The sequence below is a fragment of the Rosa rugosa genome, chromosome 7 (assembly GCF_958449725.1).
Source record: "Rosa rugosa chromosome 7, drRosRugo1.1, whole genome shotgun sequence".
NCBI classification, from domain to species: domain Eukaryota; kingdom Viridiplantae; phylum Streptophyta; class Magnoliopsida; order Rosales; family Rosaceae; genus Rosa; species Rosa rugosa.
This window is the reverse complement of record NC_084826.1, coordinates 897,776-958,723: the sequence shown is the minus strand read 5'-3', so window position 1 is coordinate 958,723 and position 60,948 is coordinate 897,776. Positions and strand designations below refer to the sequence as shown.

At 38.3% G+C, this 60,948-nt stretch overlaps 4 protein-coding genes and 2 long non-coding RNA genes across 10 annotated transcripts; 2 read left to right on the top strand and 4 right to left on the bottom strand.

Moving 5' to 3' along the window:
* Positions 1–2,054: 2,054 nt before the first annotated feature.
* On the bottom strand, positions 2,055–8,328 carry LOC133722483 (protein LUTEIN DEFICIENT 5, chloroplastic). The gene is made up of 17 exons (XM_062149371.1): positions 7,952–8,328; positions 7,682–7,832; positions 7,180–7,396; positions 6,965–7,036; positions 6,757–6,867; positions 6,465–6,656; positions 6,159–6,320; positions 5,707–5,802; positions 5,532–5,633; positions 5,242–5,274; positions 5,041–5,121; positions 4,863–4,945; positions 3,841–3,972; positions 3,021–3,081; positions 2,801–2,866; positions 2,375–2,537; positions 2,055–2,290 (listed from the first exon to the last, which is right to left on the bottom strand). Exons 1-17 carry the CDS (start codon positions 8,046–8,048, stop codon positions 2,283–2,285), a joined length of 1,827 nt encoding a protein of 608 aa, XP_062005355.1. The 5' UTR covers positions 8,049–8,328; the 3' UTR covers positions 2,055–2,282.
* A 10,954-nt stretch (positions 8,329–19,282) lies between these two features.
* LOC133721970 (protein BCCIP homolog) lies at positions 19,283–24,552 on the bottom strand. Of its 5 annotated transcripts, none has more exons than XM_062148747.1 (13): positions 24,286–24,552; positions 23,646–23,996; positions 23,454–23,542; positions 23,291–23,350; positions 22,043–22,231; positions 21,535–21,608; positions 21,161–21,385; positions 20,841–21,047; positions 20,664–20,729; positions 20,476–20,562; positions 20,342–20,398; positions 19,860–19,971; positions 19,283–19,763 (listed from the first exon to the last, which is right to left on the bottom strand). In XM_062148747.1, exons 5-12 carry the CDS (start codon positions 22,203–22,205, stop codon positions 19,873–19,875), a joined length of 978 nt encoding a protein of 325 aa, XP_062004731.1. In that variant the 5' UTR covers positions 22,206–22,231; positions 23,291–23,350; positions 23,454–23,542; positions 23,646–23,996; positions 24,286–24,552; the 3' UTR covers positions 19,283–19,763; positions 19,860–19,872. The 5 variants fall into 5 exon arrangements, with proteins under 5 accessions (XP_062004731.1, XP_062004733.1, XP_062004732.1 ...); XM_062148749.1 differs by having other exon boundaries at positions 23,646–23,801; XM_062148748.1 differs by lacking the exon at positions 23,646–23,996.
* A 423-nt stretch (positions 24,553–24,975) lies between these two features.
* Positions 24,976–25,850, bottom strand: LOC133721971 (uncharacterized). The gene is made up of 3 exons (XR_009852413.1): positions 25,741–25,850; positions 25,427–25,626; positions 24,976–25,260 (listed from the first exon to the last, which is right to left on the bottom strand). It is a non-coding gene; the product is annotated as an uncharacterized LOC133721971 (long non-coding RNA).
* Positions 25,851–27,503: 1,653 nt separating this feature from the next.
* LOC133721199 (cytochrome P450 714C2-like) lies at positions 27,504–29,884 on the bottom strand. Its single transcript, XM_062147749.1, has 5 exons — positions 29,491–29,884; positions 29,110–29,336; positions 28,775–29,022; positions 28,280–28,634; positions 27,504–28,190 (listed from the first exon to the last, which is right to left on the bottom strand). Exons 1-5 carry the CDS (start codon positions 29,771–29,773, stop codon positions 27,765–27,767), a joined length of 1,539 nt encoding a protein of 512 aa, XP_062003733.1. The 5' UTR covers positions 29,774–29,884; the 3' UTR covers positions 27,504–27,764.
* Positions 29,885–44,585: 14,701 nt separating this feature from the next.
* Positions 44,586–54,272, top strand: LOC133723868 (DExH-box ATP-dependent RNA helicase DExH12-like). Its single transcript, XM_062150741.1, has 4 exons — positions 44,586–47,510; positions 48,105–48,314; positions 50,579–50,761; positions 50,895–54,272. Exons 1-4 carry the CDS (start codon positions 44,586–44,588, stop codon positions 54,111–54,113), a joined length of 6,537 nt encoding a protein of 2,178 aa, XP_062006725.1. The 3' UTR covers positions 54,114–54,272.
* A 373-nt stretch (positions 54,273–54,645) lies between these two features.
* Positions 54,646–55,272, top strand: LOC133723953 (uncharacterized). Its single transcript, XR_009853361.1, has 3 exons — positions 54,646–54,820; positions 54,905–54,960; positions 55,063–55,272. It is a non-coding gene; the product is annotated as an uncharacterized LOC133723953 (long non-coding RNA).
* The last annotated feature ends 5,676 nt before the right edge of the window (positions 55,273–60,948 follow it).

Here is a 60,948-nt window from a genome sequence, read left to right as displayed (position 1 = left end):
TTTAAATAAAGATCGAGAATGACTATTATGTCTGCAATACATAATCCGAACTTTTTTTTTTCTTCCAAACAAAATTAACTAAAGAGGAGACTAAACTTCATACCGATGGGAAAAAACAAAAACAAAAAAATAAGAGTGCTAAAAAAATAATTGACCTTCAATTAGGATTGAACATGATTAAACCAAACACCAACGGTGGTAATCATTATTTGGCGCGCAGTGGGTAGTATTGAAAGCATCGACTGATTTTAATTGATCCATTGTTCAAAGGAACCTTCAAGTCGATCACATGCGTAGAGTTGTATATATACTGCTTAGCCAATCGCGCGTTCTTCCACCAGGTGACGGACTTGTACTTGTTTGGAAGATAGAGGGTGACGACAATGTCGTAGTAATTCCCTTTCCCTGACGCAGCTGCATCGCCAGTAATATTATCCCGCTGCAGTTTAAACGACGGCGTACGTCAGAAGACTCGTATTCTTTGCTGGTTGGTGAAAGTTAGCAATGCTGGCCATAACAGACGTCTTGCGGTAGTCTGCGACGACTAGAGCCTTGTACCGGTAGTAGATGCCAAAATCCTTGTTGGGATTTCGAAGGGTGATGTTGAGGTCGAGATTGTAGTTGTTGGAGCTGGTTATGTTGAACTCGGTGAGGGAGGCATCAGTTACAGTTATCTTTATGTCATCTGTTGGCTCGCTTCTGATTATGCTCTCCACGAAATAAAACACCAGTAAAAGGAAAAGGAACACCACGAGTAAGATAATCCAACAGCGGCAGTGCTCGGTTTCCTGGTTTCCTGATCGGAATCTGTACATATATAGAAACTCATAATTAGTCATTACAAAGAACACGCTAGAGATACACACTAATTTACATACGCATGCATAATGAAGAACATGATATGTTCATTTTACTAATCTTGATCATGTTAAACAGCGACAAGCGTGGCCCGTGGCCCACCATTGTACCGATATTGTCCCAACTTAACCACCCGATAGGTGTTGGGTTTTAATCACAAAAGACCTAGAGTCTGCACGTGAAATTAATTAATCCAATTTCCAACCAATTTCCACATTGGAAATTGGGACACAAGTCTCATATCGGAGACTTGGTCAATACGATCCAATGCCCACATTGGACACTTGGTAATTTCGATGGCAATACAAGGAATCCCAATTTGGGCTCTGCACGTGAAATTAATTTTCACATTGGAAATTGGGACACAAGTCTCATATCGGAGACTTGGTTCCAACGCCCACATTGGACACTTGGTAATTTCGATGGCAATACAATGATACGTGCCTACGTGGAGACGCAATTGGAGAAGGACCCGCTTTGATACCATGTTAAACAGCGACAAGCGTGGCCCGTGGCCTACCATTGTACCGATACTGTCCCAACTTAACCACCCGATAAGTATTGGGTTTTAATCACAAAAAGCCTCGGTACAATTGGTTGAGATCCACCCACTTATAAGTTATATTTTATTTGTCACTTTTCCAATATGAGATTTTTCCTCTCCAACATATCAGCCGTGGTAGATCTTCTCTGGTATCCACTCGTGCGTGCCATTCTTATGAAGCTAATAAGATTTATGGACAGTCAAGGACCAATAGCACCTCGATTAGCCATGGTAAATCCTAATCATAATGTACCTTGGAAAACATTAATCCATATAATGTACAATTATTATGGCAATAGACCTCGCTCCCTAAGTCATTTACAACGAGGACAATGATTGAATTAGAATTAGGCTTAAACTAGAAGTAATCGATCTATTCCTATTCCCTGTTCTACAAGAAGTATGACCAAGTTGTTGTAATGAAGATGAACAGTTCTGATATATTCTCCCACTTGAACCGACAGTGTTTATACAACAAGAATGCCAGTAAAATCATCTTCTCTAGTCAATGAATGAGAGAAATTGACCATGCCCAATTTGACGAAAGTTGAATGAAGTCCGAGAATTTGGACTAAGATTGTAGTCGTTGACCCTAGAAATGTTAGCACAGGTAACACACTTCTGTTGAAATGCTTTAGTAGGGAACCAAGAATTTAACAATGTTCAAAGATTGCTGTATTATGCTCTCATTCTTCACGGGATTTTACCAGCTATGAAATTAAACTATATTGATGACTTGAGATGGCTTCAAATACAGTCACTGTTCCACTATACAAGTTACAAGCATAATTTCTTTTGTAGTTTTGCGACAGCTTTCCTTTTGGTGAGACTCCATCTACGCACTTTCATCTGGCCATAGCTCTTCAATTTACAAATTACTTTATAAACCTGGCATCATCAAACAGCTTATCTCTCTAGTAACGAAAATCCCAGCTCATGTACAAAATTTATGTAGCTCTTGAAGAAACTCACCTTTTGGACCAACTAAAGAATCCCCTTTTGAAACACCAACAGATGTATCCACTTCAAATGAAGGCATCTCCAATGTGGGCACTATGGGAGGTTTTATTCTTCTTGTGACTGTCATCTTCAATCCTTCTGTGGTGTGAATTGTTGCTCCTGTAGTCATCTTCACCTGCACGGAGAAACACACTCGTCAATTGTTACCTTCTGTAATTACTAGAAAGGTTATTTAATGAAAATTTATGTTTCTGCAGCCATCCTCCTGGCAACCCATAGGATCTCTGCTGCATCCTCTGTTTCAGAGTTCATCTTTGGCTAGGTTAAAATTAGCTTCTAGGACTATCATTATCAAGAATAACAAGGTAGAATCATTTTTCTAAAAGTTCTAGCTAGGCTGCAAATAATACATGCTAGAAATGACACACGGCTACTTACCTCAGGAGCACCAAGTGCCATTTGAAAGTTAAATCTCCGAACAAGCATTGTAAGTGCTACCACATTCTGTAAATCATCAGAGTACATGTTACAAATACTCTTCTTTGGTAAAGGAGAAGCTGTCAATACGTAAAAAGTCATCTCAAGAAGCATGCACACATTTCACTGATCTGTTTTGCGACTTATAAATTACACAAGTTAACCTCTCACAAGTTCATACCTCGTATGTGGCAAACATGTCGCCTACACATTTCCGTGGTCCTCCACCAAAGGGTAAGTAACTGAAACAATAAAGTTACGTACCACTTGTGATTAATTGTGTAATATAAAAGAAGGATTAAGAAAGTCATACTAACTACTACGAAATTGATAGCACAGACAGTGTGTTATGCGTGACCCTAATAAGTGACTTATTGACTTACACTCACAGCCCATGTGTATATTAGAACGGGGATATATCCAAAAGTGAAAAACAAGTGAATTCCACGAAATGTGGTTCTGTAATTACCCAAGTAATGGATAGGTTTTGTTACAACTGTAGTTTTATAAGATCGGTACATCCATCTAGAGACATGTACATGATATGGGAATGCTGCAAAGGCATACAGAAAAGGCCTACTTCTCAAACTACAACAGATATTAAGAACTTAGATGTTGACTTTTACACTTATTTACAATTCTGCAGTATGCTGTTTTCTTTTTCTTTTTGTTATAAATCCTTTCAGTGACATCCTCCAAAGTCCAAACACCATCAGATATTACATAGTTTTACTTTTCAATTTTCACATTGTTGTGTGGAAAAGTCTGCAATGAGAAGCTTAATAGCTTGTATGCCTACCACATACTATCTGCCACCTTCCTATATTACAACACTTTTCACAATAAACATTTTCCACCAAGGATGATAACATTCAGAACTTCATTAACTAAACAGATTAGTTGTGAAGTCGCATAAAAAAAAATTTAGTGGTAAAGGAAACACCCATTCAAGATTTTGTAACATGAATCTGAGTAGCCAAATAATCAGAGAAATAAAATACCTAAAGTTTTGGTTCGTCTCATTTGGATTGGGTCCATCTAATGGCCATCTTTCAGGCTTAAACTTATCTGCGTCATCCCACAGTGTTGGACTGCGATGCAGATTCCAGACACAAATAAAAATATCCTCATTCCTGTAGAATTTAATGGTAACAGTAGCATTAGTATCTTGCATAACATACTCACATGTCTTTTTTTTTTGCTCACATTGGATGCTTTAATCAAATCATCCCTACATGGACAAAACTGTTCACATCATAATTAAAAGGCACCTGGGAAACGCAGACTAAACTATGAGTACCCATTACTTGAACATATGATCAAGGAAGAACCTATGAAGTAAAAATTTGCTAGAAGATAATCATGCAGTAGGATGTAGAGAACTGAAGTGGTGACAGGACCTCATATACCACTATGCAGAAGCAAAATAAACCTTGAAAGGGTCAAATACTAAAAAGTTGGTCTTAACTCGTGTGTGGAGAGGAGCAGAGCATGCTGATATCGGAAGTTCTAACTCATTGCCAGAGTTTCATAAGAGAGGTCAGTGGGAATCCTATTTAGATGCAAACACTATAGAATTCAGGGGACAGGACTTAACTAAAGCCAGCATTTAGACTTCTTCAGTCATCAGTTCAAATTTCACTTTGGATTGTCCAATTTTTTATTTATTTATTTTTTTTTTCACTTCGGAAGAAAATTGTGCTACTATTTCCAATTGAGAATTATTTACTTCCAATTTTGTTACTTCACTATATTAAAAAAAATTAGTCACTTTATACACAGAACTTCCTTCATGCATGTAAAGAACCATATCTGAGGGATTCCATTGCTAAGGACTCTCGATGTGAAAAGAACCAGAGCCACAGACAGTAGAAAAAAACAGAATATAAAAAGAGAAAAGTAGGAATTTATTAACTTATTTTTTTTCTTTGAAAAGATCATAGGGTTGGAAAGAAAAAGATTAGAAGAGATAATATAAATTACATCTATAAATAGCATTGCTGAGAGATTTTCTATGCATAACCTTTTTATCGGGTATTCTCCAAGCATGTCATCCTCAAGAGAACGACGGATTAACACAGGTGGTTGTGGGTAAAGCCTCAAGGACTGCAAGAGGAGGAAAAGACCGACAGATAAACTAAAATAGCAAAACTAATACAAGATTCAATTTTTATTCATTCTGATAAATCTGATCTGCTTACTTCGTTGATCACTCGAGTTGCATACTTGAGTTTTTTCATGTCTTCAATGGTTGGAATTCTATCCCCTAGAATTGAATCAACCTAACAAATAAAGTAATATAATTTAAATAGAACACCATCATATAAATCGATGAATTCATGGTTCCAACTGATTGTGTTGGTATAACAACGGATACATAGTTATTGAAAGTAATGATGTACCTCCTCTTGGAGCTTCGACATGACCCTAGGCTCCTGCAAGTCAAAAGGTTAACTCGTGATGACTTCTAGTTTCAAGGCATGTATTGTTGTCCTCAAATTTCTAATCTACTTTACAAAATGAATTACTTATTTGGGTTTGCAAGATAATCATGTGCTGTAACTTAATCACACCCTGCTCAGGATTTACAAGTTGTAGTTCACCTTAAGTAAAGTCTATTTCTATGTACTAATGATGAAAAAAGTGAGAAATGATTTCCTTTACTACGAGTCTAAGTCTCAAATGTGTTTACCTTGGAAAGAAGATAAAAGGTCCATGTTAAAACTGCAGCTGATGTTTCATGCCCAGCTATAAGCATTGTCATCAAGTCATCACGGAGTTGCTTGCCAGAAACCTACAAAAAGTTGTGTAAAACGTCTAATATTTGAGCTAGTAATAATCACGTATGGTAAACTGCAGTTACTTACATCATCCCCTGATGCCAAAAGGAAATGGAGAATACTAGGATCTTGTTCATTGATGTACTCCTCATGAAACTGTAGTTCTTCTTCATCTACCATCCTCTGCAGATGTACAAACAAAGAGAAAAATAAAAGCAAAATCTCATCAGCTTAGCAGCCATCTAGTTGTCAAGACAGTTATTTCAATTTGACTTCATAATTCTACAAAAGAAATTGAGTTTCCATATTCTTATCTGTTTTAGGGGATTTGCACTCCTTGAAAAACTAGTATTAGTTGCAACAAATGGCTTTCTTATCCAAAATAGTAAGTTGGGAATTGGGAGTTAGTTATGTTATTGGAATGCAGAAGCCATGTAATATTGTACAAGCATATACATATTGGAAAATATATCCACAGAAGAAAAAGCAAAAAACATTGCGGAACACAGCTCTATGTTGTCCAACACTTGATGGCTTACCTTGCAAATTGCAATTAGATCATCCAACGTAACATTGATTAATTTGAGGGCTTTTGCCACCATTCTCTGTCGTGGTGAAATGTCTTTCCATATTGGAATCTCCCAGACTGGTATTGGTGCAACACTGCGATCTTCTGCTTCTCTCAAGACAGTGTAAACAGCCTATTCCAGCCAAATTAGAAAGACATGAATATGTGAAGTATTTCTGTGAAATTAAATCCCAAAGAAAATCAATGAGGATATTTGGAAGGTAAAAAAGAAGTGTCTCAACTACTGAAGCTATGAACAAACGAATTATAGAAATACCTCAACTATCCCAGTGTCATTGGTTAGTGAATCAAAGTCATAATTAAAAAGTGCCTTGCCAATGATGTCCAGTGTCAAACGAGAGAAAAGTGACTCCATCTCTACATCTTCCCCATCAGTTGCAGCAGTGTCGAGCTTTTGACAAAGCCTCTCTGTAGCTTGTCCAAAGAGGTTAATCATAGCTGTTACATACTACAGATCAAAGCAAGTACAGAAATCAACATAAAAAACGGTCCATAATAAATGGTCAACAAAAGATATTAACAAATAGTTTCTACAAGTGGGTAATCACCTTCAGATGCAATGCAGGGACTATAGCACGTCGTCGAACACGCCATATTTCACCATCTGCTGGGATGAGTCCTTTACCCATGACAAATTCTAGAATTTCAGCCAAGATTCCCTGTTAAAAAAGTAAAAGAGTAGCTATCAATTGAGAGAGAGAGAGATTGTTTTTTTTTTTTTTTTTTCGAAAGAGAGAGATTAGTTAATTGGCTTACCTTTGAATAAGCCTTTGAATTATCTCTTAATATATGTCTGGCAATGGCAGGATCAGATACTATCAAAAAGGACTGCAAAAAGAATTAACTAAAACTTCAGGCCAAAAAGAGAATGACTAAGTAATTCAATAAAGCCAGTGGCCTTTTTGTCATGACAATCCAGTAAGTTGAGAGAATATTAATATGCCAAAACATTCATACTACAAAATACCAACCTTTGGTCCAAGGGTCAGCCTGAAAATTCCACCATATGTGAGGTAGAGCTCATATAGGGGAATGAAAAAGGCCTCATTCTGAATGGCACTAATTGATCCTTTTGCCTCTGGAATTTTCGGACAGGGTTGTTGCGTATCTCCCCAATTGAAAAAAAAGTCTAGAACCTCCCTAGGAACACCCAACTTCAACAAACCGTTCCTCAATTCAGATGGAAAACTAGTTACCACATTCAGAGAAACTCAGAGTTATGAACAGATCAACTAAAACAGTGCAACTATATTAACACAAACTAACAATGTTGGCCCTAATATAGCATCTATCACACAACTTTAAGCACACCCACAATCATTTTCACCACCAGAAAAAAAAAACATACCATTAAAACAAATTTGCGCTTATACAATTAAAGTTGCTATGATCAAGCATGTCCGAAATCCAGTGATTGATTTTCCTCAAACAAATTGAATCAATTATAGCTGAAACTAAATTCTCAGTTCATACCCAGATTTATTCACAGTGAACTCTCCTGAGGCAATCCGAGCAGACAGCTCAGCTCGCCTTTTCTCTTCAGCCAACTGTTCCACTTCATTCTTCACTGAATCAGGCCCTCTTCCATTGGAAGAGCATGTAATCACTGAGAAACCAATGTTTCCTGCAAAACCCAACAAAATGATCAATCAAACCAATCAATCCAAACCAAATGTAGCTCAAAGATTGAAACTTTTTTTTTCCTGGTAGAACCCAAAGATTGAAACTTCAGTGAAATCAGACCTCTCTGCTTTGTGGGTCTGAGTAGCCTATTGGTTTGGAGCTTGGTTTGGAAGGTTTTGGTGGGGACGAACTGAAGCAGAGGAATGGTGGCAGCCATTGGTTACAGGACTGCGACAGAGGAATTAGGAGATTGATGGGTTCAGTTGGGCACTGAGAATAGTGACCAACTGAAATAGTGAGGAAGATGATAATGCAGCAAAGGCCAAATGTGGCGGCTTTCTAGTGTACGTGTTGGAAATTCGGAATCTTTTTTCAAGTGGCCTAGTGTTAGATACTCGCCAGTAAAGTCCAATTGCCTCTTTAACTATATATATAAATTTCGGTTGGCATATCACTACATTTTCATGACAGGTTATCACTACAGTTCGGTTTCTGCAATCCAATTTCACAACGTGGATTTATAAGGCACATATATGATGGTAGGTGGTAAGATAGAAAAGGGTTCATTTATCTTATTCTATGGTTGGAGTTGTTATACGCAGGTCAGTTGATTCCCTCTGATTACAGTAGGAGGTAGACATTGAAGTTAGGATGAGGTTGATAGGGAATCTTGGATCAAGGAAACTGCTTATTGGTCCGAATGAGTAAACAGGTGTAAGTGGCCCAATTAAATTGCAACGAACGCGAAGGGAACATTGTTCTTTTTTGTTTGGCAATTGGCGACATGAAACGAAAGATTCTTGTTATTGAGCGTGTTCATGGGTTTTATGAAATTCCGTGGAGATTAAAGGCGATCATTCAAGATAAATGTTCGATCATTCGAGGATTTGATTCTTTCACAATCACACATACTTTCAGATAAGCAAATTTTATGACAGATACTTTGACAGACATTGAACATTCAAAACCAAATGGAGGGATATTTATGTTCTTCCCATAGTTAGAAATGCTATTCTCTTCGACCAAGTTGAGTCGGATTGTTGTAGAGATTTTTATATTTAGTTTGTATTTTTATATCAAAAAAAAAAAAACGAAAGATTAGCCTTAGATGTCTCGTATCTATATAAATGTATTGAATGTTTCATAAATCAAAACAAAAGGCCAACAATATGAGTCAGCAACAAAAAGCAAAATAGAGAATAATTTAGATCATCTCTAACTTTAAACTAAAAATTAGCCTTAAAAGATGAAACATACATACTTGTTTAACAATTCTAGTCTAGCAATGCTTGTAAAAAAATTAAAATATTTTATTTTAAGGGCTAAAGTCTGTTTAGTCCCTGTACTATGCCTCTCTCATCGTTTTAGTCCCTAACATTCCAATTTAATCTGAAAAGTCCCTGAGATCTCAATTTCCATCTAATAGGTCATTTCAGCGGGAAATTAGAAATTAGCCTTAGGTGAAATGTCCAATATACCCCTCAGTTATTTCTTTTTTCTTTTTTTTTCCTTTTTAATTTATTTTTTTCCTTTTTAATTTCTTTTTTTTTCTTTTTTCTTTTTCCTTTTTAATTTCATTTTTCCTTTTTTTATTTTTATTTTTTTCCTTTTTCCATTTTAATTTCTTTTTTTTTTCTTTTTTCTTTTTCCTTTTTAATTTCTTTTTTTTCTTGTTTCTTTTTTCTTTTTCCTTTTATTTTTCTTTTTTTCCTTTTTCCATTTTAATTTTTTTTTCTTTTTCCTTTTTAATTTCTTTTTTTCTTTTTCCTTTTTAATTTCTTTTTTTCTTTTTCCTTTTATTTTTCTTTTTTTCCTTAAATGAAAAAAAAGGAAAAAATAAATTAAAAAGGAAAAAGAAAAAAATAAATTAAAAAGGAAAAAGAAAAAAAGAAATTAAAATGGAAAAAGGAAAAAAATAAAAATAAAAAAAAGGAAAAATGAAATTAAAAAGGAAAAAAAAGAAAAAAGAAATAACTGAGGGGTATATTGGACATTTCACCCCAAGGTCAATTCCTAATTTCCCGCGGAAATGACCTATTAGACGGAAATTGAGACCTCAGGGACTTTTCAGATTAAATTGGAATGTCAGGGACTGAAACGATGAGAGAGGCATAGTACAAGGACTAAACAGACTTTAGCCCTTTATTTAACTTTGCTAGAGGGTTACACGGTCAAATCTTTATTATAACTTCTTCAAATCAAATCTCTCTAAATATACACACATAATCTCTTTATCATTCCGCCACACTATATATATAGAGGCTCTGTTCACATTTTATGTTTCTAAGCATTTTGAACTTTTATTATTAACTTCCTCAATGATCAGCCACCTCTTAAGAGTCTTCTTAAGAGTTTGTGGACTTAGAAGCGTTTTCTATATGAAAACACATGTGAAAATTAGATTTTTTTTTTCTTTGTAAGTTCCTGAACTCTCTCTTTTTCTTGTAGACAACAGGTGTGGATCCAATAACTAGAAGGCATGTGTGGAACATCATTGAGGATGCAAAAAAGGGGCGTGCAATTGTTCCAACTTCCAACCACTGTGTTTGGCTCCAAAAACCAGCTGGTTGCAAACAGTCTCTTTTGCTGTTGTGATTGCGCGGGCATGCCAGCACCGTAGGGTGCAGTCGTCGGGGAGTCCCTTGACCTGACTTCTTGATCAAACGATGTGGATGAGGAGAGCACCAACCTCGTCACAATGTTCTTTTCTCTGCCTTCAGGAAAAGGACTTCTTGCCTTACGGATAAGGGCTTTGGTTGTGATCTCTTCGCGTCCACCGAATCGATACTCAACGTTGTAGGTTGAGCAGAGCAATCACCGGGAAGTTCTAAGAAAGCACGGGTTTTGCTAAAGCGTGACTTTAGCTTCGCTGGGTTGCGAGGGCGTTACCCTTACTTCGCTGGTGGTATCGGTGGCAGTAGCACTAACAGTCGACTCCTAGGGAGACTAGGACTAGAAGTACGGTCGCCGGGTTTCAATTAGGTTGAAGGTTTGCTCCGGGGAGGCTTGATAATCTGTGAGATTAGTTGATTGAGAGAGTTGTCATTTGTTGTGTCGTCTTTAGCCTCTATATATAGGCTACTCGCTGCAGATTCTCCTTCCTAATAGGAATGAAATACTATATTTTAGGCCACAATTATTGGCCTTTGAATCAAATCAAAAATCTTAATAGCTTTGATAACTATCGTAAGCAATAAGAGATTAACTCTGTCGCCGCTAGAATATGGACAAAGATTAATTGCCTCTTGGAGTCTTGGACGTAATCTTCTTGGATGTGAGTAGCTCGCGGCATGCAACATGTATAGGGGATCTGTTTGTTGCCATTCAAGGATAATTATATCCTTCCTTCCATATGATCCACGTAACCTTGATTGCATGGGAAAGCATTGATTGGCTGGTGGCCCACCTTAATTGCATATATATCTCTTCGCGACTTCGCGAGGTATCTTCGCGGGGACTCCTTAGCCATGCAATCATGTATAATTAATGGTTCCTTCCTTAATTGATAAGAGTCCATGCTGTGCGTCCCCCTTAATTGCATGGAATCTTGGCTTCTTCCTTAATTGGTCCACCGTTGGACCTAACATGCATGGGAAACTATATATATATATAATCATACTTTCCTTGATGATTTCAATCAAGATGATTGATTCCTACCCAAACTGTTCGCGCTCTTGATGGCTCGCGTAATCTCAGCCATATATGCAGCTGCCATCTTCCCTCTTGCACAATACTTGATAATCAAGTAAATCATCACATTTAATTATCAAATTCTTGATAATTAATAGTAAATTGATGAATATCCAGATTTGCTCCAAAATCGCTTGGCCTCTAAGTAGGCTTTATTTAGCCTCTAAACAATATTTTCCGAACTTGTCGAAAATATATAGCTTGGGCCACCGATATTGGCCCGGTCTTCTTCGAGTCCCCCTTGTCGGGAAAAAATGTTATTTTGGGTTCAAACATTGCCCCCCAGACCTCGAAGTCAAAGGTTCCCCGTCTTGACTGAAGAGGTCTTGAGTCAGCACTAATCTTGCAATAACGTCGCTCTAAAGCCACTTGCATTGGCTCAGCAATAAGTACAAAATTGAAATCACTTGACCGATTCCAATATATATATATATATATATATATATATATATATATATATATATATATATATATATATATATATATATATATACAGATCCTATCCAGAGCGAGGCATTGCTTTAAAATTTCAGAGCGAGGTTAGGGTTTAGGGTCACTTTTCGGTCGCATATCCACATCTCAACCGTTCAGTTTTTAGGTACTAATGTATAGATCATCTCTGCAAAATTTCAACGAAATTGATGGTTTTTAAGGTATCTAACTCGCTTAAACCAATGGACGAAGTGAATCTGTCCAACCTGAACCATACTAGCTTTAAGGCAGTTATCAATGTCTTAACGACCATCAATTTGGCTGAAATTTTGTAGAGATGATCTATACATTAGTACCTAGAAACTGAACGGTTGAGATGTGGATATGCGACCGAAAAGTGACCCTAAACCCTAACCTCGCTCTGAAATTTCAAAGCGATGCCTATATATATATATATATATATATAGGCCTCAAAATAGGCCATGAAACATGAATGTCACCAAGTCACCTTGACGAACGGTGAGGTAATTGATTATCGTAGTGGCATATTGATTAACTGATGAACATAAGTACCTGACACTTGCAATCTGCCATGAGGACTTGGTCTGATATGTTAAGATAGAATGGATGCTTCTAATAATAAAAGGCCACAGATATTGGCCTTGTACGTTATTAAGACACTTAAACAAGTCTTAATTGTAAAATTTGGCATTAAACTCATGCCACAAAAATTTTGAAATGCCTCCCCCATACGTGCCCCCCATGCGAAGGATGAAAAGACGTTGCCTTTGATCGCGAATGAATAGCCTTCGCGGCCCTTAGAAGCTGGTCGCGAAATATATATATATATTTTTTATTTGTTGTGCTTACTCTCTGCTTCATGGAATCTTCAAGCCGCTCGCGACACTTCGCGGTGATGAGAATGGGCCCCGGCTGCAAATGTTCGCGAACTCTGGACTCTTCGCGGTGACCAACCTCTTTTTGCAGAGAGTTTTGCACCCATTTAATTATTGCAGAAGACTTCTTCCATCAGGTCTTTCAATGAAGGCCAGGTGTCATCGGCCCGCTCCTTCTTGCTTTTAGACCAGCAAGCGTTGACAATTGAGCCAACCCAGCATTAATTAATTATTATGCCAAAGCAGAGGGACACGTATGGCTCCAAAACATTAAGCCGTGAATGAATCATGGCTCCAATTAAGAATGCCCATAATACCCTCCTTTGTAATCATAATGCATGCCCACTTTTGCAGAGGCCACGTGCTCCTTGTTTATATATATGTGAGCAGTGAACACACATAAATGAATCACAGTCTTCCTCCGCGAGCCTTTCTTCGCGAGGCCATGTAATTAAAGCCACTTCGCTGACTTTAAGCGCAGTCCTCTATTTTCGCCACCAATTACTGGCAAAAATATTGATTTGACCTCTTCCATTGTTGATACCATACTAGGCATATTAAATGCCTCTTGTATATGTAGTCAGACCGAAACCAATGGCCTCTAAGTACATCAGAAAGTTCAAGCCACTGTTAGGCAAGAACATAATTTTTGCATCCTCCGTGATTCACCAACTTGAAACTCTTTTTGTATTTTTTGTCTTTTCTATTTTTTTTTATTTTTTTTTAAACAAAAAGAAATATGCAAACTGAAAATTGACAGAAAAGTAGAAGCAAATAAAGAAGCTAGCAGCAGTGCGTTTGGCTAACCTCTAGAAGGCCACGGGGGATGCCATCTATGCTTCACTCCAAGCTTCGATGTATCAAAATTTGTATAGGAAAACCCCTCTTGTGAGAGCTTGCAGGAAAATAACAAAGATACTTCGCGTCGAAAACTTGGAAGAAATTTGGCTCGTAGGAGGAGTAATATTGCCCCCCAAGTATCTTTGTTGGTTGACGAAGCATGATCTTCAATTGTAATTGTGGAGATGATGGTGTCCCAAGATCGGCTTTGTCGCCAACTACCATGTCATAGAACATGGTGTCTTCAGAATAAGCCACGACTTGGCTTTTACAGACGACCACTTGCTGGTCTAAATTATGATCAAGAGCCTCAAGAGCCTCAAAGAACTTGAACTCCTGCATATGATTTTTGGAACCAATAATTAAATTATAATTATCATCATAGATTGGCTCCATGTTGAGATCATATTTAGAATCACCAAAGAGTGGTAAATCGATCTCTTCTTCAAAAATAGGCATCTCAAATATTTGTTTGCCTCTATATTTTTTCCAGGCATCATATTGAGACGCCTCTATGGACTGTATAGTATCATCAACAAATTTCTTTTGCAAGAAATTTGGAGTTGGATAATTGTAAACAAGAGTTAACTTGTATTGATGATACTCAAATTTACAGTCGCGAGGGACAACTTGGCCACTAAAATAATTATTCTGGCCGTTCTTGCAAGGTGGGTTGCAGATGTGTCTCCCACATATAAAAGCCACCGCTTGGCCTTGAAGCATATATGAAGAACTTCAACTTGAATTGAGTAATAAAGCCACATATTGGCTTCTCTAGACCAAAGCTTAATTGATAATTAAGTTGGCCATGATTGTGGCCACCTTCACCATGTCGTCCAGTAACATGGCCAAGGCTAGATTGATGATGGAAAGGTGGGCCATGCCTTAATTGATAATTAAGTGGATCATGCTTTTGACCCTTTGCATGGTCATGACGTCCAGTAGCAGAGTCATAATTAAACTGATCATGAACTTGCTTCTGGTTATCAAGGGGGTGAACCTGGGTAATATCATGCCCTCCATGCATCTGATCAGTAGCCACATATATGGCTGGATCAATGGAGAAATCAAGTATTTGTTCAGAGACAATTGTATTGTCAGAAGAACAATCTTGTGGACCATCTTCTCCATGCACCGCCTCTGTGCAAGGCTGTGACTCACCAGTGAGACCCTTAGGTTGATTGCCACCTATAGGCAAGTTAGTCTCAAAAACGACCTCTTCGCGAGCAGATTCTTGACTTTCCAATTCGCGTTGCCGCGAATTGACTTGAGATGCCAAGCTGGGACCTTCTTTGGGCAAGGTCGCGATTTCGGCCGCGGTCTCCTTGCTCTGGGTATTAGTTGTGTTAACAGCACCCAAGAGCTCTTGGTGTTGAGCGCGGTTTGCAGTAACAGCTTTGTCCGCATGCATCATAGCCGTTTTGGCGAAACTTTGTGCATGCGTTCTACTCTCCTCGGCAATCAAGACCAGCTGGTCCAACTCGCGAATTTGTTGTTCTGTTTTCGCGATCGAAGCTGCCATATGCTTCCCATAATTTTCACTATGCATTGTAAGGATGCGAAGCCTCTCGTCCAGGCTAGCATCTGGTGGAATGATGAGTGGCTCGAACTCGTCAATTTCAATGTCAGTATTGCCAGTGATGGCAACATTGGTCATCTTGTCACTTTAGGAATTTCTTTTGGTAAAGATTTTCCCCTGGCATCCTAATGATGGCGAACACAAAAAGACTCTAGTTTAGATCCCACCGGGCGTGCCAAAATGTTTGGCTCCAAAAACCAGCTGGTTGCAAACAGTCTCTTTTGCTGTTGTGATTGCGCGGGCGTGCCAGCACCGTAGGGTGCAGTCGTCGGGGAGTCCCTTGACTTGACTTCTTGATCAAACGATGTGGACGAGGAGAGCACCAACCTCGTCACAATGTTCTTTTCTCTGCCTTCAGGAAAAGGACTTCTTGCCTTACGGATAAGGGCTTTGGTTGTGATCTCTTCACGTCACCGAATCGATACTCAACGTTGTAGGTTGAGCAGAGCAATCACCGGGAAGTTCTAAGAAAGCACGGGTTTTGCTAACGTGACTTTAGCTTCGCTGGGTTGCGAGGGCGTTACCCTTACTTCGCTGGTGGTATCGGTGGCAGTAGCACTAACAGTCGGCTCCTAGGGAGACTAGGACTAGAAGTACGGTCGCCGGGTTTCAATTAGGTTGAAGGTTTGCTCCGGGGAGGCTTGATAATCTGTGAGATTAGTTGATTGAGAGAGTTGTCCTTTGTTGTGTCGTCTTTAGCCTCTATATATAGGCTACTCGGTGCAGATTCTCCTTCCTAATAGGAATGAAATACTATATTTTAGGCCACAATTATTGGCCTTTGAATCAAATCAAAAATCTTAATAGCTTTGATAACTATCGTAAGCAATAAGAGATTAACTCTGTCGCCGCTAGAATATGGACAAAGATTAATTGCCTCTTGGAGTCTTGGACGTAATCTTCTTGGATGTGAGTAGCTCGCGGCATGCAATCATGTATAGGGGATCTGTTTGTTGCCATTCAAGGATAATTATATCCTTCCTTCCATATGATCCACGTAACCTTGATTGCATAGGAAAGCATTGATTGGCTGGTGGCCCACCTTAATTGCATATATATCTCTTCGCGACTTCGCGAGGTATCTTCGCGGGGACTCCTTAGCCATGCAATCATGTATAATTAATGGTTCCTTCCTTAATTGATAAGAGTCCATGCTTGCACGTCCCCCTTAATTGCATGGGAATCTTGGCTTCTTCCTTAATTGGTCCACCGTTGGACCTAACATGCATGGGAAACTATATATATATATAATCATACTTTCTTTGATGATTTCAATCAAGATGATTGATTCCTACCCAAACTGTTCGCGCTCTTGATGGCTCGCGTAATCTCAGCCATATATGCAGCTGCCATCTTCCCTCTTGCACAATACTTGATAACAGTGGCGGAGCCAGAAATTTAGGTTTACTGGGGCACAAAAAAAAAAAAAAAATATATATATATATATATATATAAAAACACACAAAATCTTTAAATATAATTTATATCTATTACAATGGTAATTGTTCTCGACGAGATTTCATATTTTGAAATCGTTGCATGATAGTCTCATCATCTATATTAGTAAAAATGCCTTTCTCAATATATGAAATCAAGCAATCATTCATAAACTCGTCACCCATTCGACTACGTAAACGAGTCTTCACAATATTCATAGCAGAAAATACTCTCTCTACACTTGCAGTTGCAACTGGTAAAATCAATGCTAATGTCACAAGCAAGTACACCGGTGGATATGTCACATCTTTTTTGGTTTGAACCATCTTTTGTGCAAGATCAGTAATTCCCTTCAATAGGAATCCTTAAGGCTGTGTTTGTTTCACAGATTTTGGGCATTGGGAAATGAATGTCATTCATTTTCGGTGTTTGGAAGTGACAATGGAAGGGAAAATGTTTCCCAATGGAAAGGAAAAAGAGGTGGAAAATGATTCCCCCCAACCCACCCCAGGATCCACTTTCCCAATGGAAAGGAAAATGATTCATTTCCTTTCCACAAACCAAACAGAGCCTAATTGTATCCGGTTCTACTACCAATGTCAAGAAGATTTGGGGAAAAAAAATATTTATATAATATTATAACAAAGTCAAACGTGGGACCGGTGGGAGCACATCCCTCAAACAATCCCATCAGACAAAAAAAAAAAGATGAGTATTTCACGTGCTCTCCATAATCATTTATCAAGTTGAGATAATAATATAAAAATATATAATAAAAGTATGATATTAATATAATATTAATACTATATATATATATTAATTGTTTTCTCAAAATCTGAGTGGGGCACGGGACCCACCGGGCCCTTGCCTCCCTCCGCCCCTGCTTGATAATCAAGCAAATCATCACATTTAATTATCAAATACTTGATAATTAATAGTAAATTGATGAATATCCAGATTTGCTCCAAAATCGCTTGGCCTCTAAGTATGCTTTATTTTAGCCTCTAAACAATATTTTCCGAACTTGTCAAAAATATATAGCTTGGGCCATCGATATTGGCCCGGTCTTCTTCGAGTCCCCCTTATCGGAAAAAAATGTTATTTTGGGTTCAAACACACTGACTTAATAGTAGAAGCTGACATTCTAACCGATAGGATAGGAATAATGGCAAAGATTAGGCTCTGTTTCATTAGGCTTCAGACGGTCTGGTACTGGCTTTATTGCTAATGTTAGTTTCAGTGGAAGCACCTATGGATAAAGTCCTCTGCATGTGGATGCACGGCAGTGAAGCAGTTCAAATTAGTTTGTTTATTTCAAAAATGGTATGTATTATTGTTTGCATACAAAGGTTAATGCTAACATGGAAAATATTTGACAGCATTTGGATTTTTATCAATAGAAAACAATAAAGCCTTTCTGATTTCTGTAGCCGCTATATGAATGATAAAATTCAAGCATATAATATACCTGCAGCATCACGCGGGCTTGATTTCTAGTAGTATCCTAAAGGGCTAAAGTTTGTTTAGTCCCTGTATTATGCCTCTCTCATCGTTTCAGTCCCTAACATTCCAATTTAATCTGAAAAGTCCCTGATGTCTCAATTTCCGTCTAATAGGTCCTTTCCGCGGGAAATTAGGAATTGGCCTTGGGTGAAATGTCCAATATACCCCTCAGTTATTTTTTTTTTTCCTTTTTAATTTATTTTTTTCCTTTTTTTCTTTTTCCTTTTTAATTTCTTTTTTCTTTTTCCTTTTTAATTTCATTTTTCCTTTTTTTATTTTTATTTTTTTCCTTTTTCCATTTTAATTTCTTTTTTTTCTTTTTTCTTTTTCCTTTTTAATTTCTTTTTTTTCTTGTTTCTTTTTTCTTTTTCCTTTTTAATTTTTTTTTCCTTTTATTTTTCTTTTTTTCCTTTTTCCATTTTAATTTTTTTTTTCTTTTTCCTTTTTAATTTCTTTTTTTTTCTTTTTCCTTTTATTTTTCTTTTTTTCCTTAAATGAAAAAAAAGGAAAAAATAAATTAAAAAGGAAAAAGAAAAAAATAAATTAAAAAGGAAAAAGAAAAAAAGAAAAGAAAAGAAATTAAAATGGAAAAAGGAAAAAAATAAAAATAAAAAAAGGAAAAATGAAATTAAAAAGGAAAAAAAAGAAAAAAGAAATAACTGAGGGGTATATTGGACATTTCACCCCAAGGTCAATTCCTAATTTCCCGCGGAAATGACCTATTAGACGGAAATTGAGACCTCAGGGACTTTTCAGATTAAATTGGAATGTCAGGGACTGAAACGATGAGAGAGGCATAGTACAAGGACTAAACAGACTTTAGCCCTATCCTAAAAAACAATGAGCAAAAAGAGAGCCATGTTCTTATCCATCAGTACATGAAAGTGAAACCACACAATTACTACTAGTAATATAGTAAAATAATGTATGATCGAATTTACTAGGTCAGCGAAATTACTGACCGAAATCTACAGCCTCACTATGGTAATATAGCTCAGTCACTTTTACCTGAGCTTTCACATCGCAAGTAAAACCAACAAGAAGAAAAGGACGAGAGGATTTGGACAGAAGGCATCGACTAAATTATGCATGTAATTATCTGCGTAAAGAACTAAAGACTACGGAATTTCAAAGAAATTGTCAAAAGTTAAAAAAACAAGGGTACAAACCCTACTTAATGTTCTAACCGCCACACAAAATTTTTAAGACCAAATAATGGAAGTCGATAGTACTATTCTTTGGTCTTTTGCATAAATTCATAATCCCTTGCTCTCATCCAGATGGTATTCCCTGCTTGTCTATTTTCCTTACTGGTTCATATAAAATCTCCAAGATAATAGAGAGCATAATGATCCACGACACGTTGCTCCATACATGTTTGTACCTCCCATTAGAGACTTCACTTTCTCGATGAATCCTAAGAGGGAGGGAGGGACCATTTGGGACCAAATGAAGTTGATGAACGGCTCTTACATCCTCACCACGTGAAGGTTGTAATATGCATTTGCCTCTAGCTCTCTCTATTATTCAGGCACCCGCAAAAGGAAAATGGGACCTGCAAACAGAGATACAGATGCAATGGATCAACTTATGGCGAACGTGACTATTACATATGATAATTGAGGCGAATCACCAAAAGAGTTTGCTCAACCTTGCAATGAGAATCAAGGTTCCTCGATTAAAGATTGCAGCTGTTGTTGGAATGTAGAGACCTTGTCTGCTTTTACAGCCATGACTAACCCCGTTTGCTGATAGTTTCTTAGCTGCAGAATAAATAATGAAAACACCACGAATTGTTATAGTCACAAAGGCAATGATATGACTAGCGTAAAAGAGGACGCCATTCACGTGAAATTTTTGGTCCAACTTGGTATTGCCATGATCTTGAGTAACTGTCCCGGTAAAAGCTTTACCTATTTGACTAATGCTGGTGATGTGTGTGTATTACAAATATTCCGTGTAACCTCCCAATCAATGTTTGTGGGTCCACTAGATGAATCAAATCAAACAGTAAATTCAAGAAGAGATTAAAATTTTTCCCTCCCGTATTTCTTTGAAGATGAACTATTCATAGCATAATGGATTAGAGATCTATACTGAGAAATCAGGACAGGCGGCCATATGACTACTTGCCTCATGAGGTGCAATCTGCGGAGAGTTCAAAGAAAATTCAAAGGACCAGGAGCTGAGCTGAAATACATTTGAAAATATGATTAGTAAATGATGTGAAAAACAAAAAATGATATTTCATATCAAATTAACAGTACCTTGTGAAATATTTCATCTTCTGGTTTTACATATATTATTGCCTCTTCATTAACATTCTGCTTCCTTTTCTGGTCAGCAGTTTTGTGCTGTATTTTTGCATCAAGAAACAAAATAAATGGAAGGCATAGATAGAGAGAGAGAATGAGAGGGAGAGTTCAATGAGCAGAGAAATGCTTGAATGGCTTACCCTGTAAAATTTAGTGATTATTATATAAAACTTAAATCGAAAAGAATTCTTGAGCTCCTCTGTTGGCTGCCGCGAGTGAAACAACAAATATAAATCAAGTAGAGGAATTCATTTCCAGAAGTATCTTCACAAGCTCATAATCCTATATTATCAGTCTAGTGATTCACTGATTCTAACCTCATCTTCTGTAGCCCAAGAGACTTCGTTAAAGAGGCCGTCATAAAGAGGTGGCAAGAGCTGTGGAGGTAAATTTGTCACACGTTGAGAGACCAACAGACCAACACTATGTGCTTCCTTTCCCAAAAGTGATCTCAGGTCATCTATTACATCCTTCTGAGAAACTTTCAGGAGAAACTCATTAATCTCTGTCATACATTTCTGGTCCTGTTAAGAATGAAAGAAGTTCCGTCAAAAGTCCAATAACTTGCAAACCTACAGGTATATAGCAGAAAGATGTGACTGTGATTTATTGGAATGCAGAAGTATAGGTTACTTGCCTTGTATCTCCCCAAGTTAAGGGCGGTAACAAGAGCAAAAATTCCATTATCTTCGTCATCCTCTATTTTAACAACAGACCCTACAGTGGTCTGTTCCAATATTAAGCCTACGAAACCACTCAAATCCCACTCTTTATCATCAAGGTAGGTCTGCAGCAAGGTCTTCACTCCATGAAAGTCATCAGCTTTTGGATCAAAGAATGCAAAATCTACTTGAACATTTCCCTTTATAGACAAGAACCAAAATCTCATAAAAATCCAAGTATAAACAGTATGAATGAAGAATTACTAAATACTGTCGAAATTTCAGCAATTCTAACAAAGAACTGTAAGTTTATGGAGAATGAATAATTACACCAGAAGTATTTGCTTACATCAAACTCTTCTTCTTCAGAAGATTCCAACTGTTCATTCTTGGCTTTCAACTTATTCTTTACTGTTTTATTACCTGAAAAGCATGGAGAGGCCCAAAAAGAGTTAACAGACAGAGAGAATAATTATAAGGCGCGATTCATATTAAACCAATGGCACGTTTACTTACTTGGAATGGAAAATAATCATGAATCGGAGACAAGTGGAATGGGAGAAGAAAGGAATCGGTATTGATTCCGGAGGAATGATTCCTAAACCCATCTCCCCCCTTCGTAATCGAATTCCTGAGTATTCAGGAATCGATTCCTGATAAATAGGTGAGACCTACACCAATTCCGATTCCTTCATGTGTTAGTAAACACATGAATTCTTTTACCTGGAATCATTCCGATTCCTTTATGTGTTAGTAAACACAGGGGTGTTTTTACTCCGTAATCATTCCATTACATTCCATTCCATTCCAAGTAAGTAAACATGCCCCAAAAGGAGTCATTAGGATGACAATCATGCCTGCGGAGTTTGGTGGTGATTTTTGAAGGACTTCTGCGATGTGCATTTGAAGCTTGGCGGTATAAACCGAGGCAACCCTAGCGGCTGATTGACGAGCAAATTGGGAAAAGGTCAGAGGACGCGATATCACCAGTCCACGATGCCTCATCGGCCTACGGGGCATCTTCAATATCTAATGCTATTAAATCACTGTGCAATTTCATTGAGTTTGAAGGTGGGGTCAGCATACAGTTAAGAACAAACTCAAGTCTAAAGAGTGTTTATTCTCACTTCTATTAACTAAGATGGCATAATGACATGAAATAAGCTTAACTGAACCAATTGAACCCTCCCATATTCATATGATTTGTTTGATTATGCCACCAACGAGAGAAAATAATAATAAATTAACTAAAAATTCTTTTGATAGAAAGTAGTAATGTGAATTTATAGTAATAAACAAAGGATTTTGTATTAGGTTTTGAAGAAAACAATATGGGAAGTTTTGAATTTTTTTAAACTTTACTTCTAAATTTTAATAGTGTGATTAAGTATGATAATTTTTCATATCTTGAACCCCCAAGGTTTAGAATTAAAGGAATCACAAAATTGTTGACATTGGATACGTTTCCCATATTGAAATTGTCATTATAGCATGCTGCAGTCTGCTATAGGCTTAATTGTTGACATTCTTGGACTGAAATTTCTTTTCTCAGTAAATAAGAGCTTTTACACTAAACAAAACAGCAAGGAAGACTAAGAATAAAATCTCAAATTGAAATCAAAACATAAAAAAGCAAGACAGCAAGAAAGAAGAAGAATAAAATCTCAGACCCAAATTGAAATCAAAATGTAAAAAAAAAACAATGTTTACAAATTGAGGTACTAAGGCCTTCTCTGGCTCTAGCTCAATCAAGGCATTTGGAGAATACCCAGAGTGGCTAGTATAATAACAATTTGAAAATCACAAATTGACAATCATAAACCTAATCTACATCTACAAATCAACCAAATTCAATAAATCAATACCAACTAATCTGATTGAACATGACAAAGTAATTCTACGAAATCAAGCGAGCCACCATCCAATGAAAATATTGAAATTACCAAACATCAGAAACAAAGCTTGAAACTTTTCCAATCAATCACCCAAATCCCAAATCTGAAGACAAACAAAAGCCCTAAAACATAAAAAACCATAACAATTCGAAACCAACAACAACTAAAAACGCAACTAACAAAAACAAAAGTAGAAGAAAATGGCCAAACCTGCGATCCTCACTCTAGCCAAACCCACCAAAGCCACAAATCAGAACACCACAGTCCCTTCTATTGCATATAACACAAAGGTTAATCTAACCAGGAACCAACAGAAAATTTCCACATGCCTTAATCAAGCCAAAGAAAAACTCAGCAAGAAAAATTTCCAAACCTTCGATCTCTGAATAATATCCGAACCAAACGCAGACCAATTGCTCTTCTTCTCCCTTTTCTTCACAACCAAAACCAATCGCTATTCTTCTAAAGCCAAACCAAATCCAAGTTCACAAATCAAAACCGAAAAATCGACATCAAACACAGGGAAAATAAAAAAACAAAAACTCACTCCCTCAATCCTCCTTACATGATTGTAGACAAAAGAAGCAATCCATTGATTATAGAAATCCAGATCACACTCTCACAATTTAGATTAGACGGCTCTAGATTTGTCTGCATTCACTTTTGTCAAGGTACCCATTTTGACCCATTCCCAGAATGATTACTACTCGTAGAAGATCCACTATACCATAACAAAATTTCAGATTGAATATCCTTGTGATACCTTGGAGATAATTTGTTCCTATTCTCGTTCTTGTATTTGAGAATAACGCTGCCAAATAAACAACAGCTAGCAATAGCACCGAAAACTCCCCAGATAATTAGTTTAGTTTCTGGGCCATGATCAGGCAGAACGGAAAGCACAGTGGTTGGGCATCTATCAGACAATTTCACAATAAGCTCCAAACCCAAAAAGAAACGCAAGGCAATGCAGGTCTCAAATAAACAACTTACGTTGGAGACAGAGGTAGGTACTACACTTGCAACACAGAAAAGAAGAAGAGAACCTAAACCTCTATGTGCAATCAATCAAATACAAATTCCAAAGCTAAACCTCTTAAACGTAAAAAAAAAAAAAAAAAACTGATATCAATTGATTGAAGACAAACAACAACCAAAAACCCAATCAAACAATAGCAATAGCAATACCAACCAAAAAGCCATACCTTAAAACCTTTCCAATCAATCACCAAGATCCTAAAGCCAAAACCACAAATCTGGGTGTTCGAGCAGCACGGTATTCTTCAAACCAAACCCAGTCCCTTCTACAGCGGCAACAAAAAAAGAAAAGAGGGAGAGGAAACGACCAGCGTCTTAAGGCAAACTAGCTCACAGTGGCAAAAGAAGGGCAAAACGGTCATTTCGCATCCTTATGAGCCAGTTACATCATCTAGCTCCTGATGCCAAAAGGAAATGGTTACTAGGATCTTGTTCATTCGTGTACTCCTCATGAAACTGTAGTTCTTCTTCGTCTACCATCCTCACTACAGACCAAGAGAAAAAATAAAAGCAAAACGTACCTCATCAGCTTAATTAGGAGACAAGCTATGGTACCTACCATTATGAGAACAAAAATTTGAACAAAAATTTACAAATATTTGAACCAAAATTACAACATTGAGAACAAAATTTATCATATTCATTTACACTATTTACAACATTGAGAACAAAAATTACAACATTGACAACGAATTTGTTCAAAACTTGTAAAAGTGTCGTAAGAGGTGTAATTACCATTATTAGAACAAAAGATTACACAAAGTAGGACTCAAATTACAATTTTGAGAACAAATTTGTTCTCACTTTGTAAGTGTGGGTATGGGATACATACCAGCACACTAGAATTTCCCCTTAATTAGTAGCCATATCTATCAGCTTAATTAATTAGCATATATAAAACATGCATATTGCAGAAGATCGAAGACATGCAGCTTTAATTTTGTTGTCCATGCCAACAATTGATGGCAAAGTGCAATCAGTTCATCGATCCACTGTATCGTTGATTAATTTGAGGGCTTTTGTCACCTTCCTCTGTCGTGGTGAAGTGTCTTTCCATATTGGAATCTCCCAGACTGCAGGTACGGTATTGGTGCAACAGTACTGCGCTCTTCTAGAGCTTCTCTCAAGGCTCTGTAAACAGCCTGGTCGAGCCATGCAAAATAAAAAAAGACATGAATATCTAAAGTACGTGTATCTGTGAAATTGACTTCCAGCTAGATATATATTATACGATGAGGAGTGGAGGGTATAAAAGAAAGAGCCTCGCTCACTACTGAAATAACGAAAATAATTCAAAATTAAAAATACCTCAACTATCCCAGTATACGTCATTGGTTAATGAATCAAAGTCATAATTAAAAACTGCCTTGCCAATGATGTCCAGTGTTAAATGAGAGAAAAGTGACTCCATCTCTACATCTTCCCCATTAGATGCAGCAGTATCAAGCTTTTCGCAAAGCCTCACTGGAGCTTGTCTGAAGAGTTTAATTAATCATAGCTGCTACATACTACAGATTAATGGTCATGCAGCAAAAGATAGTTACAAATAGTTTAGATGACCTCTCATTACTTTCCATATATAAGAAAAGGAAGCATGTAAAACAAGTGGCCAGGTAAAATACCTTCAGATGCAATGCAGGGACTATAGCAAGTTTTCGAACACGCCATGTTTCATAATCTGCTGGCCGGGATGAGTCCTTTACCCATGACAAAGTCTAGAACTTCAGCCAAGATTCCCTGTTAATAAAGTAGCAATCAATTGAGAGCGAGAGAGCAATCTGGTGGGAGATTAGTTAACTAGTTTACCTTTGAATAAGCCTTTGAATTATCCCTTAATATATGTTTGGCAATGGCAGGATCAGATACTATCAAAAAGGCTAGGAGTACTACAGCAAAGATTATCTAAAGTTGAGACCAAAAAGAGAATGACCAAGCAATTCAACAAAACCAGTAGCATATTTGTCATGAAAATCAAGTAGGTTAATAGGCTAAAAGAAACATCTTAGAAACTACCAACCTTTGGTCCAAGGGTCAGCCTGAAAATGCCCCCATATGTGAGTTAAAGCTTATATAGGGGAACAAAAAAGGCCTCATTCTGAACTACACTAGTAATGATCCTTTTGCCTGTGGAATTCTTGGACCTTGTTGATATGTATCTACCCAATTGAATAAAAAGTCTAGAATCTCCTTCCGAACACCCAACTTCGACAAACCATTCTTCAGTGGACATGGATAACTAGTTACCACATTCAAATTAAATGAACCCAGAGTTATGAATAAAGACAAAAACAATGCAAGTATATTAGCACAAATTCACAATGCCGGCCGTAATATTAGCATTAACCAAACAAATATAATTAAGCATTTCCATCACAAAACAATAACATTAAAACAGATTATAGGCTTATCCCATCAGCTTAAATATGTTCAAAATCCAGTGGACTAGTTTAATTTAATCGGCAAATGAAATCAATCATAGCTGAAACCAAACACATAGCTCATACCCAGATTTGTTCACATCAGTGTCCACTGAATGAGGTCCTCTTCAAAGAGGAAGAGCATGTAATGACCGAGAAACCAATATTTTCTGCAAAACCCACCAAAATGATAAAAAAGAAGTAGAGAATCCAAAACAAAAGAAACTCAAGATTGAAACTTCTTTTTTGGTAGAACACAAAAGGTTGAAACTTTACTACTTTAGTGGAATTGGACCTCTCTGCTTTGTGGGTCTGAGTAGTCTATTCGTTCGGGGGTTGGTTTGGATGGTTTTGGCGGGGACGAACTGAAGCAGAGGAATAGTGGCAGCCATTGGTTACAGGAATGCCACAAAATTGAATGATGCAGTTGAGAATAAGTGACCAACTGAAAAGAGAGGAAGATGATCATGCAGCAAAGGCCAAACCCAAATGTGGCGGTTTTCTAGTGCACACGGTAAGTGTTGGAAATTTGAAAAATTTATAAAGTGGTAGTCCAATTGCATCAACAATGTTAATTCGGTTTGTGTAACAGAAAATCATATTATTACAATTTCATGAAATGTTATCACTACAGTTTGGTTTAATGAACATTTTATAACACACATATGTGGTTGGTAGTAAGATAAAATGGGGTTCATTTATCCTTATGGTTTAGGGTTATTGAGTTTGGAAATTTACAGTTGATTCCCTCCAATTATAGTTGGCCAAGTTTGGGCATTGAACTTCAACCATTTAGGAGATGTGCTTGAATCACCGTGCTTTTTGGATCCTTTTTGATATATCGATTACCTAAAACTAATCAGCAGAAGAAAATTAGTATATTGAAGTGTCGACATAATTCGTCTTATGATATGAATCTGTTAACTAAATTCAATCTGAATGGTCAGTTGTTTCTTGGAGAGAGTAAAGATATTGAAGAAACAAGAACTTTCATGTAGAAATGAAAGAAAAACTCATGCTTTATACAAAGTACATGGGGATCAAAAGATTTGAGAAAAACAAAAAACAAAAAATAATAAAACTAAAAAAAAAACAAACAACAACAACAACACTAGTTTTTTTTTTAAAGAAACAACTCTATTTTTCTTCCAACACAAATGAAGCCAGAATCTCGCCCAAAGTGTAGGACCATTTGTAATGCTATACGCTGATATTGCTGAGAGAGCTGATCACAACTTCTTCACTAAGAGATTGACTCCCTGCTCAGGCTCAATGACCAACCTTATTGCTGGTTTGTGGCAATACTTGGAAGATAGGGAGAAAGAAAATTTAGAGAGAATAAGAGCTACTAGTATTTTGAGCTCAATCATGGCCAAGTTCTGCCCAAGACACACTCTTGGTCCAACCCCAAATGGCATGTACAAGTGAGGAAGCTTACAAGCCCCGGTAATTCCATTTGCAAATCTTTCTGGGTTGAACTTGTAGGCATCTGGTCCCCATACTTCAGGGTCAGTGTGCAATGTCAGTACCATAACCCATAGGTTCACACCCTTGGGAACAAATATGCCCCCAAATTTCATGTCCTTGAAGGCCTCCCTTGATACCACAGACACCGGTGGATAGAGACGCAACGATTCATGAATTACCATTGTTAGCTGCAAATACAAACCAAATATTTTTCATTGTGTGAAATAAAAGTGGGAGTACATATTTTATACCAGTACGTACCACTATATATTAGTACCTGTTTCATCTTACGGAGCATGTCAGCATCTGGAATCTGGCCACCACAAACTTGAAGAACCTCGGCGCGGACGCGTTCTTGCCATTCTTGATTTGAAGCCAACAACATGAGCAACCATGTGGCAGAGACTGCAGTGGTCTCATAACCAGCCAAGTAGATGTTCTTGCAGTTATCAACAATGAACCGATCAGTCTCCGCTTGGCTTAGGTCACTGTTTTTGGCACCCTCAAGAACCATTTGCAACAGGTCATTCTCATATGCACCTTCCGCTCTCTGCTTCACAACTTGGAGTATCAAATTGTGAACCTCTTTTTCTAGTCCCCATGCTTCTCTTCTGTTCTTTGTAGGAAGATGCCTATAGAGCACATTTTTTAGAAATTAAGGTACGAGGCCTCCCCTAAATAATGTTAAGACAATTATTGTGCCCTAAAAGCTTAATAAATAGCAAATAATATATCAAGCTATCATATTCAGTAATTAACATAACATCGTTACCTCATTCCAGGAATCCCTGTGGCCAAGCATTTCCTAGACATGGCTTCTTGGAGATCTCTTAGTTTGTGAAAGATCACTTGCCCACTGGCAAAGTTGCTTCCAAAACAAGCTCTTGAGATAACATCTCCCGAGAAGCTTCTCATGTCCTCATCAATATTGATATCTGCCACCCCACCCTCTTCATCAATCCTACTTTTCCATGACTCTTGCAATGTAATCGCAGATTCTGTGATAAGATTTATCATCCCCTACAAGTTTAAGAACATATGAATTTTCAGAAAAACATAAACTAACCGGTTTTTAATTTTCACTGGTATTAGTCACTAATATTATACCTTAACCTTGTCCATGTATAATTGTGGAGCAAGGACTTTTCTCTGATGTGCCCAAACAGCACCATTTGAAGTTAGAATGCCTTGGCCAAGCAAAGGGCCACGCTCTTTGAACTGATAGGTAGGCTTCCCCAAGTCCAAAGATGTGCATGTGGTTATTTCTCTCACAGCTTCAGATTCATTCACATACAATATTTGTGTGTTGCCAAGGGAGAAGTTGAACACTTGACCTGCATATGATCAGCTAGCCCCACATCAATCAGAATGTACAAGATAATTATCTGACGACAGAAGTCCAAAAGTGTTAACTGAAGTTACTTAATTTCGACCAAGTATCCTAGATAGATATCTTCCATGCTGATTAAAATGGAATTACGTACGTACCATATTTGTTTCTCCATTCTTCAAAGAAGGGAAAGAGAGTAGCAGCAAGGTTGTGGGAGGCTAGGAGTTGAGTAGTGGTAGCGTCTTGGGTTGGGGACTTTTGAGCCTTCTTGATCTCCTTGATATTTCCGAGCAAGAAGGTAGGAGGCGGTCCAACAATGCCTTGCTTCCTCAGGATTGATCTTAGCTTCTCCGGCTTCATCACCAAGGCATTGTATAGACGAGCAAACAAACCCAGGAAAGCAATCAACGCAAAGGACATGAGCATCTTTTCAGGCTCCATGACTATGCTATATTTGGACGGCCGGCCTGTCTATGCTCGCAGCTTATTTGAGGTAGTAGTGTGACCCCGTACTGAATATGTCACCACTTCCTTGTATATATATAATATAGGATCAAATAATTGGTCAGCCAGAGTCGGAGTCTCCGACCATTAATAATTTATTTGTGAATTGTGAACATGATGTGATTAGATGGTGACAAATTAAGAAACTCAGCCGGCAATTTCATAAAGATGTAGACTTCTTCTTCTTATTATTATTATTTTTATTTTTATTTTTTTTTCTTTTAAGAGATATTTAAATCAAGGTCTAATTTCGTAGTTTAATAGTGGATGCCCGGTCACTTTTTCTTTGTTAATTGCAGTCCATTGACTATTTGTTCGGTCCAATTTGCCCCTTCAAGTCAAGAAAGGAAACAAATTTAAATTACCCAGTCTAAATGGGAGGCTCATCCCCATGTCCAGACATTTTATTGAAAGTAGAATAATACAAGAGAATATATAGGCATCATAGTTTTTTTTTTTTTTAAGGGTAGTATTTTTCTTTAGTTAAATAGTATGGATCGGAACCTAGGATCAACCTAGCTTAAACATACGTAAGTCACGTACCTATCCATGGACCATGGTTCAATATTAGTGGTCCTCGATCAACGACGACGCCAAGTCAAGAAGAACTAGTGGCCGGCGTAGAATAGAAGGGAGTTTTCCCTATTACAGTATCTCATTGCGTGGGTCCTCGATCAACGACGACGCCAAGTCAAGAAGAACTAGTGGCCGGCGTAGAATAGAAGGGAGTTTTCCCTATTACAGTATCTCATTGCGCGGGTCCTCGATCAACGACGACGCCAAGTCAAGAAGAACTAGTGGCCGGCGTAGAATAGAAGGGAGTTTTCTCTACAGTCCTGATCACCTGGTCAGCAACTGACCAGGGATCATTTGCTCAATCACCGTCCGATTGAAATCGGACGGTGAGTGAGCAAAAATTCCATGGTCAGCAGCTGACCATTGGAACGGGATCGGTTTTCTCTATTACAGTATCTCATTGCGTGACTGAACCAAACTCTTCTTAGACTTTGAGTACCGGCCTCATCAAGGCAGAACACCGGTTTTGACTAACTGACTAAGAGTACCGGCCTCATCAAGGCCTTCAATACTCAGCGCAACGATAAAACTTTCTTTACAAATGCGAGATAGTTAGAGATAGAACTCCACGTACACTCTTCTATGAATGTTTGTTACTTTGCTAGCTCAGTTGTTTATAGTTTAGTTTCACCAAAGTTAAAGGTAATTCGTCGAAAACGTTGTTACTTTGAATTCTCTCACTCTAATCTTTAGAGAATTTTAACAAATATCTTACTCTTACGATACATGAAGCCACTATATGTATTAGAGTTGACAATATTGGTGCCTACAGTTGGACTCGGATATCGTTGTCTTCGTGTTCTTTTTATTTTATTGGTTTGCTTGATGTTGAATTTATGCTTATGTCCACAACAAGCTCAATCAGTCTTCATGTGAAAAATGGTTGCCGACTCTTTTGGAACATATATTTCTTCCGCTGTTCATACTCAAATTGACCGCTAGCTATAACCAAAACTGAAAACTCAGCTACCACATGCGTACGTATTGGCCAACTTGTAAAGTCTCTCTATGATTTTATTTTCATTGGACTCATGATTAGGCATACTTATGATTCCCCACTGTTTAACATAGGAAGTGCATATTTGACTTGATGCATATTCTCTCACAAGCGTACGAATCGTGTCAAGGGAAGTATATGGACCTTAGTTTATCGTACCTCGGGGATTAGGTGTTGGACCTAACTGAGGTAATTGGCTCTAGGACAACCCAAATGCATACAATAAAAATATAAAATAAAATAAAAACTATAAACAATCAAGGCACCAAGCCTTGACAATGCTCGGCTTAGTTCACACAAAGCCTATTCAAAGCCACCAACTTGTAGCCTCAAGATGGATATACACAAATGAGTCGATGAATTCAATGGTTTAGAGTTGATTTGAACTTAACAAAAAGTAATAAAATGTAAAGCGATTACTAAAAATGCAAAGAAACCAAAGAAAGTGTAAGCAATATAAATGAGAATGTCGGGTGCTAGGGAGGTTCCTTCACCCAAATCTCATGTGTCGGAAGCTAATACCAGAGTCATCATGGAATGGACATTATGTTAGATTGTTATTTATGAAAAGATTGAAAAGAGATAAGAGGCCTGGAAATCCAGGGACTAAGAGAATTCAAAGAACACAGGTCGTCGGCGGATTTTGGGGTTTCCTTCAACCTGGGCTCTTTGTGATCTCCGAGAAAGCAATCTTCGATGCAGTGATTGGATTCGTCGAAAATTGGGGTTTGCTTCAATGTGGGCTCTTTGATTTGGCTTCTCACTTTGAGAAATTTGTTTTCCATCTTGACCTACCCAGAAACACACTTTCTTCTACTCCTGTCAAGTTTTCTTGAATTGTTCAGTATATTTAGGTCGTAATTTGGCTTTGTGAAGGGCTCATCTTCTTTGCAAGGTTTGTTAATCCATAGTCATGAATCCAAGTTACACTTCTCTCATTTTTCATTCTTAATTTTTTACATTCAGTTTTTTCTATTGGGGTTTGTGGATCACAATTAATAGATCAGTTAGGCCATCTCCAACCGAAAGGGCGCTAAAAATAGCCTTGGGGCTAAATTTTAGCCCTAAATTCTTTACTATTCATCGATGTAACAGCAACCGTCTTCAACCCGTCAAGGCTAAATTATAGCCCTAAAATATATTTTAAACATTTGAATGTGTTATATATATATATATATATATATAGGATTTTTCTTAGCTGCGGACGTCCTTACCGAAATTTCGGTACGGATTTCCGGTTTTCACCCACTTTCCGATCACATATTTTGATCTTAACTGTTCAGTTTTTAGGTCCTAATGTATAGATCATCTTCAGCCAATTTGGTGATCGTTAAGGCATCCAAAACTGCAATTTACACGAACGAACCGAATCTGTCGAACCGGAACCGTTCGTGTACATTGTTGAATACAGTTGTTTAGTAGAGACTCATGATAGTATTTCAGGATGTTCTCTAAGTGCGTATTGTAATCAGGGGTTTAGGCTCAATGCCCCCCCCCCCCCCTTGTATTCGACAGTTTCATTAATCAAGGCTTGAGGGCAGCCGCACCACCCTTCATTCAAAAAAAAAAAAAAAAGAGCTATCACAAATTCACAATATACATGTGATCGGATCTCTCCAGTATACATGCACATGCAGTTGAACTTATAAGAGTATTTTTAAATAAATAATATTATATATATATATATATATATATCCAACATATCAACATATATCGGGCTTAAATATTACGCATGTCAAGTCACATACCATTACTTGAGAGGGGCTAGTATATAATGCATGAACTTTTTAAAGTGAATTTTTTATTACATCAACAACTGAATTATAACAACTAGTTTTTTGTGAGTCGAACTCACGACATCTCACTTACAAATGAGAGTCTTATGCTACTAGACCAAATGGTACTGGGCAATGCATGAACTTAAATACATAATCAGATAAACTTTACCTATAAACAGGACATATATATATATATATGTGTGTGTGTGTGTATTTCTTGCTATGTTCATACTAAATTAGCCGCTAACTATAACCAAGACCCAGCTATGACGTATGTACCGGCCAACATGTATAAGTCTCTCTATATGACTTTATTTCCTAATGTACTCATGATTAGGCATAGAAATAATTTTCCACTTTTCTAACAGAGGAAGTGCATATTCTATGACCAAAATGAAAGTTGACAGGCCAATTTTTTCAATACAGTGTGCATCACAAAATTAACCCAACATAGAAGATGAAAACAGCAAACTTTGTAGTACCAAAGTCTGAAGCAACAACCCTGACACAGGGTATTATTATTGGTACTTTAAATTCTAGCTAGAATGAAATCGTCAAAAAAAAAAAAAAAATTCTAGCTAGAATGAAAATCAAACAACTGAGATTTATTTAATGTATATATTAGTCTGCCGGTAGCTCCAACATACAGACGGTAATTTCTCTGACGACTAGTCCCAAGTACAGACTCACTTTCCACCACCATTGTCCGATGCTACACCTAAAGCGTGAAAATCAATTCAAGTAGAATATGTATGTGGTTGATCAGGAACTTAGGTGAATACAAGTTCAGCTGCATATGCAGAGAATCTGTTAATTAATGAGATAAATTACTTATAACAGCCACATACCGTTGGGTTTTGTGAGGAAGACTCGCAGATGAGGGTCCAAAGGTAATCCCATGACTTCAAACATGGGATCATAGCATCCGTTTACAATAAGGGGCCTGCAGGCAATTAGGGGTTCATTAGTTTCAAGGTAGTTATACTTACTAAGCCTTAAACCCTTGAGTTGAAGTAATTAGTGGTCAATCAGTTAATTACTTAGGGTTTGGAGCAGGGATGTTAATGCTAGAGTTCTGCACTAGTTGGCTGGAACCTTGAGCTTGATTTGGAGAGAACCAACTAGATTGTTGAGGATTGGGTGGTGGTGGTAGGTAATCCTCATGCCAACTCGAGTCTGTTATCTATATAAATGTATTGAATGTTTCATAAATCAAAACAAAAGGCAAACAATATGAGTCAGCAACAAAAAGCAAAATAGAGAATAATTTAGATCATCTCTAACAATAATATATAGTCATTCTTTAAACTAAAAATTAGCCTTAAAAGATGAAACATACATACTTGTTTAACAATTCTATTCTAGAAATGCTTGTAAAAAAATTAAAATATTTTATTTAACTTTGTTAGAGGTTTACATGGTATATGTTTCAAAAATATCTGACAGAGGTTTACATTCTCTCTATCTTGGCTCATTAGTTATTTTGGAGAGCATATCCTTTAGCAACTTTTTTTTTTTTTTTTTTGAATCAAGGAAATAACTTTATAGATAGAAACTCAAAAAGAGTTTTTTTTTTTTTAGGGGAAAATGTCAACTCTTTATTCAATACTTAAACGAAATTACAATCATAAGAAAGTACATTAAGAATAAAATTTGGGGGAATGTTTTCCCAAACTAAAGAAGATCTAGACAGAGAAACTCAAAAAGAGTTTATTACAAGCCTATCGTAATACCTCCAGATAGCATTTGTGGAGTGTTATCAAATTACTAGAAATTTGTGTTAGCCTAAGGACAGAGTGGCCATTACATACCCTTCCGCTGCCATCTACAGACAGAACAAGAAGATGTGGTAGTACCCACAATGGTACATAGAGATAGGTCCACTCATTTGACATGTCATGCTCCGCCATTACAGAATAGCTCGAATCCTCCTTCAGTACTACTCTAGAAGATTCGCAAGTACCACCAATTTCGAACATAGTTGTAGTTTGTTGGATCAAGCCGCTGGGATCCCAAATACGAAACTCTAGAGAACTAGAGCCTATCATTTTGGTCCACGAATGGGCCCTATCATTTTGGTCCACGAATGGGCCCAAATCCAAACAACATTCTTAAAAACTTTGAACACCCCATTAGGCGCTAGAATTGGTTTGGGCCTTAGAATGGTTTTGGGCACCCAATTGGGCCTCAGATTTGATTTGGGCACCCGATTGGAGTTGGGCCTCCCAATTGCTCTGGTCATCACCAATACCGCCGTCGTCAACTGCTTTCCGGCAGCTTCCACGCCGACTTTCTCCTGCGCTTCTGCCATCAACGGCTCCGCATCAATCCTAATCAGACTCTCATCCTCCAGAACTGCCGCCGTAGCCATTGAGACCTTCGGCCGGAGCCCCTGTCCCTCCTCTATGTCGCCGGTAACTGGCCCAGGATCACGCGTTACTACAAGATCTAGCCAGCACGCACTCGCCGCCGCACCCCTTGAACGGATCATGAAGTAATTTGCCTTCGTCTCTACACATCGAAGCACCACTGCCTTGCCAACTGACATAGGTCCAAACGCCGTCAAAGCCACTGCTTTAAGCTCCCCTCTGGGAGGTCAAGCACGACCCGGTTCAACGGAGACTTCCTCCCTTGTCATCGTGCATCGAAGGTTCACGCCACCACCCAATAACCACTGTCGGAGTCCGGCAAGCACTCGGGATTCCAGGGGCTTTGGTCGATCAATCTCCCTTGATAGAGAGATTGGCTTCGATTTTCTGAAAGGCTTCGGAGGGATGAGGACAGATCTTAAAGCGTGGATAGAAGGACTCCACTTAGAGAGGAGGCCGGCACCGGCCACCATTGGAGAAAAACCGAAACCAGTGCGGCTAGGGTTTTTCATTTTCATAGTGAAATAGAAAAATAAGAGATTAAGCGATTATCCTTTAGCAACTACATCAATCTCATAAGTGGCTATTTGTTTTAACTTTTAGCTATCTGTCTCCTAAATATAGAGAGCGAGATGATGGTCTCTATTTTTTTTGTTAATTCAAAAGATTTAATTTAAGTTGTTATGTTAAATTCATTTAAACCATTTTATTTTTTCATTCAATAAATTATTTAAATTCAAAACTAGATAAACAGAGAGAAATTGATGCACACGTCTTTTTTTTTGAATAGAAGTTGATTGTTATTCAATAAATCAACAGCCAATTGGCCATAGCTTACAAAACTTACATAAGCAGTCCGGCAAGAAAATCCGGAAAACCTATCCAAGCTAAAGCAAACTAATTAAAATCAATGGGAAGCTCACATTGAAGCAAGCCTGCCCAAGCATAAGAAAGTTTCGCCTCCTACGGAAAGAAATCATTCAACTAGCCCTCACTTGCCAGTCACGCAATTGTGGTACAAGCAAGAAACTAGAAACGTCATAGAAGACTCATAGAAACCTAATCACACTCAAACAAGCTTAAGACCCCAATCAAAGCAATTAAACAATAGCCAGCTCCTTCCCAGACGAGTTGGAGCTGATAGTTGCACCATCATTGTTACCTTCATCTTTCTCATTCCTCAAAGTACGCTTATTCCTTCATCCAACAGGACGGCCTTTTTTCCTTGGAGCTGTCCCTAACGAAATCGAAACCTCCACCAACTCACCAAGGTGAAATTCCGGAGGTATGAAAGCCAAACTAGGCTTAAAACTCTTCTTTTTCACACCCAAGGTAAAATATTTTCCTGAATTTACCCCAACATCCAGGCCATTTATATTGGCCCCTGCAGCAAAGTAGTCTGGCCCAGTCCCATGAAGCCCCGGCCCAATCCCATGCAGCCCCGACCCAAGGCCATGCTGAGCAATCCCAGTCAACCCTAATTCAAAATTAGGGTTTGCCGCCGAATTTTCCGGAACGCGTACAGAGCTCCTCGCGGCCGGCGAACCCGATCCCATCACCAGCGTTCCAGCCACTTCCGCCACTCCAGAAACCTCTGGCACACCTAGTCCCACCGTCGCCAGCATCTCTGGCCCAGCAACCAACCCAGAAACAGTCACTTTCGACGCCGCCAACCCACCTGGGTGTGCATCCACTGCGCGGTCCGACACCCCTAGAGCCAGCGCAGCGCGCCTCCGCCTCCAATCTGCCATCACATATACCCCCACCATGACCGAAAAAGCCACAAGCCGCACACAGCCCATGACATTTTTCATACTGGAGTTCCACCACCACCGAGACCGTCGAAGAGAATTGAAAGGTCCGCCGCGCCCAAATCCTCCGTCGAACGTCCTGTACCACACGGATCCTCTGAATCGGATCCTTCCGCTGCACCGCCCCCTGATCAACCCGAACGAAGGAACCCAGGGCTCGTCCAATTAGGGTTAAGGCCTTCTCGTTGCGCATAGCAATGCGCAACCCCTTCACCGCCACCCAAACCTCCAGGAGATGCAATGGAGCCGCCCCGAGATCTGAAACGCCATCATAGTCTGCTAGCAGCAACATAGAGTTGTTGTAAAACCATGGACCGCTTGAGAGAATCCGATTCTTCACTTCACTATCCTTGAATTGGAAGACAAAGATATCCTCCTCCTCCTGCCGGATCAGAACTCTCTCCTTCAACCCCCAAACGTTGGAGATCGCCGCCGAGAATGACGGGATCACCACCGTCTTCTTGGATAAAAGCCGACCGCAAAGGTAGAAGAATGAATCATGGATTGCATCCTCTCCTCCAACAAGGCTCACCATGGCCTCCTCAGAAAGTGCAGGAGGAGCCACCGTGTTCTCCTCCGCCATCGCGCCGCAACTCGATCAATGGTACGGCTAGGGCAGAGAAACCCTAGCAGAGCAAAGTCGACAGTGTTGAAGAGGGAAGTATCCTTTTTTGATGCACACGTCTTTGAAAAGTGGCTAGCCAAAATAGCATTTTAGCTAACATTTAGAGCATCTTTAGCAATGCTAGCCATTTTTGAGTCAAATTTTAGCTAAAGTAGCTAAAAAGTCATTTTAGCTAGCCACTCTAGAATTACGTCTGCATCAATGCTCTCTATTTTAGCTAGTTTTGAATTTATATTATTTTTTAAATGAATATTAAATAGTTTAAATGTATTTATAAATTACATAAAATAACTTAAAATGAATGTTTTAAATTATAGAGAGCCTTAGAGCCTCATCCCGCTCTCTATATTTAGAAACGAGATAGCTAAAAGTTATAATAGAGAGCCACTTAGGAGTCTGGTGCAGCTGCTAAAATAGATAAAAAGCTAAACATGCTCTCCAAAATAGTTAAGAAGCCATAATAGAGAGTCTGCTAAAGATGCTCTTAGATGCTCTAAATTACTTTGCTAAAGTTAATTTTGGCTAATAATTGACTAATAAATAGCTAGCATTGCTAAAATGTTCTAAAATACTATGTTGAAGTTAATTTTTGATGCAAACTTAGCTACAATATATATGAATATTAATTTAGCAACTTTTTCAGAGATGCTCTTAGAATATATGAAAGAATAGTAGTATACTAGTACATACCCTTGGAGGCCTCAATGGCGTGTGATCTTGATCAATTGGTTCTCCATATGGATTTCTATTCATTGGGAAGCCAAACATTCCCTGCTGATCGAAAATGGCTTTTTAGATATCTAGTTAATTGAGTTTTATGAAAATTATGAAAAATAAAGAGCAGATATTTGTTTTAGCTAGATCAATGAGACACATCAAAGGTGCTACTTCTATCGTCACGGACTCAATTCAAATCATCATTATTAGTTCCTTATTTCAATAACCCTCAAATGTCCAATTGCTACGTTAAATTAAAAAATTAGAAAGTATAATATATGGAGGATAAAACGGTAACTTAAGTACATAGAAAATAAAATGAAAACACAAGGATAAAAGAAATATAATGTGGGTTTAGTTTCAAATTAAAGTAACTCCACTTAAGTTTTTAGATGCCTTGTAGTTTGAGAAAAAAAATAAAACTTAATAAAAGTAGTTACCAATTGTACAGAGCTGCTCATCTAAACGACATCTTTTAGAGACAGTAAGAGACAAGTGCATCTGATGGTGAGGATAAGTACACATATTTAAATTGTTATAATTTCAGCATTTAAATTTAATACATGTGGTTGAGATCCACTTGTCTCTCACAGTTAGGGCTGTCAATTCCGACACGACCCGATAACACGACTCGAAACCCGCACGAAATAAAGCGGGTTGAACCCGCACGATGAAAAAGCGGGTCAGCCATGGGTCAACCCGTCATGACCCATTTAATAAATGGGTCGGCCACGGGTCAACCCGCCAACACGAAGTGAACCCGTATAACCCGATTATGCTATACTTCATCCTGAAATTTTAGACGTTGGGAGTATTTGATCATAGGATTAGACAATTTGAAATATTTTGCTTTATAATTATTGGATTTAATTATTTATGAATTATATATAATTATTTATATTCTTCGTCTTGTGGAGTTTTTAGTGAATTTAATCAATTTATGCATTTTTTTAGTTAAATGGGTTAAGCGGGTTGGAAACGGGTAACCCGTTTAATAAATATGTTGAGTTTGAGTTTAAATTTTTGACACGATTATTAAATGGGTTGGGTTTGGGTTTGTATCTTGCGACACGACAAATACCTTGACCCGACACGAACCCAACTCGACACGACCCATTGACAGCCCTACTCACAGTCCCTAAATTGTCCCTCATGTGAACAAGACTAACCAATTGTATATATAAAAAATAAATTAAGAAAAAAAGCCAATGAACACGTGCGTGAGCACATATGAAGAGGCTAGTATTCAATTAAATCCAAAATATGTCAATATAGATTGGTTAGAGTCGAATGAGCTAGACATACGTGTTGGTTTGATGTATAACCATAAATGGGGTCGTTTAATTAGTCACAAAAAAGAAAAGGAAAAACAAAAAGAAGCATTACAACGTAGAGTTTGAATCATCAATCTTCCAATTACTTTTTTTAATATTATCACTTCATTCCTTTTATCTTTTGGCCGGCTTAAACTGACACATTTCTTGTTCTACATGGTGATCAATTGGCATGTTTTGGAATTGCTTGATGTACAGATACGCAAGACATGAAGCTAGAGATAACACTAATTAAAAAGAGTTACAATGTTTTTTGAAAGATAAAAATAGATATCTTTCTCGAATTTTCATTAAAAAGTTTCAGTGTCTTTTAACGAATTAGAATCTTCCACATAAACACCGCTGGATATGTAATTGATGATCAAACTTGTAATGATCATATGGAGAAACTATTAACGTCCAATAGCATTTTCTAAACACGAAACTAAGTTTAAAAAACCCTAGCTATCATCCACTCAAAAAAAATCATATATATATATATATATATATATATATATATATATATATATATATATATATATATATAATGGCTGACAAGCAATGTTAACGCAACAAGATATGATTTCAAAAGTTATAGACATATCGAAAAAAAAAACTTATATGTTGGGAAGAACAATACATACTTGTTGATCACTAGACATATTTGCGACTGGAGTTTGATTTAGATCTACGTCTAATGCCTGATTTTTCTGCAATCCTTGAGACTGGATTGCTTGTGGCAGCCTATATGCGATTAATCAAATATGGAGTTGGTGAATTGTACTAATTTCCATATTAAGTTTCTTCCTTTTAAAATTAGGGGGAAACAACAGGTAGAATGCATTTAAATTTTAACTTGGAAATTACAAGGTACAATGTATCATTTGAAATCCATATAGGTGTTATCCTTGATTCCATATGAATACAAATATCTATATATGAAAAGGATATATTCAAGCAAATTTACTATAGACATACCAACAGGGTGGAACTACCCTGGAGTTGCCAAACACGTTTTAAATGTGAAATAAAGGTACAATGTAACATTTGATAAAGTCCATATATAAATAGTATGCGCATGTTTTTTTTTTCCCTTTCATTCCATGTAAATGCTACATAGTGAAACATTCTATTCAAAAAAGTTTACTAGAAATCTGCAAATATCCACCAACCTCCACCACAAAAAAAAAAAAAAAAAAAAAAAAAAAAGAAGACATACATTCATCCAATCTATTAAATGCTGCACCAATTTTTTTTTGAATCAAAAGAGGTCAATCAAATATTATAATTCAGCAAGCAGTATCAAAAACGACACACCCCAGAAGGGCCGAGAGAAAGTGTCGTCTTTTAGGACATACAAAGAACCTATTCTAACCAATTAGAACCTTGCACTCCCGGGCACACCTACCTTTTAGAAAGTTCACGTACCATTATTCTAACAAAGACCAAGATGGTCAGAAGCAGTTTAAATAAAATTAACAACCGAGCAACTGGCCATTGCACTCTTCCAACACTCATAAAAAGAAAAAATTGGTCATAACTTCCTTTAAAAAAGAAGGAAGAGTGACTAAAACAAAAATACAAAATAAAATAACCGGAGAAGCCTTAAGGGCCTTTTGGACCCGAATTCTAGTCCCACAACTAGAGCTGCCACTTGGTTTGGTAATTACCAAACCGATCGAATACCAACCGATACTTTAGGTTTGATAAACCGACTTTTTGGTAATCGAGACCGATAAAACCGAAATCAAAAATTACCGAAAAGGTAGGTTTGGTTTTGGTAAATACCGAATCTACCGATTATCTAAATATTAGCTTTATATACTATGGTTTTCAATACACGTACATGTATATTAAGAAATAAACTTAAAATTTTTCATAATAGTATGAACATTACTCAATATACTACATTAATAGTACATGTAGTTTGAGTAACCTAGTCCAAGATGGTTAAATAACCTAGTTTTATTGAAAATGGCTAAAATTTGATATCATATATACAAAAGAAAGCTATGATTAGTAGATGAATATGAAGTTTACAGTTATAAAATTGAAAAACCTAATTTTGTTCATTCTAATTTATATTACAAAGAATTAGTTGTTATAAAGTTGGTAATACCGAAAACCGAAATACCGAATTTGGTAGACATGATTAAAAACCAAAAATTTTGGTTGGTAATTAGTAGCTCAATGTTGAAACCGAAAGCTTTGATTTTGAAGTTGGTAATACCTATAACCGATTCGAACCGACCGAGTGACAGCCCTACCCATAACCCATAAACCAGAAACAGGCCCAAGAAGCCCAAATCATGAAAATTCTATGGGCACCCCACAACCACTTCCCAGAACTTTCAGGCCACCGGCATCGTGAGTCTGCGATGCCACTGCAAGACACCCTCCACAGAGAGCTTGCACAACCGCCGAAAATCTTCCACCACCGTACCTCGTGCCGCCGCTGAAAAGCTTCGGCGTCTTAAGGCTTTAGATTCTATCTTAATGGCTGTCCACTTACAAAGTTGAGGTTTACTTCTTGGAACCCTCATTGTTTGCTTGTGAATATATATATATATATTAGAGGACGACAATAAGAGCAACTCCAACAGCTTCTCTATAATTTTTGTATTATAAGGAAGTAAAAGTCAAAGCTTTAAGCAATTTTTCTTCTTCAACTCCAACAGATTCCCTAGTTTACAGCAATCTCTAAAATCTCCAAATTCTTCCTTAAAATTTTAGAGATTGCTGTAAATTTAGGGAATTTTGTTTTCTCTCTCCTCACTTTCCTTAAAATGGAGATAGTTATAGGGAATCTGTTGGAGCAAAAGAGGCTCATTTTTCCCTAAAATAGAGAAAAACTAAAATATGGGGAAGCTGTTGGAGTTGCTCTAAATAAAGAGCTATCATAAGACACACAGACACAGATATATATCCAACACATACCAGGCCTAAATATTATGTGTGTCAAAAAAGTCAAATACCATTACTTCAGAGGGGTAGCATGTAATGCATGAATTTAGATAAACTTTATCTATAAACGGCACATATCATGTTTTATATTTTACGCGTGTTAAGAATTTCTTTACACTATTGTCTGAGAAGGTTAACATGCAATGGATGAATGTTCCAAGTGTCATAAAGATCCTAATGACTTTGTGCCTTCTATTTCCGGGAGCTTATGCCGATCTAAGCCTGAAATTTTAGGTAATTTTCATCAGTCCGGCGGAGGGAGAAGAGGGGTTGAGAACAATGAGAAGGAAATCAAGGGATACATCATGACCCTTTCCTTTAGAATGGAGTTGCACAACAAAATCTATTAATGATGATAAAAACTAAATTAACATACATACATAAGCAGGCGACATCTACATTAATTATCAAAAATATGCATACAACTGAAAGCTCGATCTCGTACGGTTAGTTGGCTATAGGCCTATAGCCTAAACATATATGATAAGTTTATATAATCTACTCACCTTTGACTGATCACTGGTCTCTATAGGAACTCCACCGCTGTGTTTCGAGTCTGCCTATAAGGAATGCATGGCAAAGATAGATATGAAGCACCTTGAACATGCAGCAAAAGTAAAGTGACATATAGGCATAATTAAACTTTTTTTTTCTTTTTCTAATCGGAAATATTGCTTTCTTATTTTACTCATTGGGCACCATCCTGGATATGGACAAACATGCAAAATGAAAATGCCAAATGTACCAGTGTAGTTCCAGTTGGCACATATAACATCTCTAATAAAGCTTGCATGTATTATTACTAATTTCAATTTATATCATTATTATTAACGATGTTAATTAGACAAATCGCTCAACCGATATATTGCATTTTCTTTTTATGAGCGTGTTATGGACTATTTTTTTTTTTAGATTTAGTTTGGCAGTGTTTTGTGCTACTTTTATCATCGATTACTATAATATAGATCAATTAGTAGTACCCAATTATCATTCTCATAAGTTAGAAGGTACGTTCCTAGAGAGAATTTGGTTTGATGACCTTCATATTTCCGGTATCAAAATATCTTCATACCACTTTGTCTCAAAAAAGAACTAAAAAATTAATACTCTACATAATGATGGACAACTCTCAGTGAACCTACTTCTTCACTCGCTCACGTGAATAACATATTTCAACATTTTTGATCTTCATAATCCAAACCCTCTACTTAGAAGTTAGAACATAGAGGTGGTAGGTGGCCATAAAATATTCAGACAATAACATAATTATAAAAATTGAAATTATTTTGTTTCTCCTTTTGGTTGCTTTGGACGATGAAGCCCAGATAAAAGCAAAAAAGAAAAAGAAGGCCCACATACATATCATCTCGATCGGGCCAGTGGAGAAGTCCAATAAACCCAGTCCAAATCATGGAGGGAAAACTTGATCACGTCGGTTCATGATTCTGCGAAAGGCGGTTAGCGCAGACCGAGAGCTCTACAAATAGAGGGTACATAATCATATACCTGTTAAGTCTTTTTTGGAATCAAAAACCTGAGTTCTTGCTGAAACCCTCCTAGGCTCCGTTCTTTGTTTTCGTTTTTAGGGTTTTTTGAGTAATGTCGCAGCCCAACTTGGGCGGCGGTGCGGAGGCGCACGCCCGGAGCAAGCAGTATGAGTATCGGGCCAACTCAAGCCTGGTACTGACCACGGACTCTAGACCACGTGACATGCACGAGCCAACCGGCGAGCCGGAGTCCCTGTGGGGAAAGATTGACCCTAAGAGCTTCGGCGACAGAGCGTACAGGGGAAGACCGGCGGAGATGGACGACGAGATTAGCAAGTCGTCGAAGAGGAAGAAGGAGCGTGATGCCGAGGCTGAAGCCGAGCCTGGTTCACTTGGCCGGAAACGGCGTCGGATTAAGGAGCAGAGCGTGCTGAATGACGAAGAGGAAGGTGTGTATCAGCCTAAGACGAGGGAGACGCAGGCGGCGTATGAGGCTTTGCTTGGTGTGATTCAGGAACAGTTGGGTGGTCAGCCGCCGAGTATAGTCGGTGGCGCGGCGGATGAGGTCTTGGCTGTGTTGAAGAATGAGAATTTGAAGAATTCGGAGAAGAAATCGGAGATTGAGAAGTTGTTGAACGCTATACCGGATTCAGTGTTTGATCTTTTTGTGAGGATTGGGGCTAGGATTACTGATTACCAAGATGGGAGTGATGCTAGTGGGGCTAATGGGGACGAAAGGCTTGATGATGTGGGCGTTTCGGTTGAGTTTGAAGAGAATGAAGACAATGAGGAGGGAAGTGATGTTGATTTGGTGCAGGAGGAGGAGGATTCTGATGTGGAGGAAAGAGCCGGGTTCGGGGCTATGCAAGTGGGTAAGGGGATTGATGATGTCGAAATGCAGGAAGCCAAGGAGGGTGTGAGGCTTAATGTGCAGGACATTGATGCTTATTGGCTTCAGAGGAAGGTTTCGGAAGCTTTCGACAAACAGATGGATGCAGAGCAGTGCCAGAAGATTGCTGAAGAGGTTCTGGGGATATTACCTCAAGGTAACGATATTAATGTCGAAAATAAGCTGGTGCAGTACCTTGATTATAAGAATTTTGATCTAATTAAGTTTCTGTTGCTAAACCGATTGAAGATTTTCTGGTGCACCCGTTTGGCACGAGCTGAAGGCGAGGATGAGAGAAAGAGAGTCGAGGAGGAGATGTTGCATGTGGGGTTGGCATCGATTGTGGACCAGTTGCATGCCACAAGGGCTAGTGCAAAGGAGAGGCAACAGAACTTGGAGAGGGGTATTAGAGAAGAGGCTAGAAAATTGAAGAGCAGTGGTGGAGATGGGGACGTGGCTAGTCTTGTTGGTAGAGATGGTGATAATGGTTGGTGGAATAACCAGTCTCAGCTGCTTGATCTTGAAAGCCTTGCACCTAGACATTTGGTGCCGAACAAATGCACGCTTCCGGATGGGTCTTACAGATCTCATTCAAGGAAGGGAGTTGAAGAAGTTCATGTGCCTGCAATGAAGCCTAAACCATTTGGTGCTAATGAGAAACTTGTGAAAATATGTGATATGCCAGAATGGGCTCGACCAGCATTCAAAGGAATGACTCAGTTGAACAGGGTACAGAGTAAACTTTATGAGGCTGCTTTCCAGAAAGCAGACAATATCCTCTTATGTGCTCCTACTGGGGCAGGGAAAACTAATGTAGCTGTTCTCACTATCCTTCAACAGTTTGCACTTAACATGAATGAGGATGGCTCAATTAACCACAATGCTTATAAGATTGTATACGTTGCTCCTATGAAAGCTCTTGTTGCTGAAGTTGTTGGCAACTTGTCTAGTCGTTTGCAAGAGTATGGCGTCACGGTGAGGGAGCTAAGTGGTGACCAGACACTGACTCGCCACCAAATTGAAGAGACACAAATCATTGTCACCACTCCTGAGAAGTGGGATATCATTACTAGAAAGTCCGGAGATCGTACTTACACACAACTCGTGAAACTTCTAATCATTGATGAAATTCATCTTCTCCATGACAGTAGAGGCCCTGTTATTGAAAGCATTGTTGCAAGAACTCTTAGGCAGAGTGATACCACTAGAGATCATATTCGGTTGGTGGGATTATCTGCCACACTCCCTAACTATGAAGATGTAGCGTTGTTCTTACGTGTTGATTTTGATAAGGGCCTGTTTCATTTTGACAATAGTTACAGGCCTGTCCCTCTGTCTCAACAGTATGTTGGAATCACAGTAAGGAAGCCATGGCAGAGGTTTCAATTGATGAATGATCTCTGCTATGAAAAGGTGATGGCTGTAGCTGGAAAACATCAAGTTCTTATTTTTGTGCACTCGAGGGCAGAAACAGCCAAGACTGCTCGTGCTTTACGAGATACTGCACTTGCTAATGACACCCTTGGTAGATTTTTGAAAGAAGACAGTGCAAGCAGGGAAATTCTTCACACTCATACTGAATTGGTCAAGAGCAATCATCTCAAAGAACTTCTACCATATGGTTTTGCGATTCATCATGCTGGGTTGAACAGAGCTGACCGCCAGCTGGTTGAGGATCTCTTTGCTGATGGGCATGTTCAAGTTCTGGTCTCAACTGCAACACTTGCTTGGGGTGTGAATCTGCCGGCTCATACTGTGATAATCAAAGGGACCCAGGTTTATGATGCAGAAAAGGGAGCATGGACTGAACTAAGTCCTCTTGATGTTATGCAGATGTTGGGTCGTGCAGGAAGACCTCAGTACGATTCATATGGAGAAGGGATAATCATTACTGGGCACACTGAACTGCAATACTATCTTTCTATGATGAACCAACAACTTCCTATTGAAAGTCAATTTGTGTCCAGATTGGCAGATCAATTGAATGCTGAAATTGTTCTTGGAACTGTTCAAAATGCTCAACAAGCTTGTCACTGGTTGGAGTACACTTACCTGTATATTCGCATGATAAGGAATCCTACGCTCTATGGTTTGGAAGCTAATGTTCTCACCAGAGATCATACATTGGAGGAGAGGCGAGCTGATTTGGTAAGCATCACTACACTAGTATTTTACTTTTTTACTATCCCAAACAGATCTGTTTGTCATTTGATTGTTGTAGCCATATTAGTTATAATAGTATTATTAGCTATCTTTTAATTATAGGACGATGAACAGGAAACAGGTGCATGTCAATACTGTGGATTTATTATGCACTGGGGATCACTGATAGACAAAGCATTAGGTGGCTTGGTATTGGCAAAAATAGAATTAGGACTTGGTTCTGCACCAACAGGTGCACAGGGTATCACTGATAGACAAAGAAACATTGGGTGGCTTGGTATTGTCAAAAAGGATATTAGGAAGTCGTTCTGCATCATTATTAGATGGCATTTTAGTCTATATGGCTTGACCCCTTTGATGATTTACAGTCCTCTTGCTTCTTAGATGTTTTACTCCTGGTATTCTCAATTTGATATTAGTAGAACTGTAGAAGTTAATTGATTTATGGTCTTGCTGGTTTGTATCTGGTGATTCTGGTCACTGTTAATTATCCTAAATGTATGACATTTGCAGTACTTATTTTTTGTGTGTTCTGTATCTCTTATGGATTCTCATGTAGTTAACCTTTACTTTTCACAGATCCATTCTGCTGCAACCATCTTGGGGAAGAACAATTTGATCAAGTATGACAGAAAAAGTGGATATTTCCAGGTCACAGACTTGGGTCGCATTGCTAGCCATTACTACATAACTCATGGGACAATATCGACATATAATGAGCATTTGAAACCAAATATGGGGGATATTGAGCTTTATCGATTGTTCTCACTCAGTGAAGAGTTTAAGTACGTCATAGGAAAGGGGAGGCTTCTCTCTATGGCTGGGCGTACTCAACTTGTGCAATCTGTTTTTCAAAGTATGCTTCTTCATAGTTTTTCAGTGTATCAATGGCCTGCCTACCTTGTGAAGAAGTTATCTACTTGGGCGCGTAATTTTATATGGTCCGGAAATATTGAGACTCGGAAAATTGTCACTGTTGCTTGGACTCAAGTTTGTGCTCCGAAAAAAGAGGGCGGGGTTGGTATTCGTGACCTGGCAACTCTTAATTCTGCGGCTGTTCTAAGGTTTGCATGGAACTCTTTCACTTCTTTGAATCAATGGGGTGATTATATGCGAACTCGTTACCCTATTGTATCTAGTTCCAAAGTGAGTTATCGCAAATCATCAATCTGGCCAGGCTTCCGTTCTATTGCTCTTCATATCACCCACAATTGTCGTTGGATTATTGGAGATGGTCGTTCAGTGTCCTTTTGGAAAGATAAATGGCTTCAGGATCCAATTTTGAAAATTTTGGGTTTTTTCGACTGGTCAGGATTCAGTGATTTACGAGTGGCAGATTTCATCTCAGATCAGTCTTGGCAGTTCCCCTCTTTTTTCCTAGATACCTTTCCAGACTTGTACAGAAAAATTTCTGATATTTGTCTCCCTTTAGACACAGAACCTGATATGCTAATTTGGGAGTCTACAGCCTCTGGAGAGTTATCTTTCACTAACTCTTATAACTTGTTTAGACGTCACTTTATTTTGAGAGACTGGGCTTCTACTATTTGGCATTCCTTCATTCCTCCGCGCTATTCTTTCTTGGCTTGGAGGATTCTCCTTGATCGCTTGCCCACTGATGATCGGTTGAAAAGAGGCGGGATTCCGGTTGTGTCCATCTGCCAATTATGCAACAGTTCGGCAGAGTCAGCGTTGCACCTATTTTTACATTGTCCTTTTTCCCAACATCTTTGGGGATGGCTGGCAACTCAGTTTGGAACCTCACTTCCTGCTTATAGCTCTCTGTTGGATTTTTGGGTTGGCTTTTGTCACAAGGTTTTCTCCCCTCAGCTTTATAATTTGTGGTTGGCAGCTGGCTTGCTTACTTTCATGGAAATTTGGAAGGCGCGAAATAGACTCAGGTTTGATGATCGATCTCCTATCTTTTCTACACTGTGCTGTTCAATTATGGCATGGCTTCGGCAATTTGGTTCCCTTGTTCCTGGTCACTTTAAGGGCGTCCTTGATTCCTGACTATTATCCTCCCTTGGGGTGTGCCCCAAGCCCCGTAATGCGCCCAAGATTCAACGTGTCATATGGCATCCCCCCCTCTTTCCTTGGGTCAAAGTTAACACTGATGGTCTGGCGAAAGGTAATCCTGGTCCTGCAGCTTGTGGGGGAGTCTTTCGTGATGCCTCTGGGGTTTATTTAGGGAGTTTTTGCCAACCTCTTGGTCGCAATTCATCCTTCTATGCTGAACTTTGTGCGGTTATTGTGTCTATTGAAGTTGCTTTCACCAGAGGTTGGACTACTCTGTGGTTGGAAAGCGATTCTACTAGTGTTTTAGCATCTCTTTCCTCCATTTCTTTCTCTCCTCCATGGGACTTGAGAGTTAGATGGCAAAACTGCCTGAAGAACATTCAACAAATGCAATTTCGGAGCACTCATATTTTTAGGGAAGGGAATGCAGCTGCTGATAAGATGGCAAACTTAGGTGTTTCAAAGCACTCATTTACTTGGTATCCTAGCCCTCCTGCAGAGCTTCACAGGTACTTGCAGGCTGATTTTTTGGGACTCCCAAATTATCGCTTCACAGGTTGCTGAGATGTTTATGTTGGCCTGTCATATTCATATTCAGAGGCTTCCTTCCCAGGAACCCCAGGAATTTGTGCGCAAAGTTAGCTTCATCAGCATCTACATGAAGACCAGGACAGTGCAGCTAATTTCTTGTCTCTACTTTTAGATCTTCATATTCATAGGGAAGGCAATTCAGTGGCAGATTGCTTGGCGATTTTGGGATCGACTTTTCCTTCTCTTTGCTGGCTCCCTACGCCTCCAATGGAGACTTTTTCTAAGCTTCGTAATGATGCCTTAGGAGTCCTCCATTATCGTTGATTTGGTTGAATTTTTCTCTTTTGTTTTCTTTTTATGGGAAAGGTTTTGGTCTAGTCCCTCTTTCCCTTTTGTAATTTTTCTCTTTTTCAATAATTTAATCCGGGCGTGGGGCTGAGCCTCCCAGTTAGGCTGGGTTCCAAACCCCTTCTAAAAAAAAAAAAAAAAAAAAAAAAAAAAAGTATGTCACTGTGCGGCAGGATGAAAAGATGGAACTAGTAAAACTATTGGAACGTGTTCCCATTCCGGTCAAGGAGAGCCTGGAAGATCCCAGTTGCAAGATCAATGTTTTGCTGCAAGCATATATTGCACAGCTGAAGTTTGAAGGGTTTTCGTTGACACAAGATATGGTTTACATTACACAGGTTTGTATTCTTTGTCTTTGCTCTTTTTCCTTTCCGTCTTCTTTTTGAGTTACCGTTAATTGTTAGCATGTGTTGTTGGATTTGTTTGTTTTTCTTAGCTTTTATTTATTTCTCTTTGATTTCTCTTGGGCAGAGTGCTGGGCGTCTTGTACGAGCTCTTTTCGAGATCGTTTTGAAACGAGGATGGGCTCAACTTGCAGGCAAGGCTTTGAACTTGTGTAAAATGGTTAGCAAGAGGATGTGGAGTGTCCAAATGCCGCTTCGCCAATTCCATGGAATAACAAAAGATATCTTGGTGAAGTTGGAGAAGAATAATTTGGCCTGGGAAAGGTATTATGACCTCTCTTCACAGGAGCTAGGGGAGCTTATCAAGATGCCAAAGATGGGAAGAACACTTCATAAGGTCATCCACCAGTTCCCCAAATTAAACCTTGCAGCACATGTGCAGCCAATTACTCGAACTGTACTGAGGGTTGAGCTTACTATAACGCCTGACTTTCAATGGGAGGAAAAAGTTCATGGCTATATGGAGCCGTTTTGGGTACTTATGGAGGATAATGATGGGGAAAATATTCTTCATCATGAATATTTTTTGCTGAAGAAGCAGTATATTGACGAGGATCATACCTTGAACTTCACTGTTCAAATTTACGAACCCCTTCCGCCTCACTACTTCATTCGTGTTGTATCTGATAGGTGGCTTGGGTCACAGACTGTTTTACCTGTTTCTTTCAGATACCTCATCTTACCTGAAAAGTATCCTCCACCAACAGAGTTATTGGACCTGCAACCACTTCCTGTGACCGCATTAAGAAATCCGTTATATGAAGCCCTGTATCAAGATTTCAAACAGTTTAATCCTGTCCAGACTCAGGTCTTCACTGTTTTGTATAATTCTGATGACAATGCCTTGGTTGCTGCACCAACAGGGAGTGGGAAGACAATATGCGCAGAGTTTGCTGTATTGAGGAATCATCAAAAGGCCTCTGAAAGTGGCATGCGCGTTGTGTATATTGCCCCTGTTGAAGGTCTTGCCAAGGAACGGCACACTGATTGGCAAAAGAAGTTTGGAATGGGACCAAACGGTCTTAATCTTTGTGTTGTTGAATTAACAGGGGAAAGAGCCACAGATTTAAAGCTACTAGAAAAAGGTCAGATTATCATCAGCACTCCAGAGAAATGGGATGCTTTATCTCGCGGGTGGAAACAGAGAAAGCCTGTTCAGCAAGTTAGTCTTTTTATTATAGATGAACTACACTTGATTGGTGGTCAGGGTGGTTCCACATTGGAGGTAATAGTCTCTAGGATGAGACGCATGGCAAGTGAACTTGAGAACAAGATTCGTATTGTAGCGCTGTCAAGTTCTCTTGCAAATGCCAAGGATCTTGGAGGATGGATAGGGGCTACCTCTCATGGCCTTTTCAATTTTCCTCCTGGTGTGCGCCCAGTGCCAGAAATACACATTCAGGGGGTTGATATAGCTAATTATGAAGCAAGGATGCAAGCGATGACAAAACCAACGTACGCGGCAATTGTTCAACATGCCAAGAATGGAAAACCAGCTCTTGTGTATGTTCCTACAAGGAAACATGTCCAACAAACAGCTCAGGATCTAATGGATTACTCAAAAGCAGAGAGTTCAAATGCAGAGAGTGGTGGGAACCCCTCATTTCTGTTGCGGTCTCTAAAAGAGATTGAGCCTTTCATTAAGAAAATTAGCAATGAACAGTTGCGAGACGCTTTGCAGCATGGAGTGGGATTCTTGCACGAGGGACTAACCAGTGACGACCAAGACATTGTGTCAGCACTTTTTGAAGCTGAGTATATTCAATCGTGTGTCGTGAGCAGTTCATTGTGTTGGGGAGTGCCGCTGTCAGCCCATTTGGTGGTTGTGATGGGAACTCAATATTATGATGGCCGGGAAAATCTTCACACTGATTACCCAGTTGCTGATCTCTTGCAGATGATTGGTCATGCCTGTCGCCCTAAGAAAGATAATTCTGGGAAATGTGTCATCCTCTGCCATGCTCCTCGTAAAGAATACTACAAGAAGTTCTTATATGAAGCATTGCCTGTTGAAAGCCATTTGCACCATTACCTACATGACAATATAAATGCAGAAGTTGTGGCACAAGTAATTGGGAACCATGAAGGGGCTCTCCATTACCTTACGTGGACTTTTTTCTATAGGAGGCTGACACAAAATCCCAACTATTATAATCTTCAGGGAGTTACGCATGCGCATATTTCTGAGTACCTTTCAGAGCTTGTTGAAAACACACTGAGTGACCTGGAAACAAGCAAGTGTGTTGCTGTCGAGGATGGCGACGTTTCTGCCTTAAATCTTGGCATAATAGCTTCATATTATTATATCAGTTATTCTACAATTGAGCGTTTCAGTTTGTTCTTAACTTCCAAAACAAAGATGAAGGGTCTTCTTGAGATTCTAGCTCATGCTTCAGAGTATTCACAACTTTCCATGCGACCTGGAGAGGACGAGGTGATTCGAAGGTTGATTAACCACCAGAGATTTTCCTTTGAGAATCCCGACTGCACAGATCCTCACATCAAAGCATATGCTCTTCTTCAGGCTCATTTTGCAAGGCATCATGTGACTGGGAACCTATCATTGGACCAGCGTGAGGTTCTCCTTTCTGCAAGTAGGTTGCTTCACGCAATGGTTGATGTTGCTTCCACCAAGGGATGGCTAAACCTTTCTCTCCTAGCGATGGAAGTCAGCCAGATGGTCACTCAAGGGATGTGGGATCGTGACTCGATGCTTCTACAGCTTCCTCACTTGACAAGGGAGCTGGCGAAGAGATGCCAAGAATTTCCTGGAAAGAATATAGAGAGGGTATCTGATTTGGTTGACATGGAGTATGATGAGAGGCATGAACTGCTTCGGGAACTACTTCAGATGTCAGATGTACAGTTGGAGGATATTGAACAATTTTGCAAACGATTTCCCAGCATTGAAATGACATTTAAGGTGCTGGAGAGTGAGAATGTAAGAGCTGGGGAGGAAATCAGTTTGCAAGTTGATGTGGACCGTGAACATGTTGGCCCTGTTGATGCGCCGAGATATCCCAGGACCAAAGAAGAGGGGTGGTGGCTAGTAGTCGGGGATACCAATACTAACTCACTGCTTGCAATCAAGAAAGTTCCCCTACTAAAGAAGTCGAAGATCCAGCTTAGATTTTCGGCTCCTGCAGAAGCTGGAAAGAAGGCATATACACTGTATTTCATGTGTGATTCATATTTGGGGTGTGATGAGGAACATAACTTCACTGTCAATGTTAAAGAACCAGCAAGCCCTGATGAAGAAGGTGAAGACACTGAAATGAGAGGATGAAAACTTTTTTGACTTTTGTGAATATTTGCTATGATCAAATGGTTGTGAGAAACATTACGATTCTTAGGTTCGTATCAATGATGAAATGCACATGATTTTTCATGAAAAGTTGTGGTTCTTGATGTGTGAATATTTGCAATTTGTGGTGATGCAATTCCATTCATATATAAATGTCTTACATGATTTGCTTAAAATATGTGATTTATGCTGAAATTGTTCTTGGAACTGTTCAAAATGCTCAACAAGCTTGTCACTGGTTGGAGTACACTTACCTGTATATTCGGATGATAAGGAATCCTACGCTCTATGGTTTGGAAGCTAATGTTCTCACCAGAGATCATACATTGGAGGAGAGGCGAGCTGATTTGGTAAGCATCACTACACTAGTATTTTACTTTTTTACTATCCCAAACAGATTTGTTTGTCATTTGATTGTTGTAGCCATATTAGTTATTATACTTCCTTCAATTACAAGTTTGCTTCTTCTAGACTGTTCTGTTTTTTTTTTTTTTTGGATAACGTCTACACCTTTCTTATTCGATGGTTTTTATTGTGAGAGCGGCGTTTTAGAATAGAGGAGACTGGAGTAGACGAAGACGATAGAAGATATTGCTCTGTTGGTATCGAGAGAAGGGCTTGGTCTGAGTTCCGTTTGGGTCGATAGTGGGTTGTTATTGTGGTGGATTTTGAAAGGTTTACCATCGAAGGTACAGTGATTTCTATGTTTTTTGGTATTCATTGGGGTTTTTGTTGCAGTTGGGTTTGAATTGGTATGGGTTTTGATGTTTTAGGGGTGTTGTTTGTCCTCGACCTTGGGATTTCAGTGATTGATTGGAAGAGGTTCAAGGTGAGGTTTTGATCTTGGGTGACTTCAAAAGTTTGGTTTCGGGATGTTTTGCGTGTTTCTTTGTTCTGGGGTAGTGATAGTTCTTTTATTTTGATTCTGTAGGTTGTATGCAAAAGGGTGCCTGGATTGTTCTTCTGCCACTATTCCTGATTCTGTTATTTGGTGTTAGTTTGGTGTACGTATGTGAAGAACTCTTGAAGCTCCCGTCATAGTCACGTACAATAATTGGAGATAATTACAAATCGGCATCATCTGAAGCACCGAGGCATCTCAGAGAATTCCAACCCTCCTTCATTGCAGAGAATCCATTGAAAATAGCCGAGGAAGCCAACAGAGCTGTAAGCCCCTCTTTTATCTCTCTCTCTTGAGTAACGGAGTGAAAGCCTATAAATGTTTAAGCATACTGCTTCTTGCGTCTCAGAATATTACTTCTTTTTTAAAGGGATAGTTGAAGGACATAATTTGACATGTATAATGTTGGGTACCTTAATTGGCATATTGAAGTCCCTTTTCTTTTTGATAATTTCCGGTGTAGAGACGAATGTTCAATTCTTGGTATATTGGGTCTGTCAGTAGCTTTGGAAGGTGAGTTATTTTTTTTTTAACTCAATTGCTTTTGGTTTACTTGCAGCACCTGAGTACTCAATTGGTCAACAATTTAGGGTTTACTATAATCTCAAGCTAAAGCATCCCATGCTAGATATGCCCATTATCGACTATGATTTGGCGGTACTTATCCAACCGATGCTCATGATGGGAATTAGACAATTAGTATAGGAGTGGCATTCAATGTGATCTTTGCTGACCGGATGGTCACAGTTTTGCTTATTGTTCTTTTTAATTTGTATTTACTACGCTTTATTTTAATCCTGAATCACCAAACTACTTATAATGGTCATTTGTAGGCACATCAACAAAAGCATTCTTCAAGGGTGTTGATACATGGAAAAAAGGAAACTATCATGAAAAGGGTAACTCCATCTATAAACTGAAGCTGCCATGCTAATGACATCATAATTAATTCCTTTTCATTGCTTTTAGAAGAAACCCCGTTTTTGTTAATAGTTTAAGATCATTCAAGGATTATAGCATGTAAAGTCAGCTTAGTACTTCAGATTTGATTATGTCCACATCCTAAAACCACATCAGGTTTGGGATGGATTTCTGCCTTGATATATAACATTATGGGGAGAATCCATTGAAATTATAAGATTTCCAGCTTCATGTGGTTGAACTGCTCCTAAAAATACATATGTTCATATTACTAAATGTATCTCTAACATCATTTTTCCTGAATTGTAGGAAGCCGCAAAGCGACCGGAGTCAAATGGTGAGTTGATCCAATGTTTGTCAACCTGTGTACTTGCAAATACAAAACATGCCACCCCTATACTATTATATTACATTTATATTTTGTTTGGAATAAACTAAAGTGTTGGTAATTGTACTACCTGATCTCAAATCAATTGATAATAGTCCTGCTGTTTTTTCTATGGTTGACTTTCTTTCATTTAATTATTTTCTCCTTTTCTTTTTTTTGTATTTTCTTTTCGAAGGTAATTTCTGTATAAGAAATTGGAGAACTGGGAAAGAAAGAAGGAGAGAGCTGGTATGTTTATCATTTTGTTGTTTGTTTGAAATCTTTCCAGCTTTATACTGGTGCTGCACTCACACAATTCACTTTGAAAGATAGGTGTCTGTTTTTGCTTATTGCTTATATGATCATTTACAATATTATGCTTCAGGTTGGGATCCTCTTGAGGTTAATTAGTTCAAGCATCTAAGGTTCATTTAACCTTTTGCAGCATCTGTGGTATATCTGTAGCATTTGTAGGTGTAGAAATGGATCCATCTGTAGCATTCAATATGTCCAATATTTAGTGAATGTTTGACTATTGGTTCTTGGCTTCTAAAGAGTGTTTGGTTATTCCTATGAAGATTACGAGGGAAGGAAGGGAACAGAGGAGTTGAAGGCCAAAAAGGAGTATAAACTAATAAGGTAAACTAGCTCCCTTCATTATTTATTTATTTTATCATTCTTTTCTTTGGCTTCCTTTTTTTTTTTTTTTTACTGTAATTAGCTTTTCAATTTTTATTTATTTATTTTTTTAATTTTTTTTTTTCAGGTTGCAGATAGTTCTTTTTCCAGATTGAAGATTGTAATTTTTTTTTTTTTGACCATTCCAACATGCCTGCCATCTCTTTTCACCTGTGTATCTCCACCTATACTATTTTTCATTTACATTCCTTCTTTGTGGTAGTATGGCACATGTTCTTCTGTGTTTACTTATGCGATCTGTGTTTTTTATGTGTTTCACAATTTTAGCTGCGTATGAGGTGAAACCAGGACCATACTATCTCTGTCATGGACCTATAGAATGCAAAAAAGACGAGTATAATGATTGGAAAGAGACATTGGTGAACAATTGCATCTTTAGAGACACTGATGACGAAGCGGGTGTGTTGTTGCATACTTGCATTACAAGTTTACTCTGATGGGTCTTTTCTACCATGTTGTTCAACATGGGTGATGAATGCATCTTCAGTCATTCCATTTGGTTCTGTACATTGGCTGACGTTAATCATGCGATTGAAAATGCATTTCCCATGACGAACAGCATATTTTAAAAAGTTCAAAAACTCACTGTATTGATAATTTTTTGTTTTTGTTTTACTGGAGTGTCAATATTTCTTTTTACCAGTATTTGTATGTCTATAGAAAAAGAAGAAATCCAGCAGAGGGAGCTTGAGGGGTTGCTTGAAGCAAGAGCAGAAGCAGAAGCAAATAAGGCTAGCAATAACTACTGCAATGGCATAGGTTGCGAGTTTCTCATAATTGTGACCATTGCTTTCTTTCTTTTTCTTTTTGTAGTATATCACTCCTCTTTTACTTTGTAAAGCACCCAAGATATACCACGAGATCACGAGATGAAAAGTGTTTGTGATCGGTCCGAGTACCAATCTTTTATGTGTTATGCAGTCTGTTAATCAGGACTCATCAAGCGAGGAAGATGAATTTTCGAGTTGTTCAAGAAACAAGAAATCCATTTTTTCGATATAGACCTTATTACTTAAATCCAAGTGTTATGTTCTTTCTTTCTTCTGAAAAATTTAATGGTCAACGTACTTAAAGTCTTGCTGTGTACCATAACTATATCAGACTCTTCTGAAATGATAAGTTCTTAATGTGTTCACAAAGTTTAGAGACTCGGATATGTTAATGATATATTTCTGCATTTTCTGTAGAGTTTGATAAGTTTTCTTGGATTTCTATTTATTACCAGCGAGTATTCTTTCTTTTCAGCTGCAATCATAGTACTGTCACTACTGCGTTCATATTTGATCACTGAGATCCTTTATCTGTTGTATATTTTTAGCAATACCTTTTCTGCTATCACATCAGTGAAATTCAATATAAACCACCCATTTGAGATTAGTGCAGAAATCAAAGTTCCCAAGTTATCATGGAGGGTCTGTGCCATACATTAGTTTTCTGCATGCATTTTGTTATCATTATGACCAGTCTCTTGATCTTGACAGATGAATGCATTCAGTTTATTGCCATGCTTCAACTGGCTGAATGAACTCATCTACAAGCTTTACATACAAAATTTTGTCCCGCAGCAATGCGCGGGTGTCATTTCTAGTAATAGTATTATTAGCTATCCTTTTAATTATAGGACAATGAACAGGAAACAGATGCACGTCAATACTGTGGATTTATTTTGCACTGGGGATCACTGATAGACAAAGCATTAGGTGGCTTGGTATAGGCAAAAATAGAATTAGGAATTGGTTCTGCACCAACAGGTGCATGTCAATCCCGTCGGTTTATTATGCACAGGGTATCACTGATAGACAGAGAAATTAGGTGGCTTGGTATTGTCAAAAACAGTATTAGGAAGTCGTTCTGCACCATTATTAGATAGCATTTTAGTCTATATGACTTGACCCCGTTGATGATTTATGGTCCTTGATACATTTTTGCTTCTCAGATGTTTTACTTCTGATATTCTCAATTTGATATCAGTAGAAGTTAATTAATTTATGGTCTTGCTGGTTTGTATCTGGTGATTCTGGTCACTGTTAATTATCCTAAATGCATGACATTTGCAGTACTTATTTTTTGTGTGTTCTGTATCTCTTATGGATTCTCATGTAGTTAACCTTTACTTTTCACATATCCATTCTGCTGCAACCATCCTGGAGAAGAACAATTTGATCAAGTATGACAGGAAAAGTGGATATTTCCAAGTCACAGACTTGGGTCGCATTGCTAGCCATTACTACATAACTCATGGGACAATATCAACGTATAATGAACATTTGAAGCCAACTATGGGGGATATTGAGCTTTATCGATTGTTCTCACTCAGTGAAGAGTTTAAGTATGTCACTGTGCGGCAGGATGAAAAGATGGAACTAGTAAAACTATTGGAACGACGTGTTCCCATTCCAGTCAAGGAGAGCCTGGATGATCCCGTTGCAAGATCAATGTTTTGCTGCGAGCATATATTGCACAGCTGAAGTTTGAAGGGTTTTCATTGACACAAGATATGGTTTACAACTTTACATTACACAGGTTTGTATTCTTTGTCTTTGCCCTTTTTCCTTTCTGTCTTCTTTTTGAGTTACCGTTGGTTGTCAGCATATGTTTTACTTCAATTGGATTTGTTTGCTTATCTTAGCTATTATTCATTTGTCTCTTTGATTTCTCTTGGTCAGAGTGCTGGGCGTCTTTTATGAGCTCTTTTCGAGATTGTTTTGAAACGAGGATGGGCTCAACTTGCAGACAAGGCTTTGAACTTGTGTAAAGTGGTTAGCCAGAGGATGTGGAGTTCCATGGAATAACAAAAGATATCTTGGTGAAGTTGGAGAAGAATAATTTGGCCTGGGAAAGGTATTATGACCTCTCTTCACAGGAGCTAGGGGAGCTTATCAAGATGCCAAAGAAGGGAAGAACACTTCATCCACCAGTTCCCCAAATTACTCGAACTGTATTGAGGGTTGAGCTTACTATAACACCCGACTTTCAATGGGAGGACAAAGTTCATGGCTGTGGAGCCGTTTTGGGTACTTGTGGAGGATAATGATGGGGAATCTATTCTTCATCATGAATATACCATTGTGATATTTTTTAAACTTCAGATAAATTAACGTTAGATACTATTCGCATTTTTTTGTGGGATTTGAACTGTTATCGAGAAATGATATATTTTTTTAGGACGAGATAGCACAATACGCTAATCAAACAGTAAGTACTAGTCAATACAAAAAAAAAAAAGTACTAGTCGAACAAAAATTGCTAAATCCAAATCTATTAGCCATAGTGAATAAAACCTGCAAAGAACCAGGGTCATTGGCACCTAATAAAAGGGCATATCCATTTGTTTTTGGATTATTACTAGCAGAGTATCCCACGCAATGCCGCGGGTTTGTTTATTTGCTGCGATACCTCTAATCTAACCAATATTTGTTGTCAAAAAAATGTTTCCACGGTAAAATTATGAAACTTTTCAATTTTTCATTCAATTCGTAAAGTAAAGAACTTTCACTCTCAGATTTTAATATAGGGCCATAAGTCAGCTAGAACTTTCTTATACTAGAATTTGTACCCGCGCGTTGCTGCGGGTTTTGGATTGAAATGTGAAGTGATGCGACGGTTTTGGATTGAAATGTGAAGTGATTCATCCTGCAAATTTGAAGAAGGTCCATTATCACATCATGCAAATTGGGACCTTCTTGGTTTATATATTGCTCACTGACCTAAGATATTAGAAAAGAAAGGTGAATTGTACGTGCGTGCTGCAGGCAAAAATAGAACAGTAGGAAGCAAAAACAGTATCTCTTAACATTATCATTCATTCATATAAAGTCCAGACAAATGTCAAAGTCTGGAATATGATCTAAAATGAGTGAAAGATAGGTTCAAGTGATACATACTACATAAACTCAGAGTCATGACATTACAACGATACCAAACTACAA

Excerpts from the sequence above, each read along its gene's own strand:
- LOC133721199 (XM_062147749.1), bottom strand. The coding sequence starts at position 29,773 with ATGGAGCCTGAAAAGATGCTCATGTCCTTTGCGTTGATTGCTTTCCTG. Across the intron at positions 29,023-29,109 it reads TATACATGGACAAGGTTAAG|GGGATGATAAATCTTATCAC; the intron begins GTATAATATTAG and ends TTAAACTTGTAG. Across the intron at positions 28,191-28,279 it reads TGCTCCGTAAGATGAAACAG|CTAACAATGGTAATTCATGA; the intron begins GTACTAATATAT and ends TTGTATTTGCAG.
- LOC133722483 (XM_062149371.1), bottom strand. The coding sequence starts at position 8,048 with ATGGCTGCCACCATTCCTCTGCTTCAGTTCGTCCCCACCAAAACCTTC. Across the intron at positions 7,833-7,951 it reads CAGACCCACAAAGCAGAGAG|GAAACATTGGTTTCTCAGTG; the intron begins GTCTGATTTCAC and ends TGGGTTTTGCAG. Across the intron at positions 2,538-2,800 it reads TGGCACTTGGTGCTCCTGAG|GTGAAGATGACTACAGGAGC; the intron begins GTAAGTAGCCGT and ends TTCTCCGTGCAG.
- LOC133721970 (XM_062148747.1), bottom strand. The coding sequence starts at position 22,205 with ATGCCCCGTAGGCCGATGAGGCATCGTGGACTGGTGATATCGCGTCCT. Across the intron at positions 20,563-20,663 it reads TAATCACTAAATTTTACAGG|CACAAAACTGCTGACCAGAA; the intron begins GTAAGCCATTCA and ends GCAAAAATACAG. Across the intron at positions 20,399-20,475 it reads AAGATGAAATATTTCACAAG|CTCAGCTCCTGGTCCTTTGA; the intron begins GTACTGTTAATT and ends AATGTATTTCAG.
- LOC133723868 (XM_062150741.1), top strand. The coding sequence starts at position 44,586 with ATGTCGCAGCCCAACTTGGGCGGCGGTGCGGAGGCGCACGCCCGGAGC. Across the intron at positions 48,315-50,578 it reads TCAGTGAAGAGTTTAAGTAC|TATGTCACTGTGCGGCAGGA; the intron begins GTCATAGGAAAG and ends AAAAAAAAAAAG. Across the intron at positions 50,762-50,894 it reads ATATGGTTTACATTACACAG|AGTGCTGGGCGTCTTGTACG; the intron begins GTTTGTATTCTT and ends TCTCTTGGGCAG.